Below are 71,365 nucleotides of genomic sequence, written 5' to 3' on the forward strand. Positions count from 1 at the left end.
GGGCTAAAAATGGGGTGAATTAAATTTGTTTGAGGCCACGCCCTTAAGAGCGCCGGAAAACGTCCTTTTGAGAAAATAATTGCTTATTTTTACGTATTATTTATAAGCAATCTGATTCAGAGAAGATATCAATCACTATAAAAATAGATATCACGAAGCTAGAAAGTACAAATTATCATTAAAACAAGTTCATTATTATCATAAATTAATCATACAAATTATCATAGTAACCTGGGGATTGAACAATAAAGGATTCCCAGTCAATTAGAGCTGCTACTACATACATAGGATCAGTTGGAACAAACTTTATAAAGTTGCTCTAGAGTAAAGTTTCCAAATTTTTTTAACCTACTATTGCAAAAAAGTGGGGTAGGGGGGGGGGGGGTTAGTCTCTGCCAGTCCAATGGCTGTGGACTAAAGCATCGGAATCGTTGAATTTGTCACACTTTAAGGCCAAGACCAAAACTGAGCGTATACTTGTACAGAAATTGCTCTTTGCTGACGACAGTGCCATCGTGGCTCACACTGCTGAGGGAACCCAAGCGTTAGTGGATAGGTTTGAAAGTGCAGCTAGAAGCTTCGGTCTTAAGATAAACATCAAGAAAACTGAGTGTCTTTACCAACCAAGCAAGCTAGTGGTGCCTCCGCCCATGTATTCTGATATCAAGATCAACAAGGAGAAGCTTGTTCAGAGTAAGAACTTCGTGTATTTAGGAAGTACCATCTCCGAATCAGCCAAACTCGACCCATAACTGATATATAGGATGGGTAAAGCCAGTGCTGCCTTTGGTAGGCTGCAAGAGAGGCTATGGAATAACCACCATGTATCTATCAAAGTTAAGTGCAAGGTATACAGAGCGGCTGTCTTGTCAGCCCTACTGTATGGTGCGGAGACCTGGACAATTTATCGGTTCCAAGTAAAGAAGCTGCATGCTTTTAAGATGAGGCACATCAGACAAATAATGGATATCTCATGGCGAGACAGGACAACCAATGTTGAGATTTTGAAGAGAGCTGGACTGCCCTCCATGGCCGATGTGCTTATCACAAAAGGTCTGGGATGGATAGGGAATGTCCACAGAATGGGACGCGAACGCCTACCGAGACAACTCCTCTACTCGCAGCTAGAAATGGGGGCAGCGAAATCAGGGTAGACCAAGACTCCGATTTAAAGACGTGGCAAAGAGAAATATGAAGTTGAGGGACATCAAGACACAGGACTGGCAGTCCAAAGCGCTGGATCGTCAATTATGGAGGACAGTCATTCAACCGAAAACGTAGAACAGTCATCGTTGTCAACCGACGGACTGCAAATGATGGTCACCCTGTGTATAAGCGCCTACACAAGGGCCTTCTTACTTTTCTGTATAGATTATAATTTTTAAAGTTGCTAAAAGAGTTGTCGTCTGAAATAATCATGAACGAACGCATTATCGTAACGAAACGTTGTATTTCATTAATCTCTAAAATGTAACTGTTTGTTTTTATGTCATCGCTTTCTGGCAATCTTTCAGTCATTATAGCTGGACTTAATATTTACGATCGTCGTAAATGTTGGAAAATAAGGACGCAGGACCTTCCGTGTATCCTCACAACGATGCTCAGCCAACTACCCAACAGGCATGAAGATATTTTGTTTTTGTGTGGAGATGCAACTAGAGTGTTCAACTCGTAGTCTTTTCTAAGACTGGGGAGTGACGCAAGCTTTTTAAAGAAAGTGCTACACATTTAAGTATGCCACAAATGGAACCAGTGTAGCACTCAGTGGCGGCGCCAGCTACTACAGAGTGGGAGGGTAATGGGCATGGCCAGTGTGACAACACCCCTTTTGCCTCGTTCCAGTGATTCGTTTCTTTCCTTGGGAAATTTGATCTACCCCTATCTAGCGCTTTTTAATCCATTTTTAGAAGAAATATATAGACCATATTTTCAGAAAAGTGGGGAGGTAATTACCCCCCATACCACCCCTTGGCGCCGCCACTGGCTATCACTCATTTGACTCATTTCATTCATTATTCAATTTCATTCTAAGTTCGTTAAACATGGCCCATCAGCAAGACTGCTTTTAAGGGGGCTGTGTGTAGAAAAACCCAATAACCATGTTCTTAAAATAAAAGGAAAATATTCAAAAATTAAAGGCTATATTATACTTTGATAAAATTCAGATACAAAGCAAAACAGCGACGATGTAATAATCGTCGAGTCCAATGTAATAAGATGAACTTTCAAAATAAATTACATTAGACTAATTTTTATTACATAATCTACATTTAAAGGTAATCAGAGAAGGGGCTTGCCTGACCTTATATTCTTATCCATTCTAAACCTTCCATCCTCGGACCCAAATTGCTTTTTGGCCATTGCTTGTTTTCATTCGCGGAGCAAGCATGTCACTTGATTCGATTCTAATCAAAGAGTTTAACCCAGATGGCACATTTTGTATTCTCTTGAGTGGTAGATCATTGTACAATGAAATTCACTTCACGTGGCAAATAAAGAACAGAAGGCTTTAAATCATTTGAATTAAGAACATTCTAAGAACATTCTAAACCTTTTTTGAGTACCTAAGAATATTTTAAGTACTGATTATTGCAAACGTTCTTAAAGAAATACGTGCAGTGTAAAAGGCCTGTGCTCCAGACCCCAATCTTGTGAGTGAATCAAAATCTTGTGAGTACAGTACGTATAAACAATCTAACAATATGTGCTGGACTGATATGCAAGCAGTATTGTCCTTCAATCAAAATTTTTCATGGATTGGTCAGCCTTCAGCTAACCCCTCAGACAGGGATGGATTTAGTCAGCTAACCCCAATATTCCTGTGTCCTTCGGTAAATTTTGCTTCCGTTCGGTAAAAAATGTTTGTTGGTAGTCGGTAGCAATCAGATAACGCCAAGATTTTACTTTATTTAACTTTTTATCTTCTTTATCTCAAAGTTAAATACCGAATTTTGAAAATGTGCGTTTTCATCATTTACCTGTGTCCTGAAGGGTGTGGCGCCTGAATCAAATTGTTATCTACCCCCCCCCCCTCCTCCCGTTTCTGTCCTCAGAGATTGCGATTTTCTGCTTTGAAAATGGCCCCAAATTTCTCGACTTTTCCCAGTATGTGTCAACAGGAAGCTAAAAGGCGATTGAGAATTTTAGCAACAATCCCGGTGAAAACCGTCCCTGGTGAGAAATTTCACGACCGGGTAGTTCCGTTTAAAAAGAACTGACCCGGATTTTTTCCAATTCTCATTTTCTCCCAGTGAAGTGACAGAAAATTTGAGAATACAATGCAAAACGCTCCATTTGGACTTCCTGTAGGCAAACCGCGATACAAGAACGCGAAACAACAGGGTGACGCAGTGTCATGTGATGTGAACATTCCTGATACCAGACATCCAACTTTAACGTGTTTCAGCGTTCAGCACTGAGTGGCTTAGTTTCTGGCAACATGTACACGATCTTTTTCATTATTTTACAGTTGTGTATAAGCAGAGCTGGAGCAGGTCAAGGGAATGGTACTACAGCTAACATAAAGGAGATATTTACAGGTCGCTGTTTTGACTACTTAGAATTCCGGTACTCATCTGGTCTTCAAGGGAAGAACTGCACAGACCTGTTCCGGATATTTGAAAAGGAGTTCTACAGTAACACGAAATGCAGCGATGATTTCTCTGGAATGTTCACTGATTTTTTCCAAGCTGTCGATCAAGGTCCAACTTCGAAAGACAAGGTGGGAACAATTATAATTTAATTTCAATGTTCCAAAGACTGGAGTTTCCCTCTCCAGCACGTTTCCCTCTAAGGTCTACAGTTTAACGCATTTCCCGTGCTAGTCAACTCAAATCCATGAAAAATTGTTTTACAATTTGTTTTATAACCCATGTAAAATTATCAATGATCAAATAGACCCAAAATATTTACAAGTAGCCTGCTGTGCTGTTAAGTAATAAACAAACAATTAACTCTAACTAAACGTGCATAATCAAGCATGCTTTATATTTTTTGACGCATGAAACAACAATTCTGTATCAGACCCCTGTAAACAGATGGTTAAAAGTACTGTTTTCCCTCTTCGAAACGCTGGTGAACCTCGTTTTCTCAGTCTGCGATATGTCATGTGCCAGCGGAAAATTCCTAGAACTCATTATCCTTCTCGCTTCCTGTCCTGATATTTCCGCCTTTTTATGTCCAGATTATCAATTTAAATTGATTATTAAATTCTGATTTATTTGAATTGAAGATAATGAAATTAGGTTTTTAGAACTAGAATATGTCATTTCTGAAGCATCAACGGTGAACTATCATACGCGGGAATTCATCATAATAATAATCTTTTGGACTTAGCATGCAACTGTAGACTTTTTTTTCTCCGTTCAAAATTTGTTTTTTTTTTCGAAAAAAAAGGAAACAGGTTTGAGTGTTTTGTTTATTGCGGTAAATTCTCCCACAATTTTTTCCAAGGCAAGGCAGGAAATATTCTCAACTCCAAAAAAGGACATTGTTGGCACCTTTGGGAGCTTGGCGTCATTGCAATGTCGTTGACTGTAAGCAGGGACGAAGCCAAAAAAATTTTTGGAGGGTTAAAGAAGTGATTGTTGCTGACAAAAAAGGGCGTGTCTCACTTTTTAACGGTGTGGTGAAAAGATTAATACACTTATATGCTGCTTGTGTTTCTGTTTCAAAATTCATACTTTAGTGCCATACTTTGAATGTTCAGCTACCACAGAAATCTTAATAGGTTACAATTGTTGCAAAAAGGTTGCAGGGTGAGCTCAAAAATTTCTTCTTTTGCCCGGCAAGATCCTTTATTTGCCGACAGACAAATTGTTGGGAGGGGGGTATTTCCTCCCCTTTGACGACGCCCCTGACTATAGGTAACAATTCGTTCTGTAAAAAAGATCCCCCATGAAAGGTACACATGTTGAGAGAAACTTTGAATCGTATCCGCAGTTTTCTGTTGGTACTCTTAATCATATCAATACCTAACGATGCATTTAATTTTATTTGTATCTGATTGTGATGGCAACGAGCTTGACAAATACATCAGAGACTGTGAAAGCAGGGGACTGGGGGTCTTAATCTTGTTGTTAGCCTTTTGCATGTTTAGCCCCCTAAACATTTTCAGCCCCCCTGTAAATGCATAATATAAGTTGCAGAAGGTGTGGATTACATGAAGAAAACTTAGAACATTTATGGCAATGCAAAAAATTCAAGACACCTTCCAGGAATGGAACAAATTCTAAAAAGCAAAGCAAAAGGCCTTATAGAAATGGAGAGATTGGTTGAACTTTTTCAAACTTAAGAGATATATTAATATTAATATATTAATTAATATTAATATATTAATATTATAATATGCTACGCAGTCCCTGTATGTATCTGCCCCTTTATAAAAATAGGAATTTCCATCCTTTTGAAGGCACTTTTCTGGTCTGGTACAATGTCAGTGGCACACAGCATTAGCAAAGTCAGCAAAGATTACATAACACTGGAAGACACATTTCCTGGGTGAGTTGGCAGTAATGCTAGTTCTCTGCCTCTACCAAGGCCATGGCCATCTATAGGGATAAAGACAGATTATTTATCCAATATTGGTTTGCAGAAAAACTCTTGTTAGAAATTTTGAAAAAGTATCCCTTTTTCTGAGAAATAACGTTCCTTCTTACCTGTGTACCTCCAACTTTAGAATGTCAGTCATGCCATGGCTGGGGGCCTGAGGGGCTATAGCCCCTCACTTTTTTGCTGAAGTATGATAATCAGGTTGTGTCATCAAAGATAATTGTAGAAAAACTACCATAAAACGTTTACCAATTTGTCTAGAGACCACCCCAAAACCAAAAATGTGCCTGACATCCCTGGAAGTCCCAGTAGCAATAAATGTAAATTGTGTCTTTTTCATGTCAGCAAAAGAAAGTTTTTGGGCTAAGATTAGACAAAAATACTTACGATATAACAGGGGTTATAGGTGTAGACTTGCATTTTTTTCAGGGGGGGGGGGCTCAAAAAATTAATGACAATTCCTAATGGCAGCTTCTGATGTCAATTTGTCCATAGCTATTATCACGTCAGCAAAGATCGCACTTTGCGTTCCTCTCTGATGCTTTTAGCCTGGATCTGACCTTATGTTCACAATAATTTCATACTTTATTTTGCTGTAAACGCAATTATCTAATGCAACAAATGTTATGCGTCAAAACCAATAATATAACAAACTAATCTAAAAATTGGTAAAGCACTTCCTTATTTTCCTCGGTTTTCGTCAGGCGGGGCTGGAGCCCCAGAGCCCTCCCTGAGTTTACGCCCATGACAGGGGTGCCATCCAAGTTAGGAAGAGGGGCTGTGCTGTAGGCAGATTCAAAGACTACAACCACGACCTCACCCTTACCATATCCAATATACTTGCATTTGTGTTTAAGAATCTCCGTTGTGTGTAGAAATCATTCAAGCTATTCGATGACACAAACAGACTGATAAAAACTCATTTATGATAAATCTTATATACTAGAAAAATAAAGGGTTGCCAACACAGAATTTGTCCAACTGAACATGGACTCACTTGTAATGGGGTGGCTGAGCCCCATTAAATCTATCTGAATCCCCCTGGGACCCCCAAGGGACCGAGTCCCCCTTCACCCCCCCCCCCCCCTCCATGGCACCACTGGGATATGATTACCAGCAAATATATGATGATAATTAAAAGTAGGAGTGGGGGTGCTTGGCTTTTATATGTTGATAAGATGTGTGGTATGTGTGATAAGATGATATGTGGAATCCTTTGTATGCTTTTTAGGTACATTGCGAATGACTTGAATTTTTGTGGTGAGGACACAGTTGGTTTCAACTATGCACAATGCAGCTGCAAGTGGGACTCTTCACAGAAAAAAGTGTTTTGGCAAAAGGCTTCCACTCAGGTATTGCAGCTAATTGATAACTGTGCAGCTATGAGCTCAGTAAAGGGCAATTGGCAACAATGGATAGATTGGTTGGTGAAATGACAGGCAGGATAGCAGTGCTTCAAATTTAAAGCTGTTTACATAACTGATTGTAAAAATTATTGGACTCTCTCTGTGACAGAAATTGGAGTTTTCAATATGAGGGTCCAATTATGAAATTAGACTCAACAGAATATCAGGTTTACAAGCCTAAATTTTTCAACAAAAATACTAACAGGGAAAAGGGTGTTTTGGGGGTACTCAAGCCCTGCCAAACTTTCCTATAATTTCCATGATAGCACTCTTTACCAAATTTTTTTCTCCATATTAGTGCCTGTCTTTCAGTCAATTTAAATGAGTCAATCTATGTACACCTTTCTTGTTGGCTGCAGAGGAGCATTGTAGCAATAGCAGTATTTGTAATGTTTAAGAATAATCTGTATTTTTGGTATTTAGAGTTTAGGACCTTATGATTCAAAGTATCCATAAATTGGACCAGGGGCGGATCCAGAGCAAATCTGAAGGAGGGGCAGTTGGTATTGGGGGCGCTGAAATTTGAAAAATTGGTTACAAGAGTTTGTTGTATACAACAATTTCAGATATCTTTTCAGAACAAACAACATAACTTTGAGGTAATCCTTGAAGCAAATTAACCTATTGTTCCAAAACTGATTCTCATTCTTCAAAAGGGGCATACAATTTCCAAAAAGGGGCACCAGACTTGCTTCAAGTCGTTGAGGGAGGGGCAACTGCAACACCGATTGAACTTATTATTCATTTAGAAGAAATTTTGACCCTAATGACAATGAAGAGGCGCTAGAGCTGCTGAATGTATTTCCTCCAGTAGCATAAAATTTTGAACCTTTGCTACAAGCTAATTCCTGTTGCTTCCACCATTAGATTTGTTCCTCCTTTAGATTTGTTTCGTCTTCCCCTTAAGTCTAACAGTCAGTAATTTCAATCATAAAAAAAAACAATTAAATTAATTTGCAGTTTGCTAAAAATGCTAGAGGAAATATAAATGTCTTGATCAATGGAACAAGGCATGATCAAAATGCAGCATATCGGAATACAAGGTTGGAAATTTATGCTCATCCTTTAGTATTAAACTTCATTTTTCATAGCTTTCTTCTCTCATATCATTATCTTCACAATATCAAAGTTTCTAAAACTTCTAAATACTTATGAAAATTATTTATCGATGAAGTGGTTTCAACCTACTAGCTCATATCATATTTATAGATAAGACTACTGAAGAGTATTTTTCAAATGATTAACATTGCATTTACAAAAAGACAGGAAAGTAGTTGCATTGTTAAGTTTTCAGAAAAAGGGAAGGTTTGATCAAGAATAAAAAGAATGATTTCCATTACTACAAGCCTGGCCTTTTGAGGAGAGCTATAGCTCTTGTTCCCCTCAAGCTCTCATCAAATGCTAAAGGGGAGCTACATATTGCTCTCCTAAGCTTCTCTAAAAAGCAAATTGCTCTTCTTAAAATCCATTTTCCTTTCTTTCTATTCTTATTTATCTACAAATAGCTCGCCTGGAAGTTATTAGGAGAGCTGTTTACTGCTCCCCTGTTAAAATTCTTATGACCTGGCCTGGCTACTTGTAGGTAATTGAAATAAAGTTTTGCATTTTCAATTTGTAAATGAAATTTTGCCTATATACCTTAATTTGTCCTAACAATCAGCTAAACAAAAATGGACTCTATAATTCTATGACAAGGAAGACCCAAATTTTCCTGGAGAGGCATCAAACAATTGTTTGGTTCCCAACAGAGCAATAACTTAAAATTAATGAATTGCCTTTGTTTTAAAAGCATTTTTGCCACAGTGGAATTGCCCAATTTGAACCCAAGTGCTGTTACCTTGGTGAAAATATTGGTTGGAATGGACTTAGATAGGAAACCCAGGTATGCTAAATGTGTTTTCTTTTCTGCATCATGACAGCCGGATGAGCAATTATAGTAGATTCTGGTTAAAGTTACATCAAATGTTTTTTGAAAAGCTGTGACAGTAAGCAGGACAATGGCGGCGCCAAGGGATGGTATTGGGAGGGAGGGTAATTACCCCCCAATTTTCTGAAAATATGGTCTTTACATTTCTTCTAGAAATGAATTAAAAAATGCTGTGTAGGGTTAGATCAAATTTCCTAAGGAAAGTTAACTAGGTACAAATCACTAAAACGAGACAAAAGGGGCGTGGTCCCACTGGCCGCGCCCATTACCCTCCCACTCTATAATAGCTGGCGCCGCCACTGAAGCAGGATGCGACTGTAAGCAGTTATGTTTATTTTTGTCCAAGTCTTATGTGACTGTAAACGGTAGCATGACTTTAAGTGAAATGAATACAAGCAGGGGCAACTGTAATATATACTAACTGACTGGTATCTTTTTCATATTCGCAAGGGTTTGCAAAACTCTAGAAAAAAAACACCTGGGATGAGCAGCTATTTGTATCTTCCTTGCTATTCTCTTATGGTATTTCTTAATTTATGTACATTGCAACAAGCAATCCCTCACTTGTTAAAAATAAACTTTACCTTTATTAAAGGGAAACCTGTGGACATAAGAGCATAAAAAAGCTTCGCAATGATATAGAAGCCAGAAACATGACGGTACAATGCATTGATGAACCAAGGTACCTTCATGTTTTTCATGAAATCTTGACTTTATTTGATCATAAATTTTTTAAATTTTTACTCTTCCCTCAAAGCAACATGTGCATTTTGCTCTGTCTCTCCAAGAAGAAATTTATGTAGACGAGACTGCAAGTCCCTCTTTTCTAAAGTCCCCCTATAGACCTTTTCTAAAGTCCCCCCCTTTTCTAAAGTCCCCTATAGGGTGCTTAATAAGGCTATGGTATATCCAAGAGCCCAATATTACTTGCCAACATTTTTATCTAAATGAAAACAGTACATGCAGTAACTATGAATGATTGGATTCAGAAACAGTATCCGATTCTCTTCAGAAATTTCCTATCTTTTCACTAATTGCCATTAAAAGAAAAAACAGTTTTGATGAAATTAATGCACAAACTTCTCCAGATGCATTGTATACGAGTAGGGAAGAAATTAAATTAACCTTTCTTTTTTTTAGAATAGTATTTGACATTCTCTGTACTATTTACAAAAATGAAAATAGCTGCCGTATGATACAAAAGCTCCAAGTGAGGTAAATATCAAGCCTGTTACAAAAACCTAAAAGCTTTTTTCTTTTAAATGAATTATTGGCTATAGTTTCTTTATGCTTTAACCTGAGAAATATTAAGATCCTGCATTTTTTTTAAAAACTTATGTTGAACTACATGTGCAAGGAATATTTTTCTAGGAGCAAACACTCAAGGGAGGCATATGATTCAATATATGTACATAATACATCTATGAAAGTTGTATGCCACCTTTGGGCAACTATTTTCTATTTTGCCGTAATCTATTAAATTGAATCTGAAAAGTTAATAAAACTTACAGACGTTTTAATAAGCTGTTTCCAACCTTGCTTATTTTACAATAGATTAAAATTTCCTGTTCACAGTTTTTAAGATAGTGACATTTGGTTAAGCATATTTATAATTTTGATTTAAATCTTAGAGATCTATCTTTTTGTGAGAGCAATTCAGGGCCTCTAATGAAGGGGGGCGGGGGGCATGGCCCCCTCACTGTCTTGCAAAACAATTTTAAAAAGCTTATGTGATGATTGCTATATTTTCTCTTGGCCCCTCCACTTTCCAACCTGCGTCGGAGCCCATGCAATTAAGAGCTCTTTAGCTAGATATAAAACTGTGGGTGGCTACATCATTTCAACAAAAAGCTCATGTTGATAGGTTCAAACTATGTCTTTGACTGGGCCTTATTAATTTCTCAAAAGGCATAAAAGTATAGCTAACCCTAGCAATATACTAAAATGCCTGTGTATGCAAAAGAGCTAAAAATTAGAAAAGTGGCTTAGAAACAGGCACCGCGGGGCAGGGGGGGCTGTTTGGGCTTTAGCCCAACTTTTTTCAAAAAATAGACCCCCACTTTTCTCAATGCTCCGCAGTGCCTGAGAAATAAAAATACAGCTATATAGTTTTAACTAACAGTTGCCTGGTGATTGCATTAAGGTAGATGAATACATTGAAAATTTTGGAATTTTGATCAAATATCCAATTTTTCTTTCTTGTATCTTTCTTACTCAAAATTTATTGTAGAATTCACTTTTGATGATAATTTTCCCATCCATCTTCTCCATTTTTGATTATTTAGATTTTTCTAGAAAGTACCAGTTTTTTGACCCATAGCAACACAAAATCGGTTGGTTGCTATGGGACCCTTTGCCCCGGACAACTTGCTTTCTGCAGTTTTTGGGGTGATTTGTCACCTCCTTTCATTAAGGATGTGAAGGAGCAATTTGAGCCTCTTTTTCAAAACCTGCATCTTTTTCAAAATGGAGTCCGAATGTGTTGAAAGTAACCCTCAAACTGGAGATCGCCGAAAATTTCGTTCAAAAAGAAGAAAAAAGAGGAAAGGTTTTATGGGGAAAACTAGAAAAGAAGTCTTAGAAAGACAAGAAAAGACCAAAGATATATTTGAACCTGGAAATTTGGCCTCAGAAATAGAACAAACAGGAACGGACGACATTCGGAACATAGGCCCAAACACATCAGCTGATTCTCATGACACGCTGAATGTCTCACAAACAAAACTAACTGATGGTTCACTCTACTGCATTAGTAAAAGAGCTATAACAAGGTCATATGCTGAGAAAGTTGGACTTAAGAGGGAGAAAAGAAACAGTTCAACATCAGGAAACGGTATAATGGACAAGGAGCTGTTAATTAACTGCATTAATAAAGCAACAATTTGTAGACACTGTAAGAGTATGAAAACTTCATTCAGTTTAAAAAGGGCTGGCAGTGATGGCCTTGCAGAGCATTTAATCCTTGTTTGCAGCAACTGCCAAGCAGAAACAGAGCTAGAATCTAGTGGAAAGTGTCATTCTTCCGACAGAGTTGATAAGAAGGGAGGACGTACTGCATACGAGGTAAATCGCAGATCTGTTTTGGCCACAATTGGTTATGGACTGACTGGATTGGAGAATTTCTGCGCTTTGATGAATCTACCAGAACCAATAGCTAAAAGGGCCTATAATAATAGCATGAAAACCATTGAAAGAGGGTGCATTGGTGTAACAGAATCTCACATGAGTAATGCAGCAAATGAATTGAGAAGAATAACTGAAGAGGAAAACAAGGATCAGATAGAGCAAGATAAAGACCACAGGAAAATTGCAAAAGTTGCAATTACAATAGATGGAACATGGCAGAAACGAGGATATACATCCAAGAATGGCATTGTTTGTGTTATATCTGTAAGGACAGGTAAAGTTCTTGACTATGAAGTTTTGTCAGTTGTTTGTTTTGAATGTCGTGCTCATGAAGCTGAGGAAAAAGACACAGACAGGTACATGTCCTGGTGGCAGAAACATAAGGATCTATGTCCAATTAATCACACAGGGGCAAGTGGGGAGATGGAATCTAAAGGAGCAATCAGAATGTTTCTTAGATCAATTGAAAAACGTAGGTTGAAATACACCACAATGGTTGGTGATGGTGATACTGGTTGCTACAGTCATGTTTGTGAAGCACTTAAAAGAGCATATGACACAAGTTACATTGTTTCTAAAGAAGAATGTGTTGGTCATGTTCAAAAAAGAATGGGCACATGTTTGAGAGAGTTGAAGAGAAAATCAAGGGGAAAGAAGATTTCAGATGGTAAAGGAATAGGGGGAATAGGAAGGTTGACTGATAAAAAGATTGATAGCATTCAGAACTATTATGGTCAGGCAATCAGACAAAACAGTGGAAATCTCCTGCCCATGAAATCATCAATTATGGCTATTTTGAAGCACATGGTAAGAGACAATAATGCATCACTTGAGGATCAGCATAGCTTTTGCCCTCAAGATACCACAACTTGGTGCAAGTATGTTAAGGACAAACAAAATAGTACTGCCACATATGATGATAGCAAGAGGCTTCCAAATGCTTTTCTTACAGAGCTGAAACCAATCTTTGAAAGACTGTCAGCAGATACATTGCTGAAGAGATGTCTTTTAGGTATTACCCAAAATCAGAATGAAGCCCTTCATGGGGTTCTTTGGCACATTTGCCCAAAAACAACGTTTTGTGGAAAAAGACGACTAACCATATGTCTTTGTTTGGCAATTTCAAAGTTTAATGTTGGGCAGTCTAGTATTGCTGATATAATGGAGTCATGCAACATGTTACCAGGACAGAAAACCTTATTTGCATTGAGAAAGTTTGACGCAAAAAGACTCACAGATACAGCTACAAAAGTTTCAGCAAAATATAAGAACCGCCGTCGACTGCTTCGTGCAAAGAGGTTAAAAAAAACTGATGATAAAAGGAGTTATGTTTCAGGTGGATATGGTTTGACCTCAACACCAGAGTTTTCAAAGACTAAGAAGAGGAAAGGAAATTCAGAAAGTTTGGTCTCTAAGAAGAAGCCTAGAAAAGATAATGCCGTTGATGGAAAACACATAACTGCTGAAAAAACTGATCTATTAACTGATACATGTCATTTTGAAAAAGAACCAGACATTATTTTTGCTTTACCTTTAGAGGAATTCACATGAGCATGGTCTCAGGGAGGCAGGAACTTGTAATATCTAGATTTTCTCTAGAATCTCATTTCTAAATACCTGTAACATTTAAAACAAACTTTAACTGCGATTTTCTCAAATTTTAAATTTACGGAGTGTTGTTGAGTTGTGGCTACTGTAATTTCTCCCTAGATTAACATATACTGACCAAATTTTGAGGTCCTGTACAGTTTTAAATGCTCTATGCAATGAGTGATTGAAAATTTGCATTTGAGGCAAAAAAATTTTTTTTTGATCAGAATGAATGTTTTTTGGCAATTTTTATTTTCAATTGTGCAAAATGAAAAGTTTAATCACTCATTGCAGAGAACTATCTTCGTTATATATTCTCTGCAAAAACTGGAATGATTGGTCAATTACTTTTTCCAAACTATTCGCCAAAAGAACTCTAGTCGCCGCCATGTTTAAAGGGTTTCCATAGAAACTAAAAGACCACACCCAATTTTCAATTAATATTTTTATGTGTAAACTATTATTCATTGCTTGTATAAAGTTTCAAGCTAGTACCCCTTGTTGTTATAATCTTTTTGGACATTTTCCAAAATTGTTTCATCAATGTATACATCCACCTTAAGCTTGAAACTTAGAGTTGCGACTTGGAACCACCCTGTTGTATACTCCAAAAGGGTGTACAGCTCTGCAAGGCACCTATACGGCACCAAGCACTTTATGATGGACTGGTAATGAGTAATTTTCACTAGTTTGAAACTAATGTTGATTTATACTCTTGAATGTATTAGTTTATTTAATTTTACTGTGTTAGCATAAAAAATGTTCCTTTTGTAGGGAAAAAGGAAAGACATGGATGATAGTCGCTTATAGCTGCATAGGGGCATGTCTCATTCTCTTGATCATCGTAGCTTGCACTTGCAACAGGTCAAGAAAGAGGAGAAATGACTCCGATGTACCATATTTAAGGTCTTGAAAAAGCACCCAATATTTGGCTTTTTTTATTCAGGACACTGCATGAATTTACAGATCAAAATGATGATTATATAACACTTTTGTTGAGTAAAAAGTGAAATCTGATATCCTTTATTTATTATAACGGTAGTTTGGTGATACATAATAACATTGTATTGCAACTCTTTCAATTTTGATATTTAGTTCAGTTCTCAGAAGCGAGCTACTCCATAGTTTTTTAGCTTCTGTTGCGTAGACTTTAAGTGTAATAACATCTCAACTATGTGTGGTAATCAATCAAGTTTCCTTCATATAAAGAAGATGAAATTCTTGAAAGTCACCCATTTTCTAAACACAGATGTATTAAGAGTGTTGGCACAGCAAGGAAAACATTTTTAGAAACATCTGTATTTATCTTAGGACATGCTTATGTATTGCAGAAATGATCCAAATCTTTACATTACAAAAATATCAAAAATCAAAATAATATTCTACAAAATTTTTCCAAGAAACAGAAAGAGAAATTGATTTGTTAATAAAATGTTCATTTTATTTTTAAAATAATTTCTATGACCAGATTATAGCTAGATAATCTGTATGAAATATAAAATCATTTTACTACATCTACATTTCAAAATTATTGTGAGTCATTTTTCCCTTTCTGGATATATGTGGCTGGGCTAAGGTAAAGATCTGATAGAGTTTATTGGTCTTTTTGAAAAAATAAAACCCTTTTGTCATCACAGACCAAATATGAAGGTGGGGTTACAGGGCTGAAGAGGAATCTCTGCCTAGTTCAATCAATAATGGGTAGAATGCTAACACCTCTTAACTGCAATGTCCTCTTAATGTCCTTGCAAAAAAGAAGCAATGGAAAACGCTGTATTTTATTCACACAAGCTCTTTTACCAGTACTGGATTATGCAATCTTTGCCAACTGTGATGTGACTGAATTTTGCCTTTATAAAAATGTGTCAGGGAGCAAAATTTGCTTTTAAATTATGCAGGCATGTTAGATGGAGTTGGCATTTTGTGTTTAACAAGAACAAGGGTGGTCAAGTTGATTCACAAGGAAACTTTTATCCAAGGTAACATTGCGGTTTATGATCATGACATAAAGTATTGACGGTTCTTATTCTGAAAGTTGGTTGGAATAAAAATCAATCTTGGCAATCTAATCTGGCACCTACCTGTTGTATTTAATACAAAAACTACTGAAGTAGCATACAAAGGGTTTTACCTCATCAAAGTTCCTTCATTGTAAACATCAACATGATCATAACTCCACCTTCTACTGCATCTACATGATGAGCCACATTTTTCAGAACCACACTGAGGACAGGAGTAATGACAGCCAGGGCAGTTGGGATCTTGACAGTCACAAAGATCGCGACCATCAATTTCTAAGCAACCAGAGCTGTTATGTAATGCCAGCCTTTTAGGTTTTAGACCACACAATCCTTTCCTGCAAAGGCAAGTTTGTAAAATCTAAAAATGATGGTTGCTGAAAACTCATTTGAAGCCTTTTGTAAACACTTAATTAAGAAAAAAAGTATTTTTACTTTCTCTGGTATACCCAGGAAGGCTTTTAGTAAAATTTGGTGAAAACAACATCAAAATAATGTGCCTTAACCTTGTCGAAAGAAACTGAAACAGAGAACAGTTTAAAATATGGCATAAAATAAAGAGTAATTGTTTAAAAAAGCTATTAAATGGTCTCTTTACACAATAAATCTTCTATGGGGACTTTCTTCAGTCTTTCCAAACATTGAGGGGGCATTTTCTTTTCAGGTTGCCCACTCAGGGCAACCAAATTTGCAAAAGCAAGAAAATTAACAGAGATATTAAATTAAAAATTCCTGGCTGATAGTGACTAACTCCAGCTAGTAAAAACTAACCAGTAGTGACTAAACAAAGGGTAAAATCCAATAAGTCAGTTCTGGTAACAATATGTGTGCCATCGCATCTAACATTCCTGAGACGTGCTGTCTATCGCACAAGAAAAGTTCCACGTTTTGAATTACTATTCTCTGTTTCTTTTAATTTCTTGTTTATTTTCTTTAAAGTAATTTTTAATTTCTTTTTTGTGCATCAATTTTAAGGCCAGGTTTCTTTTTCTGTTTTTGTATGTCTCCATTTTATCATTTCATTTTATTTTCCTGAACACCTTACCCTGGGCCACTCTGTTTTGGTCAAAACAAAAACGTGGGTGTTTCCACCACACTTCTTTTATCCATTCTCGTATCTTTTGTTTGAGCTCTTTCTGAAACTGAGGTTGAACGACTCCGTCCTCCCATGCCTCTATCTTCTCTATTCCAAATAATACAAGGCGTTTTCAAATGATTTTGTTTTCAAATGACTCCACTTTGAGCAGTGTATTTGAATAACTTTGATTCTCATACAGAGTCATGACAACAGGGCCTAAAAACTTGTATCCTTTTTGTTAAACTATATTGTTTTCAAGAAACCTCTTCTTAAATTACGTATAAACTACTTGGTTTTATGAAAACCTCATATACTTTTTCAAACAGTAATACACACTTTCTAATACATATATGACATCTAAAAGGCTATCAGGTCTTAAAAATCTCAAGGTCTCCATTTTATGGATCTAAACTTTTCAAGGTGTGTGATTACCAGCACGCTGACAAACTTCATATTATCAGGACTGCTTAGTCTTGTTCAAAGGTTAAGAATGTCAAGAGATGTCAATAATCAAATTGTGTCTAAAACATTAAATTTGAGGGGGACTTTCTATTGCAGGGTCTAAATTGATAATTGAACATGATACAAACCCTGCTTCACTTTTCCCATTTTGTTGTTCCATCAATCTGCTCAACTTTCTTTTTTCCCTGTTACTGAATTCTGGATTAAATCCAGCAGTTACAGTGAGGCGACCAGGGTTTATGAAAGCAAGTTGCTGCAGTTCTTTGTTTATGGCAACTGATTTTCTATCCTAGTAACAAAAAGATATCTGCTATTTAAAATGTTCAGTACATAATTCTGGTAACTCCAGGTATAACCTAAGCTGGGAATGCAGGATAAAAAACTTCTGGATGACAAAGTTTAATTTAAATTGCTCTGCCTCCTTAAAGACACTATGTTCCAATGCATTTTGCTGGCCATTAAATTTCCCATTGGTTAGACTACACAATTGACCTGTTGTTATGTATCCAATCAGCTAATTCTCAATGTTTTCTCAACCATAACACACTGCAAACCCTATTGTCAACTCTGAGCAGTTGACTGATGGGACATAGCACCTTTAAATATTATTTAGTGCAAAGCAACTGGCATAGAAATAAGTCAAAGTAGGTTGCATGTACTTTGGAACTCAAGTTAAAATGAATGGCCTGGGCTATAATGTCCAAGTAGTACAGTTCAGTTTAGTTCAATTTTAAAATTCTACTACATACAAAAATCTTTCTAAAACACATGCAATTAACTAGAATAACAAATTACAACAGATGACAAAAAATGACAAATTTTACAATAGGAGTACATAGAATTTCGTATGGAGAGGAATTTCTTAAGGAGGAGCTCTTAAGGAGAATTCAATTTATGAAATCTTCTAGTGATTCGATTGATCAATGTAAGGAAGACAGCATATCAAAAAGGCAGACAGTAGTAATGCTTATCAAAGGGCAGACCGCATGAAATCTAAAAAATTTATTTTATCAGATAATGAACAAATCTATCTAGGCACTAACTTGTAAGTGTAAATGTAAACTGTAAATGGAGTGTGACGGCAAACAGCTAATTTAAAACTTTTCATATCTTAATGCATATATTATGTGGCAGCAACCTTAAGTGTATTTTAAAGCGGAAAGCCTATAAACAAAGTCGACTGAATCAAAGTAAAGTGGTACGAAATTAAAACAAACACATTCATAGTCATCGTTAGGTTACCTTGTCTGAATCTTCAGGGCTGTTTTCAATATCTTCCTGGCTCGTATCCTTGTTTATTTCAGGAGGTTCATCTTTCATTTCCATGGCTTTTAACAAACATACAGACAGATTAAGAAATAAACCAGAATTAGCAAGAAATATAAAGCCAGAAGCTCAAGCTGCATTAAATTAACCAAGTGTAGCAATAAAACTGTACTCAAGAGACGTTTTCTCAATTCGATTTCCAGTAAAGGAAAGCAAAACAACTTACTTAGCTCCAAACATAAATTTAATGTTATCACGAAATTTCATGAATCTCTGATCGTTTACGAAGCATCAATGTATCCCAGCCAGTATTATGATGTTTCTAGCTCTTCCCGCCAGTGCACCATTTTTCTTCAGAGAAGGATATTCTGATAACGAGGCCTCATCCCTGGGATTTTCAAACATTTTTCGGCCAGAGAGGGGGGGGGCACAAGCTAATATTTTTCGGCCAGGGGGCTCAAGCCACGGCTCGGTAAATTTTGTTTTGATTCGGTAAAAAGCATTTTTGATGGTTGGTTATAACAAAATAATGCAAAAATTTACTTTATTTATCTTCCTATAATCTTAACCTTGAAGTTAAAAGCTGAATTTTTAAAATGGGCATTTCCATCATTTTCCAGTGAAATGAAGGGCGTGACACCAAAATCCAATTATTATCTAGCACCCCCCCCCCAATCCTTGCCGCTTAAATCCGTCTCTGTTTTTTGTCCAAATTGAACTGGAAAAAATGAACAAACTTGACTTGACAGTGAGCTACTTGTGCTGCAACCGTTAGATGATTTTTTATAAGCCCCGCCCTCGTTTAACCCTCCCTTCAATCCTAAAACTTCCCAAATTGATAAACTATCAGGGAGCTAATTCGAGGGTTTACGGTTTGGTTTCTAAATAAAAAAATTGATACCAACAATGTAGCAAATTTTCCAGACAATTTTGTTCCTTAGAAGAGATAAGCTTGGGCCTTTGGATCCCCAACGAGAAAGATGACACCCGTTAACTGAAAAATAAAATTTTCCATCCGGACATCTTCACCACTTTCAGGGTTCATCTACCAGGCTAATCATTGTAAAAATTGCTACAAATAAACGGCAATTTTTCAAGCCAATATACTTGACGAGTCTTTTAGAGTAGATCAAATAGATGTGGTCACTTAGCTTTGCAAAATCTGGCACTTAACGTCCTTTAAATACTTTTTAACTACAAAAATCCATTTTCCATAGGAAAGGATATTTTGGAAAACGCCACATGCTTCTCCTATCCTCTGCTTGCTGGGCCGCCCCTGTATCCTTTCTATTTATCTCATCCGTTTCCCGAGTGCACTTAATTTTCTATACACTTAAATGTATTCTAAAAAAGGATACACAAACGCACAAAATGCCCTCAGTATACCCACCCTCATGTTTCGAACCCATAACAATGTTCCCATTCAGTAGAAATCTGAACAAAAAGGCAACAAAATCCTTAGCACCCTTCTCATTTACACACGATGTGCAACAACGGGAAAAGACATAGATTAAAACAAATTTTTGCTCTTAATTGCTCAGAGAACTAACTATACTATAACTTATTAAATCGTTATATTAAAATTTACTAATTTGAAAATATCCCTAACACACCTCTATTCAACATAACTAACATCAATCAATCTCGAGAGAAATTTCTTCTTTTTTTGTCATCATTAAATATAAAAGAGGCCTAACAATTTCTGCTAAATGTAAAAATGCTAGAGGTTTTTGCATAATAGTTTAGCAGCTTTATAGCCAGTGATGAATTGGAATAATAAGTAAACCTAGTATTTCCAGGAAGACCCACTTAGCTAAGGGAGGAACAATTTATCTTGCTGTGGAAGTTAATGACGATTCGAAGGCCTGCAAGAGTTTGGGACTTTGCATATGCTAATTGGTAAAGGGAACTGTATCTTCAACTTTCTTAGTACATTTCATTTTACCCTACGGTTTTCTTCCAGCAATCTTAAACAATTTCAAAAGATCGCTAGCAACTATCACAAATTCAAATCCCCATTTCTAAACCTAGCTTCCCTTGATCAGGGAAAGAACAGACAGGTGCAATAGTAATAATTAGCGTATTAAAATTACAAGCTATAGCGCGAACTCATAAATTCATTTTGTTTAAGTTAAGTTATCAAGCAATAAAAGCAATAAATTAAAACGACGAAGAACACTATGACAAGTTAGCGAATTGGGATATCGAGCTTTCACTACAAAAAGTACAGCAGCAGGTTCCGGGCGAATACTTAAAACAGCCAAGGGTGGAGGCTTGTCAGCAGCAGCGTGGCAAGGAATGACAAAAACAAATAGGGTACCTAAAAAATTCGTCTAAGAATATCATTGACAACGCACCTATCAAGAGGGTTTTTCCTTTCAAAACATGCGCAAATAAAGTTTTGCCCTTAATTATACATATACCCATGCTAAAAATTTTCAAAATAAGAAGAAAATCAACTAAGAAACTAGCATTTTGCAGCTATATGGCTACTCCTTCCACAGTTTTCTGCACCCCGTTCATTGAATTACATTGAGAAGCAATGGTCCCCGCCTTTAGATTCTATAAATATACTAGATTGCGTGCGGTACAATATGATGCTATAATAACGATCAATGTAAGTAAATTGCACCAGGAAAAATTTGTTTACAAGAAATAAATAATGGGGGGGGGGTTATTTATGCTTTTAGGTTACCCTAACACGTGCATCAGTAGCCCTCGGTGAACCGAGCACTCAGTAAACTGCATTTGCTGGAGTGAAAGCACTTGATATCACATCAAACCCACGTGATCAAAATCACATGCCCTTTCAAATTTCACACAAACTAACACCTAACTATTACTTTCAATAATGCGTTAGTCTTCTAAATATTAATAATAAAAACAGTTCCAGGAATCCAAATAGATCAAAATACCATCAACTTAGGCTAATAATTAAACTAAAATTTCTTTGTTCTGGCAGAAAAAATAAACTTTCCAAAAATATCACGGAGCGGGCATTTTGAATCCACAAGGAATCAAGGCAGCTAAAATCAACTTCTATTTTCTAACGGACATTTTAAGTCCAGACAAATGCTACGACAAAATAAATATACCATATAAAGATGTGGATAACTTTATAAATTTAATTTACTGCACGAAAATAAATCAACAACTAATAACAAGGAATAAAACTGCATAAAAATTAATAATTAGACAAAATGGTCTATTGAACTGACAAAATACTTTGGAAGTGACAGAATATTTCTGTTCCCTAGAAAACATAGACAAAGATAGTGAGTAAAAAGGGTCTGATATCATTAGGCAAGGACCGCGGAGCTTATTAAAGATTGAGAGGGCTGAAACGATTTGGGTGACCAAACATGCCAAAAAACAAAAGCAGGGCGACTTTTTGTATGGTTTTAAGTACATTTTGGAAATTATTAGGGGGGGGGGGGGGGTTCATTCAGATACCTGCTTCCGCGGTCCCTGTCATCAGATTAAATGAGCAGCAAACTATTTAAACAATGGGCAGGTATGCACTGTTTCAGTATGAGAAGGACTAACAATTTTGCTTATACATCGAATAAGCTGTACCTCGGTTTCTGGGGACAAGGGATTAATTTATTCGATGAAGACGTTTGAATATGCCTTAGCAAAGATAAATCTTGCTTAATTATGAAAACACTTGGCCAAAATATGTGAGAGTTATGTCAAGTAAAACAACAAAATCGCTAACAATAAACTGACGAGTCCTATCGGTGTCAAAATTTTAAATATTGGAGCTTGAATGCTACTCATAAAAAATCGAATTCGTTTAAAACTACCATCTGCTGGAAACTAACTTCTACAGCGAACTGACAAAATTGTTAAATAATGAAAAATAACCTATAAGCGTTTAACCGTCTGCCAAAACCCTTTTTGACACGCGTTGTGAGGGGCACGTGCGAATGTGCTTATGATAAGAAAAATCAAATTGATCATCCTTATATGCAATTGCTTTGAAAACATTACCTAATTAGTGAGCATTGAGAATTGCTAAGGTAGAAGCGCCATGTTTGGCAGTCGTGGTTGAAGTGTAGGCTGTTGGAACGCTCTCCGGCACCAAAATGCCTTGCCAGTTGGCGGTTTATCGTCGATTTTCAACTGATCAGCACGGTCTTTATAAAGTTGTTTGTATGCATTCTTATACTCCCGATCGAATGCCTCTGGATTTGAAAAAGAAGCAGTTTGTTAACACCATAAATATGAACAATACATATCAAAAGGATTTTGGATATTCCTTCCATATGTCAACTAAATTTCTCAGCAAAACGTTTTTTTCAGAAATGGAAATAGGCCAAAAACTTTAAGACTGGTAATAAGCTGATCATAAAGTCAAATCAAACAATCCACTTAAAGGCAATCGACAGATACTCAGGGGGCTTAAACCATATTTCAATCAAGAACTGACCAATCAGTGAGTGTGATTCCACTCACACACTCGTTGATTGGCTAATTTTGATTGACAGATACTTAAACCATATTTCAATCAAGAACTGACCAATCAGTGAGTGTGATTCCACCCATCCACTCGTTGATTGGCTGATTTTGATTGACAGATGGCTGAAGCCCCTTTATATATCTGTCGATTGCATTTAATGTCACTCTAATGGATATACAGTTACAGAAAAACCGATCGGAGCAGAAGTTTCAAGTTAGGCTAAAATCTTATGAAAATACAAAGACGATTGCTTTGCATTAAAATCTGCAAATTCTTATGAGCAATTATCTACTTTTTTGACATAAGAAGATTGTCAAAGAACCTCTAGATGGAACGGAAACAAAAAAATGAGAAAAATAGTAACAAATGGCAATTATTCGTTATTCAAAAAAATACTGTTCCATATTCATGAGATTTTCTAGAATAAAAAATGTAACTCCCCAATATTTTGGAAGCCTTTTGTTCCAAAAAATAGGAAGATGTGATGCCATCCTATTCAAAACAATAGGATCACGTGCCCGCCACTGCATAGATCGATCTATCACGTGAAATTAAACGAAACTCACCTATATCAATAGCATCTACTCCGCATGACATCACAGACAAAAACATCAGCTCTCGATACAGACTCCTACGTAAGCAAAACGATTTTTTTATTAGATCATATCACAACAACAACATTGCTTCGCTATAAATAAAGTTTATAGCATGTCATAGATTCATCAAATGCGAATAATGTTTAATTACCGTAAATCCTCGAATTGCCCCCCCCCCCTCGAATAAGCCCCCACTCTAGAACTACAAATAGTCGATAAGCCCCCCCCCCTCGAATAAGCCCCCACTGCTACCGTAAATTCTCAAATTGGACCCCTCGAATTGATGATTTTCGCCATCTGAGGTTGCCTATGGCATTTTATTGAATAACCACAACAAATTCATACTTCTGGTAGTAATTAATTAAATGCTCATAAAGAAATTCCTACTAAAATATACGAGGTCTTTTAGTAATGTCTTCTTAATGTCAACAATAATTTTATAAGCCCCCAAAAATATCAAAAATAAATAAGCCCCCAAAGGGGCTAATTCGAGGATTTACGGTACTTTGATTTAGATACAGTGATTTAGAAAACAGCGATTTTCAGTCCATTTAGATGTACAGAAGTGACTCATGCAACAAAAATTATTCAGTGAAAGGTTTTTGCAAAAAACGGCCGTACCATTGAATTTTTGGCTCAATTTTTTGCTGTCTGCTTCTCTCGTCCAGGAGAATATTCATGGGTGACTGAACGTCGTTTTCTTGAATATGGACAGCCAATGATTTGAGAAGACTGAAACAGAGAATTTACAGAGAATAACAAATGCATTACTGCGTTCTCTAAATCTATTAAATTAACCGCAACAGAACGTACGTTCGTTTGCAAAAAAATAAAAGAAAATACACTTGATGTGAAACAAGCATCTTCTCTGGCTTCTTTCAAGAAAGAAGAAATGCCTGGTATTTTGGAATTAAAATATGCAAATTAAAATACAAATAAAATTTGGAATAAGTGAATTGTTGAATTCGTTAGTAAACTCATTGGCAACTGGATTCAATGGCGTTCCAATGGCTACATAAATAAAAGTTTATCTAAGCCAAGTTTAAACGAAAAAGTTCCATAATTTATGCTGAAGGCTACAAAAATTATTACAGCATGGCTACTTACCCTCTCGACGCTAGTCTTGTGTCATAATAAAATTCTTGCTGGTTTTCTGAAAAAAAACGTGATATTCACTTTAAGCAAAATCATTAAAGTCAGCAATGGTATTGTCATAGACCTGTCAAAACACACCCTGGCTGTAATTAACAGTTAAAGAACAGAGAATAAATAATTTATTGTAAGTCATATGTCTGTGATCATTAAAGACTACATCTCTCGCATTCTCTAGTTTGAAGTCTCAAAACTAATGAAATAACGATGTAAGTAAGGCATTGAGTCATGGTATATAGGCCTTCTCTATAGGGGGTCATTTGGTTTCAGCGTGATCGCTGCTGTTTCATGTGATAGTTGCATCCGTTGTTGACAACTTGCTATTGATGAAAATTGTTTTGTCAATCAGTACGAGGTGAGTTCATGTGACCAGTTCCAGGTCAACCAATAGTATCGCAGTCATGAAAAACATGACTCAGCTGATTTTGGCACTTAGGGTATACCCAATCCATTTTATCATGACTCAATGCCTTGAAAAGTTTAAACACACAAAACATTTTTACTCTAAATAGTTTTATGCATTGGGGGGTTTGTTTGTCAATAAAGCGAACCAGTGGCGGACACTTAGTCAAATATTGGGGAGAGGCTCATTGTTTTGATTAGATGACGTCACATTTCCCATTGTTTTAGAACAAAAGACAATTGTCCTCCAAATTAACCGGGGGCAACTGCCCCCTCTTGTCCCCAGGTTTCCGCCACTGATGCGAACAATGCCTTGATACCATCCAACAAAGCAATGGTATCGTCTAAGTCTACTGTCTGATAACAGTATCCTAAATTTCAATTTTTCATTTGGTCATTAGTTGTACTGGGCTACTTGGCCGACCTATTTCTAACAGAAGTATCACACTCTCAAGAAGTTTACCACGACCAACTTCTCAAGGACTCTTTTATTGAGATTTAAGGCAATAAGATAAAAGAATCCAGAGAAACCTACATATCTTATCGAAACTCATAAATGATTTACCATTGCCAGCTCGAAGTCAAATAAGTACAAAATTTGCTAGGAAAAGGTCCCCTTACTAATACCATTATTTTCTATGACCAAATTATTAGGGTTAACGTTTACTAAAATTCGAACCAAAACACACCCAGTCAATGGCGGTGCCAGCCAACAAGCTCTGGGAGGGGGGGGGAGACAAACCAAAAAGATTTAAGCCACGCCCTTTTAACCACCAGAAAACGTCTTTTTACCAACAGGGAACGACAATTTCAACCGAAGGGAACGCCTATGACAAACTTTTGTTTGAAAATTGGCAGTTTGAAAATCATAGGATTACATCACAAAAAGTAAGGTGTCAAAATATTACCCCTCCTTCAACATTTTCTAATCGAATTTACACGAAATACAAAATCGATTCTGCTGAGAACTGGGGGGGGGGATGTGTCCCCCCAGTCCCTCCCGTGGCGCTGCTACTGCACCCAGTCCAGCATTCAAGGGTTAGGTATGAAATGGTGTAAATGATTTACAAAAGTACCTGGTACACTCCATAACATGTACAACGAAATATGGTTAGCATCACCAAGTCTTTCGTTATCCCAAGAAGTTGATATTATAACACGACTTCCAGTTTTGTTTTGTTCCTTACAAAAGACCAAGAAAAGATTAAAAATAACGAAAGCAGACAAAGGCTTACAAACTTTCATAACTTCAGATAAAGAACATGATAGACACTAAACATTGTTGCTATGTGTTTTGCATGCAAGCATATAGTTTATTCTATTGAAAAAGATTTTATTAAAGATATTTGCGTCAGGAATTTGTTATGATAACTGTCACTTCTTCTAAAGACTCGGCATTTTCATAAAAATTTAAAGAAATAGAAAGTTAAGAAAAGAAAGAATACGATTGTATGCAAAAAAGCGATGGGATATATCATGACTGTATACCTGGCTGGTTTTTTCTGCGTTCTTGTATGACTGGAGTATAAGATCTGACAAATGACTGGGAAGTCCTAAGCGTTTGAAATACCACACCTGAAAGAAAAGGTGTTACAAAACATGTAAGGCAATGGAATGAAATTATGAACCAGAGAGTTACAAAGCTTTAAGCCTGAAGGCAAAATATAAGATATTGGAAACTTGCAAACGATTTTCTGCCGCGGTATAAGATTAAAAATCGCTTGGAAGAAGCAAACATTTTGAAACACTGAGCTTTTTGTCAGACAACCATCAGAACATAGATTGAAAACTGGGTATATATTTCCTAGCTTAGAAACTTCGATGTATGTTCTGAAGTTTTATACGCTGAAGAGTGTCAGGCGAAATACTTCCAGTCAATCAAAATGTTTTCTTTTTCAAACCCATTTATAATGGAAGCCCTTCAGCTGAGAAATGAAAAGGGCTACTTCTGCTTGGTGAACCCTTGGCAAAAATGATACATTAATTTTGAAGTGAGTGAGTATTTGTGAAGGAAGGAGACAATATTGCTATAAACCGCGAATAAGAAATTCGACACATGAGAGATCAAGATAAGGAGATCACGATTCAAGATACACATAAAATTAATGGCATTACAACGAGAACACACTTCAAGAAAATTCGTCAACTAACAAGCATTAAATTTATAGCATATTATGACCCAAAATAAGAAAATTCAATATGCAAACACATACCATATTCCAGAATAAGATTGGCTTCTTCGCAACAACATCGCTGTCTTGCAACAGTAGGTCCCCATCATTCACAAGCAGGGTTTCAAGCTCTTTTCTTAAGACAAGAGGACTGAGGTATTGAACGGAAATCGCAGGCTTTTCCTCTGGGGCTCCAGCTAGAATATGACACGGAAAAACAGGTTTTCATATTGCTCGTATTCAACAATTTTATGGCTAAATTAGACAGTGGATTTAAGGGGGGGGGGGCAACTTGGGGCAGTTGCCCCTCCCTCAACGAGTTGAAGCAAGTCTGGCGCCTTTTTTTGGAAATTTTGCGCCCCTTTTGAAGAATGAGAATCAGATAAAAAAGTTTTTGAGACCGATAGGTTAATTTGCTTCAAGGATTATTACCTCAAAGTTATGTTTTTTGTTCCGAAAATGGATCTGAAATTGTTGTATAGCCACCAATTCGAGAAAATTTTCCAGCGCCCCCACTACTGACTGCCCCTACTTCAAATTTGCTCTGGATCCGCCCCTGGTTCGACGCAATAAAGCTCCATGAAAAAGCAAGACATTCGCTATTTTCTGTTTTTCCGTCTCCACTTTTTAAGGTACTTATGTCCAGCCAGAGTTCAGAAAACGCCACAACCTTCCTCTGAATGAATTTTTTTCCTTCTTGCTTTCCTCAAATTATTTTGAATTTTTTGAATGAAAGTTTCTTAGAAATAGAACGTGAGTAAAATATTTTATGGTTTGGTCTTAAGCTTTGTCAGGAAGAAAGAAAAGTTCAAGAACAGCGGTAAATTTCTCTATCACTTTTTATATACTCTTCAAGTTATGCAGTGGCCTTCCTCAAAACTAGTGATCGTTGGATAACCTTCCTACGGCTCACAGCCGTGGAACCGTGATATTTGCATTTGTCTGCCAAGGCCTCCTGGCCCCTAGCCTTATTTCTTATTAAATTCTTATGTTGCTTCGAAGGAGGAGCGAAGGCCTCGTACCAGTACATGTCTGCTTATAGTGGCAACATTGTTATCAGGGGCGACAAGTTTACAAGGTCAATTCCTACGTCAATGGCTCACAGATTGAAACCTGAAAGCTCTGCAAAAGGGGAAGATCTGGGATAGCCTCTTTCGTTTCCCAATTGGAGTATCGTTGGAATAAGCCATTATCTTTCAAATCCACCTAGTAATTTTGAAACCAAAAGCATGGTACAGATTAAAGAACCTCTGTGGATAATGACAGGCCACTAAAGAAGGGTCCTAAATTCTACAGACAATATGGAACTAGTAAACAACAATTAACAGTCAAATAAAAGAAAACTAAGAAAATACAATCCCCCATCCTATCCAATCATATCCTAAGTTGCTGACCTAGTTATCTATCATCACCGGCCTATTAGAAAGCCAACTTACCAACAAAAACAGTTAAACTACTGCTACTGCTGGATTTGCGCACTCGATAAAACTGCTGCCTCGGGCTGTTGCGGTGTCCTGGCAACGGGCTGCTGCTGGCACTTGTTGGCGCACTGCTGCTCAGCATCCAGTCCTTGTTCAACCGCTTATTTTTGATCGGCATTGGCTTTGACCCCCCGCCTGTCTGCATCATTGATGATGAAGGGGGGGACAATGGGATCGAATCAATGTCTCTTCCGAGCAGTGAACTGGTTTCTCCTGTGTCATCATTACCAGCAATCTCAATGGCACTGCTTAGAGAATGACTGACAGAAGTGGGCTCAGAGTTGAGGCTTGAGGTACTGCAAACTTTGGACTGAAGACCACGATAATCCTAAAAACGTAATAGATGACAGTAACGGTTGATGCGTTTAAAGATTTCTAGTGGGAACAAAGACTGCACCATTTTTAAAAAGAAGGTCGAGTGATAAATATATTATAATAAAGATCAGACATAGTTATCCATATCAAACAATATTATTGTTACTGGGAAATATGTATGCCAGTTTGAGAACTTTGAAACTGAAAGTTCATGTCGCCCAGAAGTTGAGACAAACGTTTTAAGCAATAAACGATTGTTTCTTGAACATTAATTTTTCACTCAAAGAAGCACAAAAGCGTTATCAAAAAACTCAGTCTGAAGAAAATCACCTTGATTCTCATCTGGAGAAGGGGCACTTGCTTTTCCTGACAGAAAGGGCACCTGCAAATAAAGACATGATTGTCTCAATAAGCAACCAAAACCACATAATTTGCCACATACACAGCGACAGAACAAAGGATTAACAGGGATTAATAAATGCAATAGTTTAGGATAAGCATGACCATGAAGTTTTAATGTCATATCATTAGTGGATACAAATATTAAAGTGTAAAATACGCATATCCTGGAAATGCATCTGATTTTTTGCTGAATAGGTTCAGGAGTTGCGTGAAACTCAGAATTGCAACCTCGAACCGTCATGTTTTGTATACCAAAGAGTGTACAGTATTGCCTATACGGAATCGAGCACTATATGACCGACCTGTAAACAATTCTCTTTATCAAATATGCTAATAGGCGTATTAAGACACAGGGTTTGTATTTTTATCGTTCACTTTGTGTTTTTAATAGTTTATTTCATTTTAGTATTTAATTTAGTTACTGAGACTAGATTAATTGCTAAATTACTATCGCCCGATTATCACATTAAGCGTGAAACTCAGAGTTGCATCTTAGAACCGTCCTGTTCTATACACTAAAACCGTACACAGCTCTGCCTATACTACTCTCTCTTAAAGGTAATGTGTCCATATAAAAGGACTGCGTATACCCAACTTGTCAAGCCATCCATCAAAATAACGGATTGCGATTGGTTAGTATTCTTACGATGCAAAACTGCTCACATGAAAAGCTGACCTCGCAGCAGGATAGATAATCAGAACGACCGTAATGGCTGGGACGATGACATGAAAAATCACATGTTTTTAAAAAACCCCGCAGAGTCGCATGCTTTAGCTGGACACATTACCTTTAATCAAACCCGCTCAGTATTATCAAATAAGCGTATAACTCACACTGTCGTCCAACTAGAATCATCAGCGGTCCATCCGCCCATAATCTCTTCATCATACATTATCCTATTACAGTTTTTGCACGCTTGACTCGTTCCCATGACAGTCTCCAACGCAATATCCGATTGATGCCTCAACGGATACCTGAAGTCAGAATCATCGAATGAGTCCATTGAACCTGGTGGCATGTGATATGGTTCCTGCCAACTTCCGCTATGACTGATAATGATCTGGTTACTTCCGGGGCTGTCACTCAAATTTGAACCAATCGAAGTTTCGCTAAGATGGCGCGCCAATGGCTTTCTTTGAAACCAAGGATAAGCGGAACTAGATCCTAGCAGCTCAGAATCTGTACTTCCGGGTTCACTTTCCGGTTCTGACATTTCTGAAGCACTGTGCACACGACGGTGGCATTTGGAAAACACGGTATTTTGAACTTCAGGCCGGGATGGCATTTCGGGGAATTCAGCCGGAAATTCTGATAAACCTAAAAACAAAACCAAAGAGACTATTTCACTGAAAGCAAAATACTGAAAAATTTAAAAACAAATGCTAAAAAACAAATAAAAATAACTGTTTAATGCACTGGTAGTTTGACGAAGTCATCATACATTTATTATAATGGAACTTTGGGCGTCTTTATTAGCAGACAGCCCTATTAAACATACGTGTTATCCAGTTGACTAGAAAAAATGCTTTGAACATCTTCATAATATTCATTATATCAAATCTTTAATATCAATCAAAGTTGCTAACATGAGTTCAATTCGACCCACATATGGCAGCAGAGTGTGTTGATTTTACCAATTACTGGACACCTCTAGCCAGGGGCGGACACTTGATCAAATATTGGGGGGGGGGGCAAGCCTATTGTTTTAATAAGATGACGTCACATTTCCCATTGTTTTAGAACAGAAGACCATTGTCCTCTAAAGTATTGGGGGAGCCGTTGCCCCCCCCTCACCCCCAACAAGTGTCCGCCACTGCCTCTAGCAATTTATTATAATAGAAAACGTCTCGAACCTCCCGCTACCGGCTGAGATCGCGTCAGATCTTCTGTTGACAATAACGAGCTATAACCAGCGTCTGACCCATTCCCCTCGCTAGCTGTCTCCTGCACTCCACCCTTTGCAACGTTCTCACTGCTGCCATGGAAACTGATAAGATCAGGAGTCTTCTTGCCTTTCTTGAAAGAGTTTATGGCATTGAGAATATGACGTAATTTCGTCCACAGTTCCTTAGCTGACCTGTGATCAGATGACCATTTGCCTTCGATGACGGCCTAAAAATCAAAATTTACTGTAGTAAGTATCTACTGAAAAATGTATCGAGGAGATAAAGGCAAAGAGGTTTACGTTCGGAGAGGTTACTTAACATCAGACAAGGAAAACATTCCAGTTCCGGCGGTGATAGGGTTCATCCCCTTCCAGCTCAAGTGATATCAAACTAAATTCGCTTCATCGACAAAAATCGGATATTAGGGCAACTTTTCCCTACATCAAATGTATTAGCCTCTTCCAGTTATTGTACATTTTGAAATGTTTTGATGTCTTCCAGCAACCCCCCTTTTGTTGTTGTATAAAAAGCTATATTTCTATAGAAAACTTTGAAAATGTTCTAGCAAAATAGCACCTCCTGTAATTCTGAACATCCCTCCATCCCCCTCCCCCTCCACAGGGTGGACTATGATTTAAAACTTTTGACGAAAGCTTTCACTCTTTCAATCTACCTGACAATCAAATCTATGTCATTAAACCTTTCTAAACCTACTTTTTAGCCGCATCTTACTAGCCAATTAATATGCATGGTCTGCTTTCACGGAGCTACAATGCTCAATTATGCATTCTGCTTGATAAACACACTTTAATAACTGATTCTGCCATATAGTTAGATCACAGGCTACTCACTCTGTGGTAATATCTCCATGTGATTGCATTTGGTGCAATTTTTTGTCGTTTCATTTCGAAAAGAACCTGAAGTAGACAAAAAAGTCACCGTTTAATAGAAATGAACCACAAACACATCATGTAAAAAATCGAGTATGGGAAAATAACATTTTGGGATTTAAGAATATACAGAATTTTAAAAGAGAAGAGCTATGGAAATTTAAGTAAAAAATAGACCAAATTTTCAACTTGCAAATAAAAGGAAAGAGTTGAGTTAATAGACAATTGATTGAAAAACTCAAAATATTCTATTTTCAACGATTTAGTCATGCCAAGATAAAATAAGACAACTAAGATAGTTTAACTAAAACCCCTCGATTTAAACTCTTTTTTCGTATCCCGATTCTCGGTTGAACGGGCTCTGCTGTCGAAAACAAGACCACCTTTGACAAGAACAAGCCTTGACAAGGCGAATGAGCCGTTGCTCTTACATTTCTATCACGAAAGTTGGTGAAGGAAATGCAGTTAGAAACCGTACTAAAACATGTAGAAATGTGAGAGCAGTGGCTCATTCGCCTCGTCAAGGCTTGCTCTGGTCAAAGGTGGTTTTGTTTTGGACAACAGAGCCCGTTTTACCGGGAATCGGGATGCGAAAAAGGAGGTAAATCGAGGGATTGTAGTTAGGCTATCTTAGCTGTCTTATTCTATCTTGGTGGTGCTTACAAGAGCATAGTCCCTGAAACACCCACCAACTTAAAGAGAAAAATGTCTCTTTTCTTGTATACAAGATGGTACACTAAAAGCGCGGTAAGTAAGGTTCAACTGCATGGTCCAAGATTACCTTGACGGCTAAAGCTGGGTGTCCAAATTGGCCAGCCAATTGCATCAGCACTCGAAAGCATACCTTTAATAAGAGATCAACAAAATTGACTTTAGGTAAATGAAACTGTACAGACAAGACTCTAATACATGGAACCGTTACTCCAGAACCAACGATATAAACATAAAAAACAAGGAATGTTTTCAATTTATGTTTTATAACAGGAAAGAGAGAATATAAAATATATTCTTTAAAAGATAACTCTTATGATTTCGAATGTTATTACCTCATCTGGGAGCTGTGCTCTTTGTTCAGCAATTCGTTGCAAAACCTACAACAAACGAAAAATCACGGTTTACATTTGGTAAAAACCGATTCAAAAAATGGTCTATGACTATTGATAAAGAATTTATATTTGTTTACAGAGAGGCGCCCTCAAAGTGCTGTATTCTAAACCGTTATTTGGTATATAACTTTCGCACATGGGTAATGCCAAACGTGCAAGAACAATTCAGCGCTAAATGTGAAAACATAAAATTTAAAAATTGTAACATTTAAAAAGATTTTTTTTGAATCTTCAATTTCATTGTTTTCATTAACTAACTAGTTGTTTTATATATGTAATTATTAATTATTCATTCTTAATTGCTTTTTACTCCAAATTTTTGTAAAGTAGGCCTAAATTAGCTTGTACATAGATAGCTATATTATACCCGCCTACTGTCAATAAATTGTTCATATTATATTATTAATATTATTAAATGGCTTTGAAAAAAGCAAACATTTAGTAAACTAAAGCTTTTCGTCTGACAATCTTCAGAGTTTAAAACGTCAGAACATAGATCAAAAACTCTACGCTAGGAAATATATATACCCAGTTGTGGATCGAAATAGGCCAATCAAGTTTTGTACCACCAAAGGATTATTAATATTATTATAAAACGAAAAAAATCTATTGAGCCATACAAAAAAAATAATAGTACAGCGAAAGGCAATATAACGAACTGAAAGAATAGTGAAGTTGGAACTATTTCTCCGTTGTTTTGGAGACTCCGTTTTAAGAGACTCCTTAATTGACAGCTATAAAAGTGGCTTAAGCCATCTTTCAATAATTGGCCAATTTTTTATTGAAAGATGGCTCAAGACCATTTAGTATCTGGCCGTTGCCTTTAATGGAAGTTCTTATAAATTATGCGTACCAAATAGAAAACCGGTCTTGTAGTATGTATTTGCCCGTAGTTTTAGGGAAAAAGTGAATAAACGATATTATATATCGATTGATACTCAAACTGTAAGGTATTACGTATATTAGAGCTGCCTTTTTGGTATTAAAAATATGCAGCGTTAATTAAATAACTAACCTCTAGGGCTTGATCGAGTACTTTCTTCTTGTTATGATGACTTTTTATGTATGCCGGCAAATGAATGAACCAAATCGCAAAACAATGTCCCACCAGACACCTGAAATTGACATGCTTCCAGTCACTTTTTTGCTGGAAAGCTTGTCATGCAATTGCCAAGGCTAATTGGTTTTAGCAAATAAAATAATATATAAAGAATATATAAAGATAATATATAATATAAAAAATAAATACTAATTAAAATCATAATCCCTTTCCGATGTAATAATCTAATCAGCTCTTAAATAAGTAAGAAATATGGGCATACTTTTTTTAGGAAATAGAATCAAGAAGATTTCAATAAAAAATCATTTAATCTTAGGATCATTCTTATTTGCATAAATGTACTGACCTTGCCCATAAAGTAGGGCTATTTGACTGTTTTTTGGCACTCTGAAAAAAGCATGGACATAAGATAAGGTTTAAAATACATTGGACATAAGATTTTGATACTAGAAAACACAACATAATACTTGTTTGAATTCCCATAAAAGCACAATATTTAGTACAAGAGTTCAAAATTAAAATTACATTTATCTAAATATATACTATATTAAAAATAGCTATCACTTTCCACAATAAGGTAAATAAAAATTTAGATCGTTGTATAAATGCTAAAAATAAAAAGTATATTAAAATATATCAACATAGATTAAAAGACATCAATAAATGAATAAAAGTTTATCAGAATGTTAAGCTTAAACTGAAAAACGGATTAATGCGACGTTGTTCTTATAAGAACATTTAAGAGGATAAAAAGTTCTTCAATATATTTCCGCATGCCATCCTTTCTTCCTACAGATGCTACAATCAACTATAAAGAATTTAATCATGCCTTGTGAAGGATTCTATGGATAAAAAAAAACACGAAGGCAACGTGAAATCCCCACTTTTTATCAATGACTCATTGAATGCTTTTTGAGTTGGGAATGCATGCTTACCACTCCACATTGATCACGTTCATGTTTTGTTCTTCCCACAGCTGGTGATCTTGGAGGCAACTTCAAATTGGCGGGTTTCTGTCGATTCGTGCTCACATCTTCTTGGATAAACAATTCATTTTTCAACTTTGGGAAACCATTGTATCTGAAAAAGGAGAGATAGTGGCATGATCCGGTGGTAAATTTGCCAAAAATGCACTTAAGCTGGGTGACAATGAAACAAATTAATAACCTAGCACAGCTCACTACAAATACATTTAGTGGCAGCTTGGTGAAGGTTTTGCAGCCATTTTCGGCCTAGACACTAGCATAAGAGAGAGGGATGATGAAAATGATCTTTTTTAGAACCAAATAGCTAAAACAAATATTAAAGAAAAACAAATTAAGATGGATGAACATACTTTTGAAGGCCCGAATATTTGACAAGGGTATTAACATGTGCATATGAAAAACTTACTCGTAGATAGCATTCTGTGGCAGTCCAGAGCAGTCTGGCGGAGTTACTACAGTAGTAAGTTGGCTAGAGCGAGAAAAGAGCCTTGTGATACACCAATTAAAGTCATAGAAATTGATCATTGGGAAAATGTAATTTGCGGAGAAAGACTAGAAAATGTTTTGATAATAACAGAGCAAGAAGGCATATATTAACGCAAGGCATGTTAATGGTTGTGACTTCCTTTAATTAATTCACACTTTAACAATGATGGTTCTGATATCACGCGGAGAAATATTGAAACATTATCTAAGGTTATCAATGACTGCGAGAAGGGGATTCAGAAAAACGACAGATAAAAAGGAAAAGCTCACTTTCGAGATTGTGACACTTGCAGCAGAGGCTTGCTTCCTTCGCACTGAAAGAAATTTGTCTTTTTTTATAAACCTGGAATACTAAGAACCTTAAATAATTGAAATCCAAAAATTCTTGAAGATGCTTGAAAATGCAAAACTTTCATAAACTTATGCAATTTAGAGACTTGTTTGTTTTGTTTCTGCAAATCACACAAGTTAATGGATTTCGTTTACATTTAAATTTCATTCGATTTGAATTAGTTAACTTTGCATGTAGGGTATATATTGCTAGAAATGTTAATAGCAAATCAAAATAAATAAATAATATGCAAACAATCTTTTGGTGGTGCAAAATTTGAAAATGGCTTTGAAAAAAGCAAACATTTAGTAAACTAAAGCTTTTCGTCTGACACTCTTCAAAGTTTAAAACGTCAGAACATAGACCGAAAACTCTACGCTTTTCTAATAGGCAAGCGGCACTGATTGGTCAACCTCAACAGTCATGTGCTCGTGTTTCTGATTGGCCTATTTCGATCCACAACTGGGTATATATATTTCATAGCGTAGAGTTTTCGGTCTATGTTCTCACGTTTTAAGCTCTGAAGAGTGTCAGACGAAAGGCTTTAGTTTACCAAATATTTGCTCTTTTCAAAGCCATTTTCAAATAAATAATAAAAAAATGGAATTAGACTTAGTATTCAGGTAAGCCTCATTTAAATGGCAAATTATTTGAAAAAATCTGTATACAAGACAAGCTAATAAAAGAATGTACAATTTTCCTTTATGACAGGCAAGTTCTAAACTGCCTATCACCTAAAAAAATTGCTTTTATTTTCGAACAGGAAAATTGGCATCACAAATTCATGAAATGCCAACACATTCCCAATTCGGTATTGTCTTCAGTTCTGAACTGAAGCACAAGTTATAAAAATGGAGACACAATTTACTGTGATCCTGGGCTACTTTTCATGTAAAAAATTTCTGAAAACGAGAGAGAATGATTAGAATTATTTTTACTCGATTTCAAAAATCAAATAAAATGCTTACCTTCTCAGTGCAATCATCAAAAAAAGCAAGCAAGGTATCATTTGATGATGCAAAAAACCTTTGTTGAATGAAATGGCTGAAATGCTAGAGAAAAAAAGAATCTTTTAAGATCTTTCAAAAAGGCAATTTGGACAATATAAAGCCTTAAAATTATAATTATATTTAAATCAAGTTATTCACTTATTTATTTAGGCAGGAAATTTCACTTCTCGTCAGGGGATGCTACTTAAAGCCGTGGGACGATATGTAAGTTATATATTAAATGTGATGAAGCCCTGTATGCCGGGGCGAAATTTAATTATATTCTTTAAATTTAATTTATTTTGAAAATTTTATCTCGTGACATTGGATTCTCGTCGTCGTATTGCTTTGTTCCTGTATATCTTTCTTATGTATTAAATCTACATTGAAATTCTGTTTGAAAACATATTGGGCTCGTTTTTACTTAAGCTACTTCAAACCTAGAGCAACTTCTTCAAAAGAAGCTACTTAAAGACTGCAATTAGAATAACAATCGCATAACGGATAAAATTTGTGTAACTTAAGGAAAAGTATTATCCAGGTGGAGAGAGAAATTTGAACAAAGTCTGTTTGGATGGGTCAAAACAAAATAATATCCGATCGTAGGTAGGCAAAAAAGAATATTATTACGGACACAATATCAATTAATAATAAATTTTAGTGTGATTAAAAAATAACAATACTGAAGCTCATGCAAAAGCGAACACGCAGTGGGAATATAAAATTTCAATGATTAAAAAAGCATACCATGCTTTGATTAATTTAAATTCTATTAAAATACTTAATATGCATTGTTTCCACCAACCTGTGTTTTTAACAATATGTTAAAAAACTTCTGAGAATCCCTGGGCCTGCTTTTTACAAATCCTAAAAAATACGAAATAGTATCTGGGTTAAAATTGCTTTGTGCTACCGTGTTTTTTGGAGGTGGAAGAGGAGCGTTGTAGCGGTAACGTAACAGTGTTAGCAATAGGTTTTTTTCCAATGTAATATATATTGGAATGAGGTTAAATGAAAGCATGAAAACATATTACTAAAGATGGCAAAAAACAAATCCTAATTTCAGACATGGGCACAAAGTATTTAACAGGATGACGAAACCAGCAAAGAATAGTTGGTTGGGGAAAACGATAAACAGCTCGGTGAAAAAAAATCAATGGCTTGACGAACAAACCATCAACCGAAATTACATTCTGGTGTTAAATAACATATCTAATATGGTAATAGAACAAAGGGTATAATTACAGGCATATTTAAAATCATTCTGGCATATTCGTCGGTTTTGTCGTTGAAAAAAGTCTTAACCGAATAAAGAAAGCAATTTACAGGGGGTGAGTTTTCCAGCTGAATGTGCAGAGGTGGAATGATGTGTCTCGAAAACATCTAGGTTACAAACCTTGTAAGTCAAAAATCTTGGAAATGTCGCAAGATTCCATTGTTGGCCGAGTTGTTATTGGTAACAAATATTGCCTAGAAGGAGGTAATTTTGGTAATTTTGAAAGAATAAATCAAATTAAACCAGTAAGAAAATTAAACTACTTCTTAAATGTCAGAATTAGATACCTAAGCTTTTGATCCTCAATATACATATTTTACAATAAAAATGAAAATACATTAAGACGTCCACATTGTTTTGATAGATAAATGCAATTGTTATCATTATCTTCCCTCGACGTTTATGATACAATATTTTAAGATATAAAAGGACGTAAAAAACAAAAGGAATATCACAGACTATTTAGACATCCATACAACTAAACTACTCCAAGCATAAACTTTTAAATGTGATTTCCCACCTGTAGCCTTTGAGGATTGTTGCATTGAACCGTAAAAATGCCTCCTGTATACAAACTTCAAGTTTTCCCTGTTCATAATCAGAAAAAGGCTCAAAAACCTTAGCTCAAATAGCAATCAAAGTTGTTTAACGAATATCTAAATAATTGCACTTAGTCAAGCAAGTGTCGTGACTTGCCATTGTAAGACACAGCAGTAGAAACATCGGTATTATCTTATACTAAGCCATCAACTCTCAATCAGGAATTTGTTTATTATTGACTTCGCGAAAAAGGGACTAAAATTGCGAAACATGGCTTTCAACTATGACTCCTTAACATAATGAGTATGAATCCATCACAGGGTGGTTCAGGAACCTTTCAGAAAATCGTAAGGACCATCAGGCCTGGCCATTTGAGGAGAGCCATAGCTCTTGCTCCCCTCCAGGCTCTCCTCAAACGCTGGAGGAGAGCTAGAGATTGCTCTCCTAAATTTTTCTAAAAAGCAAATTTGCTCTCCTTGAAATCAATTCTTCCTTTGTTTCTATTCTTATAGCTCACCTGAATACTACTAGGAGAGCTGTTTACTGCTCCCCTGTTAAAAGTCTTATGGCCAGGCCTGGACCATCCGTTTCTTCTTGTCCAGGAACATATAAAATATTTGGCAGCATTTACTATAAACATCATTGAATCATTTATTAGAAAAAAATCTATATGGAAACAGAAAAAAAAATTGAAATGATGGGCTCGTAAACTTACATATGGATACAAATTTAATTACAAAAACAAAGGGTCCAGAATAACGACAAGAGTTTTGTACAAATATCAGCTTCCAGATACAAGTCCACGAAATGGTTATAGCAAAAAGAAATTACTCTTTTGATATTTGAGACAATCATTTCTCTTGGGCAGAAGACGTTATAATCTAAGGCCTAACTCTAGCAACACCTTTATACAACACGCATCTTCTTCGTGCAATGCAATAATGTACCGACCTTTCGTTTGGAAGATGACCCATCAGTATCCATTGGCGGCATGTCCATTGCTCTATCGACATCCTCGTTGTAAGCTAAGCAAATCGAAAAGAGGCTATTTAGGACATTATTTATTTGATCACTGGTATTTTATTCATAAGGGGAAGGAAAAATAATGATAATAATAATAATTTTTTTCAAACATCTCATTTTGATTGAATACATTTCAAATTTACAGTTATACAACTCGCTTTTACAGGCATCATATAATTGGCTTATCTGCATTACAACATTTAGAAGTCAATCAGTTCGGGGCTTATACAACAAAAAGTGGACCACTAGAAATTAGTAAAATGATGAAATTGTGAAATTACTCATTAGGACTTCGCTGAAAATTGCATCCAGTCTGTCTTTGAGAGCCTTGGCAGGTTTCTGTAAAAATGAATCAGCAATGATTTACTTTTTCTCTGATAAATCCAAAATACAGGCAAATTCACAGAAGTCACATCAACTTTTGAGCTGTTCTCTACATTCAATTCAGGCAAGACGGCTTATGCACAGCTGTTATAAGTCAAACTTGCACAAAAGAAGACAACATGGGCCTATATTTTCATTCAGGATCGAGGATATTTGAATTTAGGGGCTGAGCTACGGTTGTGTAAAAAAACCACATGACATTATGCATTTTCAACCCGAACAGCGTACTAGGCCTATGGCGGGATGAGTCCTAGGACTTAGATGACATTCAATAAATTTCATTACTGAGCTTATTTACCCGACAAAAATAGAGAATACAGAGGCAAAGTGTATTGCTATATCCCGATTAGTAACGACTTACAGAAGTCTTCAAAGTAAAAACGATGGATGGTTATAAGGACATTTATATGATACGACGAAATAGCCTGCATTTTCAACACGTTATGAACATATGAATTTTATAAAAGTCCGTGAAAAGAAACAAACCTTTGGCAAAAGTCTCCACGAAATGTCTCTTGGTTCTTTTGGATCTAGCATTGCTCTAAAGTTATAAAAAATCAAGCAAAGTTAAAAAATAATATCATACAAAAAATTCGTGCAAAGTTCATAAAGTTCACAATATTTCTTCGAATTATAAATATACGAATTATGACTTAAGCGTGACATCAGTAACTCAAATAAATCCATATTGAAAGAACTGGTACATAGAAAAATTTGCAACTGAATTCTATCCAGCCTCGGCTTAACAGGTTTCAAGGCGAGGTAATTTGCATTACATGAAGTACTTGAGAACCTATGACTTGTGTTGTCATAATATTTTCTAACTTTCCATCTAACATGATTCATATTGATGACAGCTGATGGTTAGAATCTGTGTTATCACAATCTGAACTAGCAAACGTTTAATAAAAATAGTCTAATGTGTCAAGACAGTTTCCTAAATTGCAGAAAATCCAACCTAATGCGTTAAAAGACTGAACCACTACGGCTATGTGAAGTGGGAGACATTTCACATATATTTCTTAATGGCTGAAGCTAAGTCTAAAAGTAATTTCAGCTGAAAAGTAAAATTGAGAATACATACTGGGTGATCATATTTGTATCAAGATCAACACAAGTTACATCTTCTGGCGGGCTACCTCGATCAAAATACCTTGAATCAATACCTGCAGATGAAACAAGAAAAAGTAAAAATTAAACAAGGGGAGGAAGACAGACAATTGATAAAAAAATATAAAGGATAAAGACGAGCGAGAGGCAGGAATTGAAATTGTAGATACAAAAAGAGGAGAAGGAAGATTCAAAATGCAGGGAAAAGGTGCATTTGGTAGAGAAAAAACAGAGGAAAGAGAGAGACAAGCAGTGATTGTGACGATATAATAAAGGGAGTTAAATTTATCTTACCATATATAAACGGACATGGTGCTGACAACACATCGGCTAACTTCAGCGGACATAAAGGTACGTAAGGACATTGCCAAACAAATGGAAATAAAAGCTGCAAGAAAAGACAATAAACTGGATCTGAACATCCTCTGAACTTCCGATATATAAGAAAATATTCCGAACAGAAAACAAATAATAAAAAGGGGATAGGTCCTTGTGTTTGACTTGAGACGCTACTAGGTAATATGATAAGAGGGGGCAGAATTTACAACGCTGGCTGGTAGGAAATTTGATGTTTGAATACCGCTTCCTCAGCAATTTGGAATGAGGTACTTTTGGCTACAACAATTCTTGGAAGTATAAACTATGTACCACAATTCCTAGAAGTATTGACTATGTACCACAATTCCTAGAAGTATCAACTATGTACCACAATTCCAAAAAGTATCTACTATGTACCACAATTCCTAGAAGTATCAACTATGTACCACAATTCCTAGAAGTATCAACTATGTACCACAATTCCTAGAAGTATCAACTATGTACCACAATTCCTAGAAGTATCAACTATGTACCACAATTCCTAGAAGTATCAACTATGTACCACAATTCCTAGAAGTATCAACTATGTACCACAATTCCTAGAAGTATCTAATATGTACCACAATTCCTAGAAGTATCAACTATGTACCACAATTCCTAGAAGTATCAACTATGTACCACAATTCCTAGAAGTATCAACTATGTACCACAATTCCTAGAAATATCAACTATGTACCACAATTCTTAGAAGTAACAACAATGTAACACAATTCTAAGAAGTATCAGACAAATAGGAATGTTCTTAAGGAGTCTTAAAATATACATAAACAATGTATTTTTACTTTCCAAATCGGATATTATACTTATCATTGGATATCAAATGGCACTATCTTGAATCCGGGAGGTAAACTTCTGAATGATATAGCAGCGCAAGTTTAAAAATAAATTGTTTGGTTTTGTACAGACATATACTATAACAAAGGTTAGGTGCACTCATTTTGAAACTCAGGTGTACCATTGATAAAAGAGCTTGCAAAAGTAGGCAAGGAACTTACGGCAGTGATAGCTTCACCGACACTTGTCAACAGTGCTGGCCGAAGCGAGTGTATTAATACTTTCTGTTCTGTCAGTGCACAACACAACAACGTGAGCACGTTGTCAGGGCCTAGGCAGCGCAACAACGACGAGTGGGAGGCTCCGCTGAAAATGAAGTAGAGACTTGTCATGCATAAGTTTATTCAGTGTTGCAAACTGGAAGTCTTGTTGTTAAGAAAGTCCCGTTAGCAAACAAATGGCATGTCTTCAAGAAGTTAATGGATATCGATTATCAAACACTGGTTTCCCCAAAGTTTCAATTTGAAAAGTCTAGCTAGCAACCCTTTGTTTCAAATGGATACCAACTTGCCTGGAAATGGACTTGCAGTTTGCATTAGTAACTGGTTGGGAATTCTCTTTGGAAGGGCTATCCATTTCAAAACCTAATTAGTTAGAAAATTGAATCGATTTGACATATACTCCGAATAGCTTCAGAAACAGTAAAATTTAATTACTCTGAATTTAATTTAATACACTCGTTCGTTTCATTTACTCTGATGAAGCCCTGTATACCGGGGCGAAATATTAGTATATTCTTTAAATTTAATTTATTTTGAAAATTTTATCTCGTGACATTGGATTCTCGTAATCGTATTGCTTTGTTCCTGTATATCTTTCATAACAACACTCATTGCAAGATTCACAGAATCCGGCGGACAGCCTATCCTGCAGTTCTTCCTTCTCACACAAAATTTAATTACTTTGGTATAAGCAATTAGATACAAGAAAAAACGCATTAAGGGATTCCATCATCTAGATGCATTCGACTCCATCCATTTGAATGAAGAAAAGCTTTTTTGCGGTTTAAGTAAGACCTGATAATTTTTCAGGTTGACTAAAAAGTCAACGGAGACAAGACTCGGTTTACTTAGGGTGCTATAAGACGGGTCTTACTTTGAGTACCATAGACCGTGGTTCAAGTCGTGAGGAGAGTCGCTAGCTATTTGTTACTACAGGTGTAGCAATCATGAGGTGTATTCACATCTAGAGAAAGGAACTGAAACCCAACGTTACCCAACATTAGTTCTAACAGGGGCACAACATTTTGATGGGGATACCACCTCTCTGTGCCAAACTATGTGTGCCAGAAGGTGGTCCAGTAGGGCCAAAAAGTGCCAAAATCGCTTTTTGGACCATAACTTTTGAACCAAAAACGTGAAAAATAAGGGACATGATACAAATTGAAGGTCTCGGTACCGGCAACAACTGGCGGGATATTGGGCATGGTTGGGTGTGGCACCTTCGTCACAGTGACGTCAGAAGGGGGCAAAAAGTACCACATGTTACCAGATATGTGCCAGACGAGTGGTACAAGTGAAAAATGTTCCACCAAGTGTAAAGTGGTCGCTATATGGTGTAGTTGTGATTGCCGAAGGGGCAAGGCGGTACCAGTTACAGTTGCACCGCTGTGTGCCGAAAACCAAAAAAGAGGAACAAAAATGGGGTGCACCAAAATTGTTTTAGCCATAACTTTGTAACCGTATGGGGTTGAGACGGGATGGGAAACAGCTCAATAAACACAGCTTTTCAGTGTCCTAAAAACTACTTTCGGGTGCTACGTAGCAAATACGAATACATTCATAAATCCACATAAGAACCTTGAAATTGCTACACTTACCTGATGGGTAGGGGTCCATGCGATGGTTCCACAAGATCAAACGATTCGTGCGTCATCTAAAACAGATTTTCCATTACAGTTTGGCAATTAATGCTATAACTAATCATTTTGATATAACGTCTCGGAAAAAGTTTTTTAAAACGGAAAATATTTGGTAGAAAGATTTTACAGGAAAAAGGAAATTTGAAAAATTTTTGCTACTGGAACTTCTGAAATCCTCTAAATTTAAAATTGGTAAACTACAACATTATCATAATCTTAGAAAAAAGAAACAAAGTTCAAGGGCGATAAAAATTTCAAGGAGGCAAGAAAGTAGCCTAGCGTGTTTGAAATACACGGTAACACAGTATGCTAGGGTTGAAAATACTTCGTGTGGTTAGTCACCAATGCCTCGATCAAATGATTTCAAACAAAAAAATATAGCATAATAAAAGCAACTCACTAAAACTTGCACTCGAGGTTTTTGAGGTGTAGGAAACTCCACATTGGTCATAAAATGAGATATGTACCTAAAAGATTAAATAAATTGTTGTAAGCAACGTAATATTCAACTTTTCAAGCAAAAGGAAAACTCTTCTTGTTTCATGTCTCGGTTATTACTCAAACCACGTTTATCTCGAGCTTGAAATGCCTTCTGAAACAAATATCTCGGCCTTTCAGTTGAACCTTTTGTAGCACTGCTTTGACAAGAACTGTCATATGTTATATGTCATGTGTTGTATGGTTAGCAATCAAATCACAAGAGGCAATGATCACATGGCTACTGCGATAGAGGGCGAAAGAGGTTTCGGTTCGAAGGTTAGGCCTATAGTTTGTCAACGCTGACCTTATCCTCACATTTGGCTATATGTCGAACAAAGTAGGGGATCTAGATATTTAAGTTCATCGAACGTGGAATCAGTTTATTTTGAGGTTTCTTGAAAAAATTGAATAAAAAAACACAATCAGACCTTTCAAGAGGAATCGCCTGTGAGCCTGATATTGACAATCTGTAAATTGCCAGCAAAAATTTCCTGAAGGCATCAAAGAAGGGGTAATGCGATAACACACACAAGCATTTGTTCGTGTGCACGATGTACTTCTCGCCGTCATGGCTCTGCAATAAATGAAGACGTGGATTTAGAGATGATTTTGCAGTCATTGCTACAATATATATGATTTATATATACATATACATTAGACAACAGTACACTTGTCTATATGCCATGATAGCCTTCAACAATTAATTTATGACTTTAAAGGGGGTGGGAGGGGAAAAGCACACGTGTCTGGCAACATTTCAAGAATGGGCAATCAGGGGCGGACACTTGGTCAAATATTGGGGGGGGGGCAAGGCTATTGTTTTAATAAGATGACGTGATATTTCCCATTGTTATAAGAACAAAACACCATTGTCCTCGCCCTTGAAAAGGTTTGATGGGGGCATTCCCATCCCAACAGAAGACAATTTCCCTAGATAGGGTAGGTCGTAAACATCGGATATTAAAAGAAAAATTGACTAAGCAATCAATTTAAGTTTAATTATTGCAAATCCAAATGAAACGGTGCTCTTATATCTTCCTGTACGACAAGTAAAAAGACGAAAATCATTTTTACTTTTAGCCAAAGATCTGTACAGCATTGAAATATATCTTTCAAAGATCTGTGCAGTATTCTAGGACTCGGAGACCACTACGTTTATGCTTTATGACGAAACAAATGCAAGAACAAACAAACAGTTATCTACCAAAGTAACGAAGCCTTAAGCTAAAGGTCAACATTAAACGACTAAAAGTAACAAGGATGCAGTCGCACAATTGCTGATCTCTAAGGGATGCATAAAAATAGAGGAACCTTACTTGCTGTTGCTCTTTCAGCATTGCACGCACTTCTTCTGAATAGGACTCTTCCGGGAGTTCTTCAAAAAATGTTATGCCTGCAGCATATATCTGTTAAAATAAAATGCAATTAAAAAAAGAACAGAGACATGAACAAAGTGGTTTGGGCAGGTGATGAAAGCGGAAGACAAACAAGTGGAGACAAACATGTAATAGCATGTAAACTAGGAAAAGTGTAAAGCCTATAGACATCTCGAGGGAAAACAAGAGGAGGAAGGGAGGTGAAAGCAACCAACCAGGCAAGAAAAAAACAAAGAAAAAGAGAAAAAAACGAAAAAAGAGGGAAAAAATCAAATAGAGGAAAAAAATGGAAAGAAGAGACGAAAATGGAGAAGAAAAAGCAATAAAATGGGCCATTAACTTTGATACTTCCCAACATCAATTAGCTAGTTTCTGAAAAGATAACTGTTTAATATGAAAATATTAAGCGACCTTTATATTCAGGCTTTTTTCTGTACAGGTAACGTGTGTGACTTGGAAAAACGTTTGTATGATAAAATGTTACTGAAAAACAAAATTCCATTCAGTTCATAACATTTGTTAACCACGCACAAAAAGCAGAGATTATCTTATGATTAAATATGACTTGAAAGTAATAGGCACACAATGCAACAATAAATAGCCATTGTAGTGCAGTGAAATAGTGGTGTAAACACGTGACTAAACTTAGACAGAGAAGTTTGTAGTATAACTCTAGTAGGATGTCAAAAACTAGAACTGCAGCTTGTAAAGTTGTAGATACTTTAAGTGAAGGGAAGATGTATTGTATGTCATGCTATTTCGTACCTTTTCTCCTTTGACGTCAGTTAGCGCAAAAGTAGAGAATATCGGGAAAGGTGGTTTTGCACTGGCAGCCCAGCATTCAACAACTGCGCCAATGGGCAAGCAAAACAGCGGAACAGAACTGGGAAGCGACAATTCCGGGTGATCTTCAAGTGGATAACGGCTTATAATTTCTAGAAAAAACAGAAAGGTGTTAAAAAAGCTGACGGCCCGTTCCGTAAAATAAACTTCGGCTGCAGCTGGAATATGGTGCTGACACTTACTGCAAAAATGGAGGCCACAATGAGCTCGGCTTCTTGTGGCAGGAATCGCAACAGAAAAAGTAAAGAAAGTATCCCAATTGCCGGTTGACAATAGCTGCCATATTTTATTTAATCAGAGGAATCAGAAGAATTAGTTAGATTTGTAGGAAACGACTTTTTCAAAGAGGTACAGTAGAAACCCGCGTAAAAGAACCTGTTTTTATAAGAACATTAAGGCTGAAAAAGGTTCTTATTAGAGTAAATCAGGTTATGGTATGTTGTATTCTAACTGGACAATCTAACAACACAAATTCATTTGATTGGTTGAAATTTAGCATAAAAAAGCTGGTTTAAGTGTGTCCCTTTTTGAGAATTCTTGCGGTGGAAAACATTCTTAATATATGCAAGGCCTGTACGTATATAAGAACCTTGTTAAGAAATTTAGACTAGGAATTTAGAATAGCAGCCTGGTTATTAAGAACCTATTCAGGCTGCCAGAAAAAAGCCTATGTTCTTTAATGCGGGTTTCTACTGTATGATTGATCTTCCCGGGAAATGATTCTTTGTAATTGATCTTTTATTCTTATATTCCTATACCCATTATCGAGGAACGTGCAAAGATAAAAACTAACATACAAGTTTAAGGCTGTGACGAATTCCAGGAATGGGTAGGCACATTTGACAACTTTAAGGTCTAGTCTTAATTTCTGAATGTAATTTTTTGTATGCCTAGCTGCAGTTTCCGTTTTGTGTTATTATGTAACCATGTCATTATCATAAGTAAATGTCAAGCACCTAAACGAATCGTATTTAGTCACACTACAGTGAAAACAAATGAAAAAAAAAAAAAAAATTTCGCCCCAACCCCACTGTTAGGAAAAACACTTTCAGAGTTCAGCAACTGATTGTTTGCTTGTATTCAAAATAACCAAAGCCCTGAGTACCATGAAAAGAGCAGAAGGGCCTTGCGTAAAATTTATAATTATCCGTAAATATGTCAAACTATAGGCCTAACACTTATCGATAGTTTCCAAACCTTTCAGGTCACTCTGTGGTCAAGGACACAGGGTGTTCAACAAAATTTCAAGGGAAATCGTGTGAATTGAGCTGGTGGGCAACAAAAGTGTAGTAACGTATACACAGCTTATCATTGCTTTTAAAGGCATTTGACATGCATAAGTACAGCGAAACCAAAAATAAGTTAGGCCAAATTGATCAGAGCACGCGCACAAGAAAGGAATTGGAACCACTGCGCGCTGCTCTTCTATTTCACCGATTTGCAGAAAGGCGGAAACTGTTCACGCGTTTTTCTCTGTGCGCAATTTGATTGGTCAAACCCTCGTGGTCGAGTGGCTGTAAGCTTTTACCTGTGTCAAATGCCTTTAAAGTAATTACAAACACAAGCATCATTATAAAGAGCATTGTCTAAACCGATTGAAAAACGAGGGATAAACATTGATTGCTTAATAGCAGTTGGCAATGTGTTATCCGCAATGGACAACTTCAAAGCGCTATATAAGCTAGTGGTCCTGCAGATTAGCTGAGAACATTTTTGTTACCAAAATACTGTCTGATTCGTCAAACTCACCTGCTTTGTATGAAACAGAGTTAGTCCTCGCCAGTGACTTTCGATAGCACAAATAAACATCGGAACCGACCTACGTGTTGATGTGAAGAATACTTGATTAAAGTGTTTATAAAAAGGAGATCGATATTACAAGCAATTGTGATGTTATAAGCAACGGGTAGCTCTTGCTAAAAAAGACAAAATGTTATTAAAATTTGAAAAAGTATGTCACCAAATTTCTAGTATAGTTTAGGCAATACACGAAGCAGGAAGCGGTTTTACAATAACCGCAGGTGGAAAATTTGACGATGAAAATGAGAAAAATAATAATTATGAACTTCTTTAATGACAATTCCAAATTCCATCTTTTACAGGTTGTCCAAAGACTTCCTGGAAATTAGCACTGTCTTTAATAGTGGGGAATTTTTAACTAGGAGTTATTTGTTACTGAAATGTATTCGTTTTTGACAGGCCTAATTGGGACTTGCCTCTTACTGAAAATGTCCTTTAATAGTGGATTCACCATAGCTATGAACACGCTTTAAACGGATTTGTAACAAGGAATTGCCGAATGTAATAGATTTGTCTATTTATCGGATTTGTTAAACTTAATCGGATTTTATATTGTCACGATGTAACAAGGAGTTGTCGAATGGATTCACATTATGTTCTTACTGTCATGGAGCTTTTTCTAAATTTTATTATCAAGTTGCGGTTCCCAAATTCTCAAGTTATGAATAAGCATGTGACTCACCAGGCCTTGGTTTAAATTTCTGTCAATCAAGCAGAAGGCGTGCGGAGGCTTTTCTCCCTAAAAATAAGAAAATTCAGGTTAGTTTTATATTACCTTCCATGTAGCGATTTGAGTTTTCAAAAAATCTAAACAAAAAACGGGGAGAAAACAAGTCTGATGTAATGTAGCATGCGTTAGAAAATCGGTGTCATGCTCAACCAGAGCAAAATGTCACAGCTTCTTTTCCAAGGGAGGATGGATAAACAACCAATCAGGTAATGCGTTGTGATTCTGCGCATACGTACCTTACTGGCAATGATGGCGCATATATCAATCACTGCAAGTTGCGAGTGAGCGAACTGAGGCAGTGCTCGTCGATATGTTATGAATACTCTCATGTTGGTTGAGTTGTTAACATTAGCAACTAGGCCAGTTGGTGTTTTGTTGACGATCCCACATGATGGCATTAGCCTTTGTTTACCTTCGTATAGGACCCTGAAAATAAATAAGTTGAACGTCACATATAAAGCCTGTAGCAGCTAATGTAAAGAATTCTTGGTAGACTAAAAGCAAGAAGAATCAGAGCAGGGGCGGACTTTTGGTCAAATATTTGGGGGGGGGGTGCAATTTTTTTGTTCAAATAAGATGACATCACATATTCCCATTTTTTTACAACAAAAGACCAATGTCCTCCAAAATATTGGGGGGGAATGCCCATCCCCTGCCCCTAGGTGTCTGCCACTGAATTAGAGAGGGTTAACACCTAAGCCAAGAAAGAAATTCCTGGAATAAAAAGTAGCAGTGTTTCTTGAAGAGGAAGTGAATCTTGTAGAGGGGATAACACAATGCATATTCACCCTATATCCATCAATGGGGCTTTGTCTCTGCCTCTTTTGTAGCAGAGAAAACACGAATCGCTCCGTATTGAGCCTGCATTTAAATCTGCAGTCAAGCCTGTTGGCGTCAGGTCTATGCATTCGTATCCAGGGGGTGGTGTCTCTCCTCTGTTTTTGAATATGACAGCAAGATCTGTGATTGGCTCCAGTGTTTCGACATCTTCTTCTGGGTTCTGCAGATTTTCTGCACCAACAACGACAAAATAATCTGCCACACGTGGATTGCTTGCCATATTTTGTTGGCAAGAAGTCCGTACTGATAGCTATCAAAGAAGAATTTGAAAATAATTTTATACAAGAATTTAAGGATAAAAGTAATTAATTTGTTGAATGGTTACCACAACAATTAGTCACCAGGAAATAGGGTTATAAAGTACAGGGCTTTATGCTACATTCTACCTCTTTTCACAATGTTGCATATATCAGGCCCACTGAGAGGGCGGCGAGGGTGCAATTGCCCCTGGGCCCATAAGCAAAGAGGGGCGGCTTGTAAGTAAACTGTCTCTTATTAAATTACAGCACTTAATAACACAGTAATTATAAATCATGTCTGTGCTTAAAAAAGTTTTAAAATGCTTAAAAAAGATAAAGCAAAAGTATAAAGACTATTAAATGGATTTAATATCCAAATTTAATGCATTCTGGGTTTATTGCTTTGGGTAGGGGATAATTGGGTTGCCCCTGGGCTCGTTGCGGCTCTAGGGGGCCCTGCATATAACATAACCACTGCAAGTTATACATACTTTTATCTTCTGTTAACACAGAAAAACATGTTTCTTTGTAATTTGATTTGAAGTTTTGTTGCCAGACCAAAACACCAATTGAAAAAATCAACAGCAAATTGACAAGTTTTAGAAGAATGAAACATGCCCAAACAGATGGAAACGTAATAGCATTCAGAGAGCAGTTTTAGAAGATGATTTGAACTAAGTAAAATGTGAGACAAAAGATGAACTTATTAGACTTCCTATGTCAAAACAATGATGTGCACTTCATATTGAAAAAACATTCTGTCATTTCAAAGCTGTTCAGAATCATAAAGGCAAGTGATAGAAGGTATAATTCGCTTTTTAAAAAGCGAGATAAATTGACCTGTATCTTCAAAAAACCTTAGCACAGATCTTATGATATTTCTTCAAGCTCAAAACAAATATAATTCTTTAATTATATACTTTGAATAAAGTAGCTTACATCAAAACACCCAGTAAATTTCAGTACTTTGTTATCTTTATAAAAATTGCGGTGAAAGAACTTTTTCAAGTTAGAACATGTTTTTTCATGTAAACCACATAACATTTCAGCTGTGATTTAATGATAATAAGGGTTTCCAAGCTAACATGAATCAGGGGCATCATTATATAATTCCACAAATACACAAAATTGTTAGGGATTTCAGGGTGTTTACTTCCCTAAATGGTCTTATTTCTAGAATTGAGAGTCACAGGCAGGCAAAGTAATGCCATTTGGGTAAATTGTGCCTCTTTGTGCCAATCCTGCCTTTCCTTCAAAATTCTTGTTGACACACATGAAAATGGGTCTGGTTTGAAATAAGGATGGGGCCATTCCATTTCAAAGGGGGAAAAAAGTTTCAAAATTGACACCCATGATCACAGATTTTTTTATGTTTTAGAAAAAGCAAGCAACACCGTGAGCCCCTTACCCCTTACCACACTATTAGCCCTTTAGTTTTATCTATGAGCATGACAACAAACCAAAACTCAGATTTTGGGATAGTTGGAGGGTCATGGTAGCCAACCTTCTGATAGAAGATGGTACCTGATGATGATGAACACTGTGAGATAGACAAAAAATTGAAGGTATTGTACCTCCCAAAAAGGTTTGGTCAAATTAATAGCTATTCTACCCTAGGTACTTAGAAAAGATTAATTTCTGTCAGGTCTTTCAGAAAAAAACCAGATGAGCATTTCACTAACACCAAATACAGTCTTGCAAGACATTGCCTAGCAACTGATGGAGCTTGCAATAGAAGCAAACTAAATCCACATCTTCTTCCCTGTGTATCAATCACAAAAAAAATTAATAACGTCTTTCCCTGGACAATAGACTTTGAACACAATCACAGTTGTGATAAATCAGTCACCTCATAGCTATTCCAAGTAAATAGCGAAAGAGAGAAAAGCATAAAGTTCAGGAAAAGAAACAAAGAAAAAAAGGGATCTAGGGTAAAATAAGTGTGCCTAAATGTTGAAACATAATTTATTTCTATTAAAACACCTTTTCACATGAGTTATGGGGAATTTTACTTTTCAATCCAGCAGGATATCTGTATAAATGAACAGTTTGGTTGTGAGACTGGGCATGTATAGCACACTAACAAGTGTTTGAACCTTACAATAAATTTTATAGGCCTATGGAGGTTTGTATTTGGGATCCTAGCTCTCATCATTCTAACTGGGCTTACATACAATGATAAAACATTCTTTTGACATGCAGCCAATCTGTTTCAAGCACATTGTCAAACATGAGATATTCATTGGTCACAAGCTCATGAAATCAAGATACCATTAACACTATACCTGTTTTTTGTCTGGCAGGTGATAATTGAACTTAAAATAGAAAAAACAGGTTCTTTCAATGAACAAATGTTGCTCAAGTAAACATGCTGTCAGAAAATTTCTTGTGTCTGAATATAATGCTATTAATACATCAAAACATAACATCAAGTAGAAAAACTTCAAGTTGATAGAAAGTATTAGAAAACCAATAAGACTAGAGACACAAAGTATTAGACAACAAAATCTACCAAAAACAGTAAGCTTCTACTTTGATAGCCATTACTAAATGTCAAAATGAGTTGCTGAACTTTAAATCAAGTTAAAAAGAAACTTCTACTCCATATTAAACTCAATTCTGAACAGAAAATTTTCTTTGGAAGTTGAATCAACTATAAAAATAGCCCTGACACACCCCTTTTGGTAGGAAACCCGTAAGGACCACATGAAAATCTCTCAAATTTTATACTCTTTGTGTACAAACAGCCTAAGATGATTACACAAGTTCCTTTTGTGGTTCCCTTACATTATATATCCCATACTTTTTAACATATATCTAAAAAAAGAAAGATGTGTGCACAAAGTAGCAATCTTGTAACATCTTGGCATTCAATGTGTCTGTCTTTAATTATTCAAGCTTAACAATTTTTTTTCATGATTTAGACAGTTTAGACATATATTCTATCTCTCAGAATGTATGTTTTTATGCCTTTTTTACATGACGTGGGTAACTTTTATGTATTCCTTGAATGTAGAATCGGTAGCTTGGGAAAAGATAAATTATTTTGAACAGTTTCTTTGTATCTTCTACTGATTTTGTATTTCAAAAGAACCTTGAAACTTCTTCCTTATCGGTTTCACGGATGTAAATGTTTTGCATGCATATCCCTTTATATATATTAAAATGAAAATTATTAAGATTGTAAATTTTTAGCCATTAGAAAATGTTTTTATGCAAAAAAATAGAAGAACGAAGTTTTCAAACGTTTACAGATATAGCACTGCATAAACTCTTTAAGTCACAGCTAATTTAATATACCGCCTCGACCAGATCCAGATCAATAATTCTGACGATTATACTAGAAGAGCGAAACAAGAATCTAGAGCGAAACTGAAATGGGGCCTAATTCAAAGGCAATTTGCCAAAGAAAATTCCACAATGGATTCACAAACGGGAGGAATGTTAAGATTTTAGGCACATTTACGACAATATATCAAACCATAGTAGATCCCACAAAATGATTGATAGATTACAAAAAAACTACTAACACGTAACAGCAAAACAATGGTCAGATTAAACCCAATTGTACTTCTCACAATCCCGAACTGTAGGTATTGCAAAAGACTGAAAAATGCTTCATTCACGAACCCTACTATGCTTTCAGTTTCGAACTTGGATCAATAAAAGCTGTGGTCTTACCTCTTACAATTCGATCAGCAGTCAGTTTTAAGGGCAATATGTCTCTGAAGCCAACATATCTCCAAATATGTTGCTAAAAATACTGCTTTCTGTCCAAATGTCTTAATTCTGTTTATGCTATCAACTTTCTGGTTAACGATGTTGGGCCTAGGCAAGACAGGAAGCTGCCAGGCATATTGTCAATAGGTTACCAAAATTAACCTTCCCATCGAAAGTTTTAAAAAAATGGTCAGTTCTTTTACCGGTGGCTTTAGGTAAAATATTCTCAGGCAGTTGAATGGATTCAATAAACAGTTTATCAATCAACACCTACTGTATGAAGCTGCTCACCAAGGTGATGTAATCATCGCCAATAAAAAGACCAGCAAGATCAGAGCTGTATCCCGCGCATTCCCGCGAATTCTCACGAGACTGGTGATAGGGCAACGTGGGTAGTTACTGTCAAAAACTTGGAATTTTTCACTAATATAAATTTATGCTTTCCGGCGCTGGTTCTGTAACTTTTCTCAGAACCAGGATTCAGTGTGCAAGGACAGTGGTAAGTATTTAAAACTGAGGGAAATCCTCCAATTTATTTATTTTCAATGCTCCTCGCAATCAAAAACTATCAAGGACGGATTTACCGGGTGTGTGTGGTGGTGGTGGTTAGGGGGGGGGGGGTTGGTGGTTAGGAGTGCAAAAACCCCAAATATCTTTGTGTCATTCGTTGAATTTCGCTTTGGTTCGTTAAAAAATTACTTTACGGTAGTCAGTTGTGATAAAATTACGAAAAATTGTACTTTGTTTAGTTTCTTATCTTGATTATCTTACAGTTAAAATTGAAAAAAAGACTTTTCCATTATTGTCTAGGTACATGAAGAGTATGGCACCAAACAACCTCCCCAACCCTTGTCTGGCAATTGTTATAGTGAACTTTATACAGATTCTGTTTTGGCACAATGGAAGTACCGCATTCTATGAGACTAAAGGCCAGGGTCGTAAATCCCAGGAAGGCGGGAGGAATGGAACCCCCTCCCCAAAAAATCTGGAACAAAACGATTTGTTTGAGAAATTATCGTCATTTTCTTTTAAAGATAGGAATCCCTCGTAGCTGGGTTAGAACCAAACTAAGTTTTTCTCTGTTATTGCAACAAACCTCAGCCACTATGTCATGGTGTCAAGTGCAAGCTGAATATTGTTGACGTAATGGCTGTTATTTATGTTTGCAGAGTGGTGTCGAGTTGGTGCCCGGGGGGGATTAGCCATTAGTCCCAAATATCTTATCATCCGGTCACCCCTTGAATAAATCTCAAAAACATGTAAGAGAATAATCGTTGAAGTCGCCATAAACCTCGACAAATCCACATTACACATATTTTCATTTCACGCCTTTTCATAAAAAGTCTAACTCAAAACCTAGGCCCTAAAGTTCCTAATTTCTGAACCTCTATTATTCGAATTGCGGTACTAAGATCTCCATAATAGCTCTTTAATTTTTACTGCACGTTTAGTGTCATAATAATAGGACAGACACTAAAAATTTCTGAGTTTTGTTTTTAACTTGAGCTAAAAGCTAGGACAACATACAAAGAGGGCAAGAAACGAAATTAACTTGTGTAAAAGTACTACGTCAATAAAGAAGCATTTAAATAGAGAGAAGCAATGACTACACTCTTTATTGTAAGAATTCAATAAATTTTGCCCAGCCTAGACATTTTCAAGAAAAGTTTCGTTTTGAGCCCAAATGTGTTTTTAGATACATCCTTTGTTTTTTTCGAATCCGATATGATTACAGGAAAAAATCACTTGCTCTTGAATAGAAAACACACAAATCGAAAATTCTGAAAAATCGAAAAGTGATAGTACTGCGATTTTCTGTTGCGAATATTGCGATAAAAGCAACTGCTGAAAATTTGCCCTCTACACCAAAGGTCACCTTTCCTTTCTATCCACAACATCTGTCACTAGAGTTTAAAGGGCCTTTCCACCCAAAAAAAATTTTTTTATTGACAAAAAAGTTAGCATCTGGTGCGTGTATTATGGCAGAGTCGTTGTTTTTGCAAAACTTCAATTAGTTTAGAAGTTATAAGGCTTTAAAGTTGCACCTTTCCGAGAAGAAAACGACAAAAGCCCAGTGGCGTAACGCAAGGTTTGCACCTTTGAACACAAAACTAACGGCCCCCAAACATTCGGGCCCCAAAAGAGCCCCTGAAAGATTTTTCGGAAGGCGGGTTTTTGGATGAAAACAAATGTGTCTTAATAGCATTCGCAGCAACATTAAAGTGGGCGCAGGATGGGATATGACTTGTGAGCAAACACAATAATGATATGAGATAATACAAATGCATCTCAATTAGGCTTTCCCACATAATACCCCCACAAAATGAAAGTTCTAACTCGCTTAATTCTCAAGTCAGGAAAGAATAAGAAAAGAGATGGTTCAAAAGGCTTTCAAGAAAAGATGGATAGTTTCGAATTTGTTCTGTTTATAGTCATGTGGGAATGAATTTCAGTTGTCTTAGGCCCTCTCGCCGCTTGGTCGTTCCACCGTCCCTGTCTATTTCTGAGTCAGCCCAGGCCCACTCAGCCCGGGCCGAGTCAGCCCGGGCCGAAGTCAGCCCGGGCCGAAGTCAGCCCGGGCCCACTCAGCCCGGGCCGAGTCAGCCCGGGCCGAAGTCGGCCCGGGCCGAGTCAGCCCGGGCCGAAGTCAGCCCGGGCCCACTCAGCCCGGGCCGAAGTCAGCCCGGGCCCACTCAGCCCGGGCCGAGTCAGCCCGGGCCGAAGTCAGCCTGGGCCGAAGTCAGCCCGGGCCCACTCAGCCCGGGCCGAGTCAGCCCGGGCCGAAGTCAGCCCGGGCCCACTCAGCCCGGGCCGAGTCAGCCCGGGCCGAAGTCAGCCCGGGCCGAGTCAGCCCGGGCCCACTCAGCCCGGGCCGAGTCAGCCCGGGCCAAAGTCAGCCTGGGCCGAAGTCAGCCCGGGCCCACTCAGCCCGGGCCGAGTCAGCCCGGGCCGAGTCAGCCCGGGCCGAAGTCAGCCCGGGCCCACTCAGCCCGGGCCGAGTCAGCCCGGGCCGAGTCAGCCCGGGCCGAAGTCAACCCGGGCCGACTTCAGCCCGGGCCGAAGTCAGCCCGGGCCCACTCAGCCCGGGCCGAGTCAGCCCGAGCCGAGTCAGCCCGGGCCGAAGTCAGCCCGGGCCGAGTCAGCCCGGGCCCACTCAGCCCGGGCCCACTCAGCCCGGGCCGAGTCAGCCCGGGCCGAGTCAGCCCGGGCCGAAGTCAGCCCGGGCCGAGTCAGCCCGGGCCGAGTCAGCCCGGGCCGAAGTCAGCCCGGGCCGAAGTCAGCCCGGGCCGAGTCAGCCCGGGCTGAAGTCAGCCCGGGCCGAAGTCAGCCCGGGCCGAAGTCAGCCCGGGCCCACTCAGCCCGGGCCGAGTCAGCCCGGGCCGAGTCAGCCCGGGCCGAGTCAGCCCGGGCCGAAGTCAGCCCGGGCCGAGTCAGCCCGGGCCGAGTCAGCCCGGGCCCACTCAGCCCGGGCCGAAGTCAGCCCGGGCCCACTCAGCCCGGGCCGAAGTCAGCCCGGGCCGAGTCAGCCTGGGCCGAAGTCAGCCCGGGCCGAAGTCAGCCCGGGCCGAGTCAGCCCGGGCCCACGTCAGCCCGAGTCAGCCCGGGCTGAAGTCAGCCCGGGCGGAAGTCAGCCCTGGCCGAAGTCAGCCCGGGCCCACTCAGCCCGGGCCGACTCAGCCCGGGCCGAGTCAGCCCGGGCCGAGTCAGCCCGGGCCGAAGTCAGCCCGGGCCGAGTCAGCCCGGGCCGAAGTCAGCCCGGGCCCACTCAGCCCGGGCCGAAGTCAGCCCGGGCCCACTCAGCCCGGGCCGAGTCAGCCCGGGCCGAAGTCAGCCCGGGCCGAGTCAGCCTGGGCCGAAGTCAGCCCGGGCCGAAGTCAGCCCGGGCCGAGTCAGCCCGTATTGGGCTGAATTTTATTTCATTTTTATTTGGAGTGCATTTTGCCGCATTTTACAAGTTTCGAGAACAGTCCAGTCAGTCGAAGCACTCCTTTGTATCGTAGTATTTACTCACGTGCCGTTAGCTGTTGTTGTTCTAATTGGATTAACTCTTGCATCAGACGTATGTAAACATTTTATTTCGGGATTCTGACGTATTCGCATAAAAGTATTTTCGTAAACAATGGAAGTGGAAGCAACGGTTCAAAAACTGCAAACTCAGTTGACGGCAGTTCAAGCTGCTATCGAGGGGAATTCCCAGTCCAGTTTATTCAAACCTCGCTCTTTTAGCGGTCTTCCCTCTGAAGACGTAAATGAATGGCTTGGAAAATTTGAACGTTTTTCAAAATTTTATAATTGGTCGAATGCCAAAAAACTTGGTGCACTAACTTTGCTTTTAGAAGGCCCCGCGTTAGCCTGGTACCAAACATTACCAGATGAAGGCACTGGTAGTTTTGCCAACCTTTGCACTGCCTTAAGGGATCGTTTTGGAGCACAAAATTTAGAATTTCTCTTCAGGCAAGAACTCTACTCCCGAAAACAGGGGCTTGGGGAGCATCTCGCTGTTTATACCGAGGATATTATTAAGAAATGTCAACGCCTCGCCTTGCCAGACAAGGATATAATGAACATATTTATAAATGGCCTGACTGACGATCTTAAAACCCACGTCATTTTGAGTCAGCCCAAAACATTCGCAGAGGCAGAAAATTTGGCCCGCTTGAAAGATTCTGTTGGCAAAACACTGCCTCTCACATTTTCGGCCCAAACAGTGCAAGACCGTCGCATTAAAGAACTCGAAGGTCAAGTTAATTTACTCCTTTCATTGGCCTCACAAAAGAAAACACAGCCAATACAAGCATTGTCGACATCACATGGAGAAATACCGCATGATGTATTTCAAAATTTCGATTTTGACCCGTGCATGCCGCAAAATGACAATAGGTTCGGTCATAATGATCCTCGAAATCTAAAAGAGGAAGTGATTGCAGCCATTCAAACCGGGTTCAATAATTTGAACGGGAGTAACAACTGGGAGGATAGCCAACGTCGAGGTGCGCGTGGGAGGAATCTCCGCACTACTGATGGGCAGCCCATTTGCAACAATTGTCAGCGAGTGGGACACGTTGCTAGGTACTGCAGATTTGGCCAACGCCAACAACAACAATTTCAGTCTGCACGTAGGGGAGGTTTTCGTGGCAACCAAAATAATTCATCTGTTTCTTTCCAAAACCGGGAGCCTTTAAACCGCACAGGGCCTTTACAATGGGGGCAGTAAAGGCCCACCCATCATTGAGTCTAGCTAGAAGAGACCCCTCATTTGGACGAAGGAAAAAAGAAAACGGGTTACTTCAACAACAAGAAAACTTTCCGATTTCATTAAAAAGGGATTCTAGTCACCCGACGGGTTTGAAAGCTGCCAGTAAATCCGATGAAAGACAGCCCTCAGTTCCCTGCGTAAATGCTGAGACATTCGGTAACGCTGCCACATCTTCTAATGTATTGATATGGGGAACTATTCTGAAGCAGCCTTTCAAAGTACTTGTAGATACCGGTGCCGCTGTTTGTGTAGTTAACGAACAATTTTATCGCGATGTTTTGCGCACCAAGCACGGGATTACCCAAAGCAATGTAATTGATAGTATTAAAACTGCGAATGGTGACATAGTGTCGGTAGTCGGTGCCATTGAATTTTCAGTTAAGTTTGGAAACATTGACTATGAATGTAATGCAGTAATCGTGCCCAACTTGGCTTACAATATCGTTCTTGGGAGAGACTTTTTACAAAGATATCGCGCAGTGATAGATGTTGGGAATGAAAAAGTAACTTTCTCAGAAAATAATACTGTTACATTCGCTACCGGTAATTCTCCTCCGGTTATTTCTGATGTTCGATCTGCTAAGACCTTTGTTATTGACGGTAGCAGCGAAGTTATTATTCCCGCCATTCTGACGTCATTTCCCTCGGAGACTGTCGTAGGACTGATCGAAGGTTCTACTAAGCTCTCTGACCGTTATCATTTATTGTGTGCTTCTACACTTTGTCAACCAGATGCTGATGGTAGAGTCACTCTCCGCTTGCTAAATCCATCTTCTGATTCAGTTGTCATCCATAAAGGTACCACTATTGGTAAATTTGAAGAAATTTCTAATTACAATAAAATCACTCCACTTGAATCAAATCCTCCTGTGTCTATCGCTGACTCCTCCGCAGCTACCATTCCAGAGGCTAACTCTAAGAAATTCAATTGTTTGCCTAGTCAAGTTCTATCTCCTGCAGAAAACAGACAATTGGAAATCCTTCTAGCGGAATACGCTGATATTTTCGCAACCTCTAGCCTCGATTTAGGCCACACGTCTATCATTGAACATAAAATCGACACGGGCAATGCTTCGCCCATCAAACAGCAACCATATCGTGCTTCTCACTCTCAGAAGGTTTCTATCGAAAACCACATCAATGATATGCTTGACCAAGGTATAATTGAAGTTTCGTCGAGCCCTTGGAGCTCACCAGTCGTCCTAGTGAAGAAGAAAGATGGTAGTACACGCTTTTGTATCGATTATCGAAAATTAAATGCTGTAACCCATAAGGACAGTTACCCTCTGCCACGAATAGATGACGCTTTAGACTCGCTTGCTGGCTCGAAATATTTTTCTACTTTGGACCTGCAGTCAGGTTACCATCAAGTGGCGATGCACCCAGAATCGAAAGAGAAAACAGCCTTCATTTCTCATGCTGGGTTGTACCAATTTAATGTCCTTAGCTTTGGGTTGACGAATGCTCCTCCGCAGTTTCAACGACTCATGTCTCGTGTACTTCACGGCCTCGAATGGAAGGTCTGCCTTGTATATATCGATGACGTCATCATTTTCTCGTCTACTTTCGCTGAGCATCTTTCTAGATTGAAACTCGTATTTGATCGTTTTCGCGCTGCTAATCTTAAACTGAAGCCTTCCAAGTGCTACTTTGCTCGAGATTCAGTTAATTATCTTGGATTCGTTGTATCTTCTAAGGGTATTGCGCCAGATCCTTACAAACTGGACGCTGTTCGGTCGTTTCCAACGCCGAAAACCGTTAAGGACGTTCGCAGTTTTCTGGGATTGTGTAATTATTATCGTCGTTTTGTGAAGGATTTTGCGAACATAGCTTCGCCGCTAAATCATTTGACTAGGAAAAACGTACGTTTCTCGTGGAGTTCCGATTGTGAAATCGCCTTTGCAGAGCTCAAATCTCGCCTATGCTCGCCTCCTATTCTCGCATATCCAAATTTTGATTTGCCATTTCATCTGTATACGGATGCCAGTCAGTACGCTATTGGCTTTATACTTGGCCAAGTTGTCGATGGTAAGGAAGTTGTGTTAGCCTATGGTGGCCGCGAACTAAGTGACGCGGAGAAGAAGTATAGTACGACGGAACGGGAGGCATTAGCGGTAGTAGATGGTATAAAGCGTTATCAACCGTACCTTACCGGACAATCGTTTTTCGTTCACACTGATCATGGTAGTCTGTCGTGGTTGATGAAAGTAAAGGATCCTACAGGTAGACTTGCTCGATGGGCGTTGCAGCTACAACAGTACGATTTTCAGATCCTTCATCGTTCTGGTTCCTCAAATGGTAACGCGGATGCTCTTTCCCGCCGCCCATACTCAACGCCCGTTAACTCTTTATCGTCTGAACATCTCGCTTCTGTTGCTGACATTTCCGTTCCACTGGCTGTCATAGATCATCCATGCCCACCGCCTGAAACTTTATACAAACTTCAGCGCGAAGATTCAAATCTCATAGATATTATTACTTATCTTGAATCGAACGAATTGCCTTCCAACGATAAACAAGCGCGCTCCTTGCTCCTGTCCATCGATTCTTTCTTCTTAAATGAGCATGGAATTCTTTGTCATCTTTGGAGTCCAGGTAAACGTCGAGTTCAACAATTGTGTGTACAAGTTGTCATTCCAGCTTCATTACGCCATGAAGTTTTAGTTGCTTGCCATGATCATTGCACCGCTAGTCACCTTGGTATCACAAAAACCTATGACAAAATACGTGCACGTTATTATTGGCCTAATATGTTCAAGGATATCGAACATTGGTGTAATTCTTGTGTTGATTGTGCGATGAAGAAGATACCACGTGGACACCGTAGGGCGCCATTGTTACCTATTCCAGTGGAAGGAGCCTTTGACAGAGTGGCTATGGATATTCTCGGTCCATTTCCAGAAACTCATGATGGAAATCGTTACATTATCGTTTTTTCCGATTATTATACTCGTTGGCCGGAAGCATTTGCCTTGCCGTCTACTGAAGCATCCCGGATAGCGCATATCCTCGTTGATGAAATTCTTGCTCGTCATGGTGCTCCTCGCGCCCTACTTTCTGATCGCGGGCCTAACTTTCTAGCGTCAATTGTGAAAGAAGTGTGCAAAATTATGAACACTCGGCGTCAGCTCACCACGGCCTACCATCCACAGACAGATGGTCTTGTCGAGCGTTTTAATGCAACTTTGGCCGAGGGTCTTTCTATGTACGTCAGCTCTAACCAAAAAAGATTGGGACAAACATATTCCGATGGTCCTGTTCGCTTATCGTGTTTCTCCTAATGCCACGACAGGAGAATCGCCGTTTTATCTATTGTATGGACGCGAGCCACGCTTGCCGATTGATGCTGCGTTGATTTTACCGGATTCTAAGTTGTCGTCGTCAGTTGCCAAACTGCGTGCTGAAATTGTTCAAAATTTAGAGAATGCGCAGTCTATCATTAAGTCTAACACGCAACTCGCGCAGCAAAAGATGAAAGCCTACTACGATCTCAAAGCGACCCCTGTTCTATACGATGTCGGTTCGCGCGTTTGGGTCTATACACCGAAGAAACGCAAAGGTCTGTCGAAGAAATTACAGCATAACTATCACGGTCCTTATCGCATCGTAGCAAAGCTATCTCCGGTTCATTTCAAACTTCGGACCTTGGATAATCGCCCTGTTTCTGTTCCGGTTCATGCAAATCGACTAAAGCCATACCATGACCCGGCCGACCGACCGATTGAACCACCTGTCGATGACTCTTCGTCTCTTGATTTACAAGACGCAGACTTACCACCGGACAGCTTCATTCCATTGCAAGCAGCTCCTCCGCAGGAGAACACTCGCCGTATCGCTCAGCAAGTTTCAGACACTGATTCATCGACGGAGCCGCAGATTACGCGCCCTGAGGATACCTTTACCCCTCAAGTTATACGCGGTGTATAGTTTTGTCATTGGTCAAGCCAGGAGGCTTGCTTCGAAAGGGGGGAGTCGTGTTGTATAGTTAACATTACGTCATTGGACGACGAGATTACGAGAGATTGCACCACGACATGCAACTCAAAACATATTACGTCATGGTATATTTTGGCCGTCAGGGATTGCACCACGAAGTGCAACTCGAAGAAAAACCTTATGATTGGACAAATAATAACAAGAACCCCTTTTCCTATTGGACGTTTGCTTTGCTGGAACTTTTATTGGATGTTTAGATTTATTGCACCATCTATTGTTTAATCTTATATAAATTTGAGCTTTTAGTTTAGAGATTTAGAGAAGTTGTAATTTAGACGCTAGTTTGACGCTGATGAAGATAAAGATAAAGACCAGTCGCCGTTTCTCTCTCTGACGTTCTCCTGCCGCCGCTAAAGTAAAGATTCAGAAGCAAGGTCGTAAGTTAAAGCCCTGAATTTTATTGGTATTTGTTAAAGTAGTAAGAACTCACGCAATTTCATGTTATACTCAACACTGTCGTTCAACCTTCAAGTATAACAGTGGCCTTTCAAGCCGTTCAATCACACGAACTTCTTGAGCATAATAATTGGCAAGTTAGATTGACTTAGGCCAGCATTTTCCCCACAACACCAAAGCAGCAGGAATTGTCAACAGATTTTTCATTTTTCTCTTTTTTGTTTCCTTTCTTGCCACTGTCACACAGACCATCCTTCTCCATTGGTCCTCTGCAAATACTTTTACCTAATCAGTCAACACACCTGTTCTTAGAAAAAACTTGAGGCCTGCTCTCTGTATTTTGCTGCTCACGTAGCAAAATGATTAATTAATTCCTTTTTCTAAACCAAAGGACCCTAAATTAAAACCCTCACCTAAAAACAAGGGCCCCAGTTCTGACGGCAGCGCTACTGTTTGTCCATTGGAGATGGTGTTTCTCATTGATAAACAAGCATGAGAAGTACAACTTCAAAGGGCATTCAGAGGCGTTATTCCAGCTTTTTAACAAAGCCCCCGTATTTTGGAAAAGCCACATCTCCCACCCGATCAACATTTGGTTTTGAATTCTGCACCAAAAGCAATCTTGAAAGTGTTGGTTTGGTAAACTTCCTCCTCGGGTGGTCATTGACAGCCAGGGGCTTTTTGGCTAGGCCGGACATCGGGAAATTCTATATAAAGTGAATTTGTAAAGCCCCGGAAATATTTAATATGAATAAAATCTTTGGTGAGAATGGCAACCCTAACTTTAATGTAGACTCAAGTTCACAGTTCAGAATTAGAAGAGGTCAATATATACAAACAGGCCCCTGTGAAAGAGATGTGTGGAATATGTACAGGGCCGCCGAGAAGGGGACAAGAAGGGACAAACTACCTCAGGGCCTCGAGGTCTAGGGAGCCTCTTAAAGCAAGGAATTCAAATTTAAGAGCTAGACGTTAACGAAACGCAAAAAAGTGTGCCTAAAACTTGCAAAACGCGATAAACGGCTGCAAAAAATGTCCTGAAATGTATTTCAAGGTAATTTAAAGGGCATGAAATCATAGGTTCCAAATCTTTGATTGGCTGAGCAACCAAAATTTTGCATACCCCACTGGCCAATCAGAATTCAAGAATATGACAACAAATGTGTCTTGCAGCTAGATTTAGGCCTATTTTTGACGTTTTCACCACTACCTACAAAAAATGATAATGTAAAATGTGCTGAAAGATATGTTCTATTTTATACTGAATTTTGAAAATCACTCAATTTTCGAAAGTGGCGTGTTGCGGTCTGTTAAATGGGAAAATATTGGCTGTCCTCATTTCCCCGAGAACAATAGGCGTAACAGCCGTGGCTGGTCTTCTGTGGTTCGCAGGTATCGATAAGTGCTCATTTTCTTTTCCTTCGATAAGTGCTCATTTTCTTTTCCTTCGGCTCGGCTGTCCCCCCACGGGGTAACCAATGTAAAACCTCTTAAAAGGTGGGTTTTACAAACGTGAGTTCTTTGTAGGCAGAAATTCTCAAAAATACGGCAACGGCGGATAAGATCAAAATTCTTCTTTTTATGGCAATGATACGACTAACGGGTTAAAAGCAAGTTCGATAAATAACGACACGGCTTCAACAGGCACGACAAAATTAGCGACAGAGCTCCTAGCAGTACGGCAAAACTTTCAACAAAATTACTCCTAACCTATGGAACAACCCTTTATATACCCTAAGCAAACCTTAAAATAATAATTACGTAATACAAAAACATATTTACAGATTCCGAATTTTCATGTGCTCGTTCTGATTGTCCACCTAGCCCTGCTGTAGGAAGATCAAGCCCCTCCACCGTTAAATTTCTGGCGCCCCATCCAAACGGGACAGACCACAGAGCCCAGGTCTGTTATGAACTCGCGCATGTGCAATGCCATTCTTTACAGAAGGTGCCATCCCTCCAAATGAGTCCAAAACATAACAGCATAACAGCGTGTCAGCAGCAAGATGGCTGCGAAGAGGAAAAGAGATAGTGCGAACGATGGAAGCAAAGAGGTTAGTGAATCCACAGACTTATCAAGGAGACCTGAAAGAAACTGATAGCTATTTAGCAGAGATTCATCACCTTAAATATATCATCTCAAATTAAATTGAAAATGTCTAGATTTCCAAGAGCTCACCACAACACGTGCACGTTTGCGTATTGGCTTCCTGGCCAGTCTGCAGGATGTGACATGTGCACACATAAGATTTTTCAGAAGATTGTCTAATGCACAAAAAAAACATAGGATTGCACACACGTATTCTTCTGTGTAATGTAAAATTCTAAGGACCAACCTTTCTTGAAACGTTGGAAAACCTTGCTTTCTTATGATATGGAATTAGATTAGAGAGTCGTTTCTATTTTAAAGGTGGAAATAAGAAGACTGATTCCGGAATTGTGCAATCAGTTTTATCATTCAGGATGGATGTCTGGTACTGGAGGAGCAATGAGCATCAGAGAAGGGTAACATTTTTATCTAGTAGTTTATTTTTTTTGAAAGGTCTAGCATTTCAATTCCCTACGTTCACAAACAGTGGCGATTCTAGCTCTAAAAATCTGGGGGGGGGGGCGGGGGCTAAACAGGGGCCAAACTTTCAGTTATAGGAGCCAACGCTAGCTAATACTTTGGGAACTAGTAGAATGTAAAGCAGTGGCGTGGTGGCTCAAAATTAGCTAGCTACAAGGCACCGGCTCTTAGCTCGCCATAGATAAGTATGTCCTTGGTACAGCTCTATCAAGGCGTTTTATCATTATGCCAAATAGTTTTATTAGTGGTGTAAGGAGCAGCTGTTTCCCCTAGGAAAAGTAACAAAGGAAAATTGTTGCTGGGGGCCCCTAAAGATTCGGGACCATTTGTTATTTTACTAAAAGTAACTTTGTTCTGTTACTCCACTGAGTTTCATCTGTTTAACAATAATGCATCATGATCATGATTTTCAACAGAAGAACTAAACTTCTAAAAAATAAAAGTCTAATAGCTTTGTGAGGTTGATTGGTAAAATTTTTCCATAGTAGTTATGTCTTATATCCAACCTCCATCAGATCAAGCAAATCATTCTGTTACACAGAATTTCAAGTCATACAATTTTGATAAGCAATTATAGTAGATTGCCAAGGTACCATGGGATAGTATTGGGCTGACCCATTTATAGGCGATTGAGGTCAAGTTCTTCCAATTATTAAATAACATGTAAATTACTGGACTGTATTGCATTAGAGAGGAAATTCCTCTATGATTTTGATTATTAATCTTTCCATCACTTTTCAGGCCTAATAGAATCTTGGTCACTCCATCTGCAGTTCAGAAGGAAAGACTCAAAGTAAGTTTGCTTTCATACATCCATTTGGTACAAGCTAAGTGTCATTCTTTGTGTGAAAGAGTTTGTGTTAATTTGATCAGAAATGGAAAAAATCATTTCTGATTTTTCCTTTCTTTGAGACTTTTGTGGATTGCTCTCCTAGGATACAGTTCATTTGTAAAGTTTTAGTGACCAATAAAACAAAATTGGTTTTAATCACAAGTGCTGTTTGAGTCATAACCAATTGCTAGCTAGAGTTTCTGCAGTGATTGGGTTGAAATGCTTTTTTGAAAACTTCAAACTTACCGTAAATCCTTGAATTGGCCCCCCTCAAAAAGCCCCCCTCAAATAACCCTAGAACTAAAATTTGTCAATAAGCCCCCCCTATGATTATTTATGAATGATGATTTTTGCCATCTGAGGTTGCCTGTGGCATTTTATTGAATTACCATGACAAATTCATACTTTTGGTAGTAATTAATTATATGCTCATAAAGAAATTCCTACTGAAATAAACGAGGTCTTTTATAATGTCTTCTTTATGTCTACAATAATTTCATAACCCCCCTCGTATAAGCCCTCCCTCAAAAAAGCCCCCATCCAAAAATATCAAAAATTAATAAGCCCTCAGGGGGCTAATTCAAGGATTTATGTTATTTTTGCTGAAATGGTAGGGTGAGGAATCTTTTGTTTTTCAATGGGACTTCAAGTTCTTGTTTGTGCTATTAATAAGCTAAGAGGTGATGGAAAGCGTGACTAGTCAAAAGCCCTTAAATTTTCAATACTGTAGCAGAACCATTGCAACTGACCTCTTTATTGTCACAAAGATATGATTTTGAAGCAGCAAGATTTTTCTTGAAGGCTGGAGATGAACAAGGTACACGTAACAAGTCACAATATTACTTATGACTTGTTACGTGTTCATAACTTCAAAGAATTACCCTGTTTACTTAAGGTCATAGAGATTGGTCATATTCCTTAAATTCATTTTTGGTAGATTTCCAATTCTGAACTTTTTATTTTGTTGTTATTGTATTGACAGGTGCCAGGTGCATTTTTCATCATGTAATTCACTACAAAATTATTGATTTTTTAGCCAGAACATATATTTGTTTGTGATGATGAGGGAAACGTTATTGAGAGCCCGGATCCAAGGTATAGTATTTTGGCCTCTTGTTTTGGTTTTTTGTTTTTGTTGAATTTTTCTTTTTCTTTTCACTGTATTTTCATGAATGATAGCTTCATCTAAAGGTACAATCTGACTCCCATATGCTAATTTTTTGAGCCCTGATAACAGAGACATCAAAGTTTTAGGTAGAACAATGGATTTGGCTCATTTAAAAACATAAGCTTGGCAGATATGGACTTGGCATCATTGCATAATTAAAAAAACACAAAATACAAAGGCAAAGATGCAATAATTACTTTCCTTGGTTCAGCTACTTGAAAAAACTGTTAGTTGGAATGTGACAGGAATGACTTTATTTGCTTCATGTGTAAAGCTTTTGATCTATACTTTGATCCATATGATAAAAGAACCTTTCCCTAGAACCTTTATGTTGAATGGTAGCAGTGAAAGTTTTCTCTACCTCTGTAAAATTATTTCTTTTTCTAAAAAGTACTTGATATTTTATTTTAATGTGATAACTCTAGCTCAGAATTTTTATAAATCTTTCATTAAAATGATTTCTAAAACAATAACAAAGAGATTAGGAACTTATAATAATGTCATGCAATGTCTGTTAACCAAAAATGTCCATGAAATTTATCAGCAGTTTAGATAGTATCAGCATTAGAATTTGAAGATAATCGAAGGCTTTTCTCTTCGCAGCTTAGGTGTTAAAAAAAGTTCATGTGCAAAATTTTTCATGGTGGCTCACAAAAACCGAGGTATGATGTCAAAGTGTCTCTCAATAGCCTTCCCAAGTATAATGTTCATTTATCTTGATGCAAGAAAATCAGCTAGTAACTTTACACTTATTTAAAAACTATTAAATTAAGCAAAAATTTTAGCTGGAAACATACTTATTTATTACTGAACTGGAAACATACATAACTGAGAACTATGTTTATTGTAATAATTTTTGTGTGTTAATATCATATGGCATTACGCTTGTAGCATACCCCTATTTTACATACAGTATAAGGACCGTTCTTAGTTTATTTGCATTAATACTTATAATTTTTATAACCTATATAATAAATATATCTTGCCCATTGTGTTACATTGTTTATATATATTAGTAATTTTCATTCTTAATTGCTGCAAAGTCAGAATTGAGCTAAGTATGTTTTTTGTATTTCAATTACACTTGAACTTCCTTACCACTGTTTTTACTGAGGTATGCCTAATTTTGTTGCCAGGTGCTGGTGCAGTGATGCATACACATTCGAAAGCTGCATTTATGGCATCAGTGGTAATCCCAGGCAACGAAATCAAATTGACACACATGCAATTGATAAAATGTATAAAAAATGACAAAACTGGAAAAAATTATGGGTAGGTCAGAAAATCCATTTTGCTAGTAAGCCAAGTCACTGAAATATTTTTGCTGTATACTTGATGTCATGAATCATGATAAGATACCTGTCTATTGGTTTTTCTTTTTCATTTATGGCATAACCTATCTATATAAATAGCTCGGCTGTGGCAGCCCTGGCCGTTTGAGGTAGGCGATCGCCGCGCGCGCCTCCACGCTCGCCTCGGGTAAGCGAGGCAAGCTTTTCATCGTCACCTTGTTCTGTAAACTTAGCTGTTAAAGAATGTTGTTTATTCATATATTTTTATTGACGATTTTCAAGAGACTAAAAATCGCCCGCCTGACTTTACCGAGGAGAGCGATGTACCGCGCACCTAATGTTAAAATGCTCATGGCCAGGCTTGCTGTAGATTATCATTACCAATAAATTTGCATAAACGATAACACTTTTTCTAGTAAAATGCCTAGTTATGATGTTATTTTATTTTAATGCCACAGATTTAATGAAGAGTTGGTTGTCCCAGTGATTGAAAACAGGCTTACTGAAATAGAGCTTGTTGTAAGTAAAACATTTCTTATATCAAAATTAAGATAAACTGCTACATTTTCAATAAAATAAACAAGACTTGTTAATGCAGACAGCGTTTCTGGAATTCAAGTGGTATTGTTATCATTTTAAGACTTAGTGGTTGTACATTGTGCTCACATGATAAACAAGACCTAAGAATAATGAATAATGTATCTGAATAATGTATCTGAAAGTATGGACAAAATGTTAATTATCATGTTTTGTATCCAGGAACCACTCGAAGAAGCTATGAAGGAATATCCAGAGACATGTTGTGTCCTTGTGCGGAGGCATGGTATCTATGTTTGGGCAGAGTCCTGGGAACGAGCCAAGTTGATGTGAGTTTTCCCAATCCATAATTATCTGAACCTCATTTGGATTTTGGTCACTTTTACCACACATTGTACGGAGAAAGATGAGGTTCTCCAATTTAAAGGCAGTGTTGTTTTGCTCTTTTGTATTTTATGTTGCCTATATCGTGTTAATGAGTGAGTATTGATTTATCTAATAAATAGGCGTTATGATGAGCGCTTGTGTAACAACACCCTTAGACATTTTATTATGTGAGCTTTCGATGTCGATGGGCAAGCATTATTTGTCGAAGGTACAAAATACTTCCAAATTAATGTAACTGTGTATTTCTGGCATTTATCAAAATAGATAATATATGTTTAGTGTCAAGTGTGTGTTTCTTTAAGCGTCGAAAAAATCAAAAGTTTCAAAGGGCTGATATTTTTCACATTTAGCAGTTTCT

General features: G+C 37.8%; 4 protein-coding genes across 7 annotated transcripts in view; 2 read left to right on the forward strand and 2 right to left on the reverse strand.

Annotated features, from left to right (window-relative positions):
* Positions 1-3,342: 3,342 nt before the first annotated feature.
* Positions 3,343-14,675, forward strand: LOC135687424 (ADP-ribosyl cyclase/cyclic ADP-ribose hydrolase). Its single transcript, XM_065203976.2, has 8 exons — positions 3,343-3,721; positions 5,411-5,499; positions 6,782-6,902; positions 7,917-7,999; positions 8,746-8,838; positions 9,479-9,565; positions 10,024-10,098; positions 14,374-14,675. Exons 1-8 carry the CDS (start codon positions 3,440-3,442, stop codon positions 14,510-14,512), a joined length of 969 nt encoding a protein of 322 aa, XP_065060048.2. The 5' UTR covers positions 3,343-3,439; the 3' UTR covers positions 14,513-14,675.
* On the reverse strand, positions 8,765-18,804 carry LOC135687426 (ARL14 effector protein). Its single transcript, XM_065203979.2, has 4 exons — positions 18,650-18,804; positions 18,400-18,485; positions 17,286-17,446; positions 8,765-15,955 (listed from the first exon to the last, which is right to left on the reverse strand). Exons 2-4 carry the CDS (start codon positions 18,481-18,483, stop codon positions 15,727-15,729), a joined length of 474 nt encoding a protein of 157 aa, XP_065060051.1. The 5' UTR covers positions 18,484-18,485; positions 18,650-18,804; the 3' UTR covers positions 8,765-15,726.
* Positions 18,805-19,878: 1,074 nt separating this feature from the next.
* On the reverse strand, positions 19,879-54,937 carry LOC135687419 (C-myc promoter-binding protein). 4 transcript variants are annotated; one of them, XM_065203968.2, is made up of 40 exons: positions 54,535-54,912; positions 50,563-50,864; positions 50,011-50,200; positions 49,727-49,783; positions 48,994-49,063; positions 47,167-47,336; positions 46,342-46,431; positions 45,454-45,599; positions 44,946-45,012; positions 44,504-44,559; positions 42,846-42,990; positions 41,767-41,860; positions 41,447-41,528; positions 40,849-40,903; positions 40,260-40,317; positions 39,907-39,980; positions 38,936-39,003; positions 38,536-38,609; positions 37,945-38,006; positions 37,119-37,202; positions 36,090-36,133; positions 35,740-35,802; positions 35,283-35,427; positions 34,694-34,734; positions 34,303-34,402; positions 33,228-33,272; positions 32,963-33,025; positions 32,143-32,208; positions 31,259-31,517; positions 30,239-30,722; positions 29,333-29,384; positions 28,643-29,015; positions 27,249-27,403; positions 26,524-26,610; positions 26,112-26,217; positions 24,589-24,634; positions 24,103-24,213; positions 23,452-23,516; positions 22,417-22,610; positions 19,879-21,676 (listed from the first exon to the last, which is right to left on the reverse strand). In XM_065203968.2, the coding sequence occupies exons 2-39, from the start codon at positions 50,832-50,834 to the stop codon at positions 22,441-22,443; spliced, it is 4,389 nt and encodes a 1,462-aa protein (XP_065060040.2). In that variant the 5' UTR covers positions 50,835-50,864; positions 54,535-54,912; the 3' UTR covers positions 19,879-21,676; positions 22,417-22,440. The 4 variants fall into 4 exon arrangements, with proteins under 4 accessions (XP_065060040.2, XP_065060042.2, XP_065060041.2 ...); XM_065203970.2 differs by having other exon boundaries at positions 19,879-22,610; positions 54,848-54,937; XM_065203969.2 differs by having other exon boundaries at positions 19,879-22,610; positions 50,563-50,857.
* Positions 54,938-63,606: 8,669 nt separating this feature from the next.
* LOC135687691 (methylthioribulose-1-phosphate dehydratase-like) overlaps positions 63,607-71,365 on the forward strand; it is an 8,776-nt gene continuing 1,017 nt past the window's right edge. The window contains exons 1-9 of the mRNA XM_089114679.1: positions 63,607-64,203; positions 66,047-66,276; positions 66,633-66,727; positions 67,533-67,584; positions 68,660-68,718; positions 69,395-69,453; positions 69,928-70,063; positions 70,542-70,602; positions 70,843-70,949. Of these exons, the coding sequence (XP_088970805.1) occupies positions 66,229-66,276; positions 66,633-66,727; positions 67,533-67,584; positions 68,660-68,718; positions 69,395-69,453; positions 69,928-70,063; positions 70,542-70,602; positions 70,843-70,949 (617 nt within the window). The 5' untranslated portion in view covers positions 63,607-64,203; positions 66,047-66,228. The remainder of the gene's footprint in view (positions 64,204-66,046; positions 66,277-66,632; positions 66,728-67,532; positions 67,585-68,659; positions 68,719-69,394; positions 69,454-69,927; positions 70,064-70,541; positions 70,603-70,842; positions 70,950-71,365) is intronic.

Source organism: Rhopilema esculentum, chromosome 20, assembly GCF_057945365.1.
Source record: "Rhopilema esculentum isolate cy_ngs chromosome 20, ASM5794536v1, whole genome shotgun sequence".
In the NCBI taxonomy this organism is placed as follows: domain Eukaryota; kingdom Metazoa; phylum Cnidaria; class Scyphozoa; order Rhizostomeae; family Rhizostomatidae; genus Rhopilema; species Rhopilema esculentum.

Bases quoted from the DNA above. Each gene is read 5' to 3' on its own strand.
- LOC135687426 (XM_065203979.2), bottom strand. From the start codon at position 18,483: ATGGAAATGAAAGATGAACCTCCTGAAATAAACAAGGATACGAGCCAG. The intron at 17,447-18,399 runs GTAACCTAACGA...TTTTGTTACTAG, and splicing joins GCCCTGAAGATTCAGACAAG to GATAGAAAATCAGTTGCCAT. The intron at 15,956-17,285 runs GTTTGTATCATG...TTGCCTTTGCAG, and splicing joins AATGGGAAAAGTGAAGCAGG to GAAAGGATTGTGTGGTCTAA.
- LOC135687419 (XM_065203970.2), bottom strand. From the start codon at position 50,834: ATGGCAAGCAATCCACGTGTGGCAGATTATTTTGTCGTTGTTGGTGCA. The intron at 45,600-46,341 runs GTAAGGTTCCTC...CATTTATTGCAG, and splicing joins TGCTGAAAGAGCAACAGCAA to AGCCATGACGGCGAGAAGTA. The intron at 29,385-30,238 runs GTGAGTTATACG...CTTTATTTGCAG, and splicing joins GATTCTAGTTGGACGACAGT to GTGCCCTTTCTGTCAGGAAA.
- LOC135687424 (XM_065203976.2), top strand. From the start codon at position 3,440: ATGTACACGATCTTTTTCATTATTTTACAGTTGTGTATAAGCAGAGCT. The intron at 8,839-9,478 runs GTATGCTAAATG...CCTTTATTAAAG, and splicing joins GACTTAGATAGGAAACCCAG to GGAAACCTGTGGACATAAGA. The intron at 9,566-10,023 runs GTACCTTCATGT...TCTTTTTTTTAG, and splicing joins CAATGCATTGATGAACCAAG to AATAGTATTTGACATTCTCT.